This window comes from Cuculus canorus, chromosome 3, assembly GCF_017976375.1.
Source record: "Cuculus canorus isolate bCucCan1 chromosome 3, bCucCan1.pri, whole genome shotgun sequence".
Lineage (NCBI taxonomy): Eukaryota > Metazoa > Chordata > Aves > Cuculiformes > Cuculidae > Cuculus > Cuculus canorus.
The window spans coordinates 1,702,504-1,774,592 of record NC_071403.1 but is presented as its reverse complement, the minus strand read 5'-3'; positions in this window follow the sequence as shown (position 1 = coordinate 1,774,592).

Here is a 72,089-nt window from a genome sequence, read left to right as displayed (position 1 = left end):
TTTGCCATGTTCATCCAAAGCATTCCTAGCACCTGAAGGTCATCACCCAGATCAACCAGTCCCACAGCGCAGAACGCTACAATCGCAGTGATGTCTCCATCCCGAGGTTGTACTGGTAACCCAGACACTTCCACTCCCATTTCTGATGTTTCCTTTCCTGCCTGAGATAAGCACGTGGCTGACAATTTAACTTCGCTGCTGTTAAGGCAGGATTTTACAACAAGCTGAGCCACCACTCCTTGAGGGTATCTAGGGAACAACGGAGCGATTCATCTCCCTATGCATCTTCCAGGGAAAACAGGAATAGGTAAATAGTAGGTTCAGCCCAACGTGTTGTAAATTTTCTTCAACAAGTTTGGCAATTTTTCTCTTTCTTTAATAGGGTTATTTCTGTCAAGCATGCAAGCAGGAAATGGTATTGGGGCTTGTAAGAATTGAGGAAAGGGATAAAAAATGGAGAGAAGTCAGAAAATGAGTATGCAGCAGTCCTGAGGCATTTTTTCTCTAAGGTTTACACCATCTAGTGCTGTCACTGCTCTTTCTCACCATTCCTTGCTTGTAGGATCAAACAAAGCACTCCCAACCCCACTGCTTTTGTTGAAGTGAAATTTTAGCAAAGCTGAAATTCATCCTAACCTGAAGAAGGAGACAGGGAGCCTTGCTCCCCTCAAGTCCCTTATGACCTTGACTTTTAGTGGAGAGCTTGTGACTCAATGAAATCAAATCGAAGAATAATACTAGCTGAAGAATCTACCAAGAACATTGAAACAATCACTCCTCACCTTCATAGAGTCAAAGAACTATAGAATCATAGAATTGCTGAATAATTTGGGTTTGAAGGGCCCCTAAAGATGATCCAGTTCCTCCTCCCCTGCCATGGGCAGGGACACCTCCCACTGGCTCAGGCTGCCCAAGGCCCATCCAACCTTGCCTCGAACCCCTCCAGGGATGGGGCAGCCACAGCTTCCCTGGGAGACCTGGGCCAGGGCCTCACCACCCTCAGCGTGAAGAAATTCCTCCCTATGTCCAGTCTAAATCTGCCCCTCTCCTGTTTATGCCCATTGCCCCTCATCCTATCACTCCATGGCTTAGTAAACAGTGCCTCCCCAGATTTCTTGTAGCCCTTTCAGGCACTGGAAGCTGCTCTAAGGTCTCCTTGGAGCCTTCTCTTCCCCAAGCTGAAGAACCCCAACTCTCCCAGCCTGTCCTCAGCCCTTGGATCATCCTTATAGCCTCCTCTGGATCCGTTCCAACAGTTTCATGATTCTCTCCCAATTGTTTACTGTGCAACAGGGACAGTGGATTTGGTTTGGTAAAACCAGAACGGTTTCTTGCTGCTCTTAGGAACAAAGCAATCTGTTTTATTGCAGGCTACACAATCTCAGCCTCACGGCTTCAGTTCACCGGTGCACTCAGCTTATCTGCAAGATTTTTCTAGGATTTTCATAGTTTGTTCCCAGGCAGTGACACCTTTGCTAGAGCTGGTTCTTCCTACTCAAGCTGGCTTCCACAAATATGTGCCTTTTGATAACGCAGCTGTAAAATGATCACATTTTGCTAGATGTTTCTTGACTTGTGAGAGGTGACAGCTTCCCATAAAAAAAAAAAAAAATGGTCTTCTGGCATAAATTGTAGGTTATAGAGCAAAAATAATTTCAGCTAGTAATAAAGAAATAATAAAAACCTCTCAGCCAGAAGCACATCTCTGTATGTGTTCTCTCATTTTAGAAACTGATTTCCAGCAAGGAAATCTGACCCTGAATGGATTCCAGGCAGCTCCTTTTCAATCCTGGTTGTCGCTACTGTTGAGAGTACTTCAAAGTATAACAATATGAACTGAGTTTAAATGCACCTTGACACATCTCTGAAACAATAATCAAAGACGCCTAAGAATAAATACTAAGTTGAAACTTCGTACAGGTGAGGTGATATACCATGTCTTTATACAGGAGATACATAATAAAAACAGAACGGCTTATTTTTAAGAATAATGCTTTAATTTACAGGTAAAAGAGGCTCTTGCAGGGAATTTCTTCTAAAATGTATTACAATTTCTTTTGAAATTAGAATAATTTTATGTAGTCAACATTACAGAGCATATGACGTGTAAGGACATCTTCCATTTACAGCCAAGTTATGCCACCTTTACCTTTATTGATTTGAACAGGAACGCTCAGGCAGCAAGAACAATACTTGGTATAGATAAGGCCAGTCAATAGGTCAAAGATAACTATATTTGATGCCCCAGAGAAGCAAGGGAAAATGTTTTAAATATTAACAAGGGGCTGAAGTGGATCTGTGTTCCTTCAGCTGAGGTGGAGAGAGGGAGCTGAACCCTTCAGTTGTATCATTGTGAGTAAACTATGCAGAGACTCACTGAAGGTTTTGCACTTCACCCTTTCTCTCAGTGAGAAAACTATGGAAGCGATATCCTATGAAACAAAAGAATGTCCACTCATCAGCGCACCAGGAATTACAGGGGTTTTCATGTTACACAGTTTTACATATCAGACAAATTAGTGTTTTAATCTCCCCAAATCCATCCTGTAGTCAGTGGAGTGATAGAGAGGGGTTTGGTCCATGGATTGAGTTACTCCATGAAAGTATTTAGCTTTCTCCTTTGGATAAGCAGGAAAATCAAATTAAAATAAATGTTGTAAAATCAACTAGGACATCAAAATAGGCCATTAAGTCAAGCAGCATGGCAAATATTGTGGTAGAAATTCATATTGTTTATATGTGTGTATGTGTATGTATGTTTTATAATAATTCTATGAAAACATCAGATCTACTCTCGGAAGTGGCCAAAGAAATTCTAAACAAAGGTTAGAAATTATTAGGAAATACATAGCAAAACAGAGAATAAGTCTAGAGTATGGCTACAGCTAAGTGTGTTTTCCGAACCACCGGTTCCTTTGACTCAAAAAGTGCATAGTTTAACCAGAGAGTTCAGAAAAGGACCCAAAAAAAGACAAAATTATGCACTGTTTTCTGTACAAGGAAAGATTAAATGGACTAAGGCCTATGAGGAAATGAAAGAAATATCTGAAGTAGGACATAGAGAAGAAATATAAAATCATGAGTGACCTCGAGACATTCAGCAGGAAATAATGGCTTTTCATTTTTCTCAAAGAGAAAAAAAGAGAGCAAGGAAGCATCAAATAAAACTTGTAGATTGTATAAGCGAAGCTAACAAACAAGATTGTTCATTAGGCTTCTTCACTACAGGAGACTGTGGATGCTAAAAGGCTAAAAACGGAGGAGCAAAAAATACCTGCATAAATTAAAGGAAGCAATAAGTAGTGGAAATTGTTAAATGCAAAGGCACCTTTTTCCCAGGAGTTGCCTGAGTCCGGAATCATTGTAAAAGCATTTCTTGCCTTGCCTTTGGCCAGTCTCCAAGGCAGGATTTGAGGACATTTACTCTGACCTAACAAGGTTTTTCTTAGTATAATATTTCACAACTCCTTAGATGGAAAGGAATAATCTAGCTTAAGTTGCTACACAGGGATTTCTTTTTAACTGATATCAGAGGCATTCTTAAAATCTACGAAAGTGCTTTTGTATAATGTCTTTAAATGCTATCAAATTATTTTAGGAGGCTTGATTCTCCTTCAGATGTCAATAACTCCTGTTAAATGCAGCTTTGCTGGAGCAAGTCCATTGTGAATTACATCCCTATTCTCTTTCATTTCACAGCATCACGTTTGGAGCTGTTTGGGTTTCCTGCCAGCTTAACAACATGATTTTCTTTTTCTTCCTTTATTTTTACAGCTTTCTTTAACTGTGAGACTAATGGATATATTTAACTTTAGAATAAATTAGAATTTATGATCCTAGCTGGCAAGAGAACAATGAGCTTGAATGAGGTGAAGACATTTGAAATCGGAGATCAGGTGCTTTCCTGAAGTTCGAGAGAAATGAAGTTCCAATTGCAAACTAAAGTAATGCTTGGCTTAAGCGATGGTGGGGCCAGGAAATTTATGTTGTTGGGAATTTCTGTGGTAAAGTACTTGCACTCAAACCACAGCAGGCACTTTTCAATGGATTTCTGCTTCTCACAATAACAATGTAAAAAAAAGGAATTTTTTTTTGTTAGTTTGTGTATGGATGTAATTCAAAGTACTCACTTTTAATGGCAAAGTTACCAATGATTTAAGCAGAACTAGTATGGATAGTAGCAGTAAAATTCGTATCACTAGTCACGGTCGCTCACAACATAGCCAACAAAACATGAGGTAGTCACCACAGATGCCGAAACAGTAACTGGAGATTGAGTCAATAATAAATGGATCCCAAGGTATGGTACGTCTTACCCTAAAATAGACACCTATATTTGACAAATTGAATGCTCTCCCAAAACCACTGCGTGCAAAAGAATCCTTGAGTGGCTGACTGCCTCTGGTATGTACCCCTACACTGTAAATATAAAATAAGATGACAGTTAGTCCTGCCTCAGGTTTACAAGTTTGCATATTGCAATTGCTGCATCAATTACTTAGAATCATAGAATCATTGCATTGGAAAAGACCTTTGAGAACTTCAACTCCAACCGTACCTGTCTGCTACAAAGTTATGTATGTCCCCAAGCAGCTCATCTACCCACCTTTTAAACACCTCCAGGGATGGGGACTCAATCACCTCCCTGGCAAAATACCTTTGTATAAGGACACTTCCAATGAAGTCAGATGTGCCATTTACACTATCAAGCCCAACAGGTTCTAAAGAAACTTAAAATCCTGTGATACCTTGCCATGTGTGACTGTTTAATCTATTTATGTTTCTCAGAGAGAGTTCTGAGATACTTCTTTCTTTACAGTAGTCAGCTATATGGTTTAAACCACAGCAGAATTGCTTTAAAATTCTGTGGTAAACATATTTCAATTTCATTATAAAATATTAAAACTTATCAGCCAAACTCGCAGGTAGCATCACCAGCGATTCTTTATTGATTTCATAATTAACATCTATGATGGTGGAGGAAAGGATCTCAGGATGGTGCAGTCTCACGTTATTCTGCCCCTCTGTTCCTCTCTCGTGAGACCTCATATGGAGTATTGTGTCCAGTTCTGGAATCCTCAACATAAGAAGGAGAGCTGTTGGAACGGGTCCAGAGGAGGCTACAAAGATGATCAGAAGGCTGGAGCACCTCCCATACGAGGACAGGCTGATAGTTGGGGTTGTTCAGCCTGGAGAAGAGAAGGTTCCAGGGAGATCTTAAAGTGACCTTCCAGCACCTGAAGGGGCTGCAAGAAAGCTGGGGAGGGACTTTTTTACAAAAGCTTGTGGGGATAGGACGAGGGGCAATGGGTATAAACTGGAGAGGATCAGATTTAGACTGGAGAAAAGGAGGAATTTCTTCACAATGAGGGCAGTGAGGCCCTGGCCCAGGTTGCCCAGGGAAGCTGTGGCTGCCCCATCCCTGGAGGGGTTCCAGGCCAGGTTGGATGGGCCTTGGGCACCTGAGCCAGTGGGAGGTGTCCCTGCCCATGGCAGGGGGTTGGAACTGGGTGATCTTCAAGGTCCCTTCTAATCCAAATTATTCTATAATTCTATGATTTGATGTTGTTATACTAACCAGTGAATTCTTTGACCACATTACACCTTCTCTGTTTGTAATTTGCTCAAGACATCACAAAATACCTCAAAATCTTTCCAGTGACTGACTAGTAACGATATCTTCCTTATAGAGAGTTAAAAATAATATATCCTCTGAGCTCAGATTTGTTCAGAACTGCTACACAGAGCCTTTCAGTTAAAAAGTCTGTAAAAAGAATTCTTATTAGCAACGTGTAAACTTAACTGGGCATGATTGAATATTTCATTTGTAAACTCCTAAGCTTCTTGCATCCTTCTGGTAACGTTATGAATTTGCAATGGAGAAATTAATCATTTTCAAACTGGTTCTTTGAGTTTATTTTTGTTGTCTCACCGTCAGAAATAAGTGGCCTGGAGAAAGAAAGGTTGAAATGTGATCCTCATCTGAGTGACTGGAGATCCTACAGGTGTGGCTGCATTTTCAGTAAGGATAAGAAATTACACAACATTCCTGTACTGTTTTTTCTTTCTAAGTTTCATAAACATTTTACCAGTTCAAGGCAAAACGGAGTTTTATTTGAGTATATCATTCATTTTGTATTGGTTTTTAAGTCAGGCAGAATCATAATGTCCCAACCCCACGTACCATCACCCCCTGTAGGATCCACCAGTGTGGTTTTCTGACAATTCTTTTGATGATTTTATGGTATGATTCAATGAAATTGCATTGCTAAAGAATTTATCTGTTCATTTAGTGAAATATCTACTTGTGATGAATTCACATCTATAATCTATTTTCTAATGTTCTGTGCAATCATTTTAAAATTACAAAGTTCTTGTTTTGAATGTTTTAAAAACTATGAATTTCACTACTTTCTTGAAAAGTTATGAGACTGAATGGAAGGAAAAGAGAAGTACATTCAGCATTCTGGAGCTGATACCTTAGAGCTTTTCTCTGTGCTAGTCCTGCAGGCTTTACACCTTTTTCATTTTCCACTTTTATTAATTTAATAGTAAACTCATATACAGTGTCCTCTGGTGATGCAGAAAGTTGTACTGAAAAGGCCTTAAACACAAGGATAAATCAGGAAATAGATGAGGACAAGCCTTTAAAACATGAATTAGGGCTTTTGCCTATCTCCAGTAGCTGTGCCCTTGAACTGTGCAAAAATGAGCGTAGGAGAATTCACCAAGCACTTGAAAGAGGATGCTATCAATTGTTCATTTTTTTGTTCAAATTAATTTTCAACCCATTAGTTGAAGCAAATCTTAAAGTGAAATTCGATGTCCTCCAGCAGTGACACCTAAACGAGGTGGCTGAGGACAGGCTGAGCGAGTTGCGCTTCTTCAGCCTGGAGAAGAGAAAGCTCCAGGGAGACCTTAGAGCAGCTTCCAGTGCCTGAAAGGGCTGCAAGAAAGCTGGGGAGGGGCTATTCATAAAAGCTTGGGGTGAGAGGACAATAGGGAATGGCTTTAAATTGGAGAGGGGCAGATTTAGACTGGACGTAAGGAAGAATTTCTTCATGACGAGGATGGTGAGGCCCTGGCCCAGGTTGCCCAGGGAAGCTGTGGCTGCCCCATCCCTGGAGGGGTTCCAGGCCAGGTTGGATGGGCCTTGGGCAGCCTGAGCCAGTGGGAGGTGTCCCTGCCCATGGCAGGGGGTGGGACTGGATGGGCTTAAGGTGCCTTCCAACCCAAACCATTCTATGATTATATGACTCTAAGCTCAGCTCAAGGCTGTTTTTCATGCTTAGCTATAAAGGTCAGAGACTGTGAAACAGAATCAGGTTTTCCAGGCAGCGTAAAAGGCCAAAAGGAGAGAGAAATTGTCTGATCCTTACCCCAATGAAGGAGGTGTCCCTGCCCAATGGCAGGGGGTGGAATTGGATGATCTTTAAGGTCCCTTTCAACTCAAACCATTCTGTGACTCTATGATTCCAAACAGCATCTGTGCTTCATGTGGCTTTGTTATGTAAAAGATATTGTAAGTAAACATCTTATCTGTTCAATAACTTCCTCTCAGTCCTCAGTAATGACAACAGATATTTCCTCAGGCCAATAGCGAGCAGCTTGTATTAGAGATATATTGGAGCTGGGGTGTACTCATTGACGTCAAGCAGAAATACTCCGTTAATGAAGTTAGGGGCTGGAATTGCAACAGTCAGATGATGGACTTCAGGTCATCCTCAGCCTCAGTTCAATCCTACATCTAAATTTTGCCTGAATGTAATCATTGTGTCAATGAGAAAAAACGGTGAACTGTCAAAATATCTCCCCTGTGGGACTACACACAAACACTTGCAGCACCACTGTATTTCTACAGCAGGAAACTCAAACATTAGGAATAGAAGTGTTTTGCATTTAAATGCAAATAGATTGTGCACAGTGACATCCCCTCCATCCACTGAGTTCTCCATGTAGATCAGGACTTCAGTGCGGAAAGATAAATACGATGTGTTTCATATGCCATAACCAAATACAGACACTTGAATTGACTATAAGATGTTGGTATAAATTATTAAATTACCATGATTAATAATCTCATCATTTCCATAAAAGATTTCCCATGGTTTCTAGTACAACTTTGCGATGCAGAACCATCGAAAGTTTTAGCTCCCTCAGGTACTGGGATACTTTCAAGTGATTTGAACATTCAAGATGGTGAAAATTTAATATAGTGATAATCCTAGATAGGAGAGGAATAAACTTTGTCTCTCTTTAGACCATCTGATCCAGCTGAGAGAAGAATCAGATACTCTCTAGTGTGGGTTTTCTGTTGATGCACTTCTATACGTACTTATTTGGTGCAGTGAAACTGGTGCAGGACTGCGATAGCATCAAACATAGGAATATGCGGGAGGCAGGGCTTGTGACTTCCTAACTATTCCTTTAATGCTTCTGAAGTACAAAAAGGGCAAGGAGGGGGGACCGTTTTTACTGTGTCCACCTTGAAAGCTAATATTTCTCACACCACAGTTAAATGGACCGCAAATATGCACAGGTGTGTAGCACATGAATAAGGTTGACTGAGCAAGTGCAGGGTGTGAGGGGAGTATTGTGTGTGTGTTACTGTTAGCCCAAGCGAAGGAATGTCAACAATATACAAGATATTGCAGAAGCTGCAGGTTAATAAAGAGCTACAAGGTGGCCTCGTGCAAAATAAAAGTTGCCTTCTTTTTTTTTTCCTTGCTGCAGAGGGTATTTATTCATTTGCATATTATCTGCACCATTTAACTACAAAATTATCTTTATCTAGTGATAGTGGAAACAACTTCAGTGTCAAAGAGAGGGACTACTTCTCTGAGATTTTTTTTCTTGAGAATGTTTTTAAAAGAAAGAGCTCTTCTGCATCTCAACCGGAAACACACACTGGAATGGATGAACAACCTTTTAAAAATCAGCAGTATGACCTGACCCAAAATAATTATTAGCAAAATTAAACTCCAGTGTAATGATATGTGATTATGCACAGGAATAATGCCAAATGGAATGGTTCTCATGTGCAAAGTTATTCATCTGCTTAATGTGGAAAGTATCTTTTCATTTGAAATCTGACTTTACCTTTGCAGAGATCTCAGCTTCTGTTCTGCCTGAAACGGCAGATGTGATACAACTGGAGAGTGGAGGACTGCACTGATACATTTAAGATTATTGCAAAGCAAAAGTTCAAAAGTTTCATTTGACATCAAACAATGCATTGCTATTTTTAACGATATTTTTCATATTAATTTATTCAAGCGCCTTTGAACATTTCACTGAAATACAGAGCAGTGTTTTTTGTTTGGAGGTAAGGACAGGGTTTCTAATTCAGGTTTTATCAGATGTAGATAACTGTATCCAAAGCTACTCAGTAAGCTTTGCATTTTAGAATGATTTATTTTCATCAGGAAGTTATTTTGGTCAAAATGATTTAAGATATTTTTGCTAAAATGATTTTATTCATCTCTTGATGACATTAGGGTCAGGGTCCATATAAATAAATGCAAATACTCACTTCTATTTGAAGGCTTCACAACTCTCCCTCCCTATTTCGACCTGCTTGTCCTTCAAAATAGAGAGCTGATTACATGATTAGGATGCCTGAAAGGAACCTTGAAGAACTGCATTTCTTCTCCGGTTTTGCCCACGTTGCTTGTGTGACCACGAAAACTTGCTTTATTCTCTTTGAGTATCAGTTCCCTACCTGACAATCCCAAACAGCAGGTTTTCTCTCACTATCTCATCTCTGGGATTTAGGGTTTTTTCCTTCTGCTTCCCTGGGGTATAAACACTTTTTGGAGTTTCCGAGGAAAGTGACTGGCTGTAGTGTGGACAGTTGAGTAGAATGGTCCATAGAAAAACAAAAATAAAGCTAGAAGGGATCATCAAAATTTGCATCCATCACTAATTTCAGATCACTGAGCATTTACCAGCTGTAGTTACACTTGTGACAGACTGAGCTGAATTCAAAACATAATTGAGAAGAGAGGATGATCTCTTGTCCTGCCATCCTTTAAAAAACAGCCTCTGCACCAAAGGTTAAACAAAGGAAAAGACTTTTCTGTCCCATAGACAAACAGCAAAATATTTAATATAGCAGGGTAATAGCCTGTTTTGATTTCATTTATTGATTTAATGAATAAGGAGAGAGTTGAATAAATCAGACAAATCTTTGCAGCACAAACGCTAAAGAATAAACAGTTTGTTAAGCCTCTCACCCACAGTTAAAAATAAAATCACAAAGCTGGAATTGATATTATGATAACAAAAAACCCTCAAATATTTTGCCATTGTGTTGTCCTAAGACTGTATTCAAGTGCGGACATTATTAACTATCACAGATTAAGTTTTCTTTCAATTCTCCCTCCTCACTGGGGGCTTTAACCAACCCGATATGCAACAACTCATATCCCAAGCTTAAATTTTAACGCAAGATAGGGGCCTCAAGAGACCGTTATAACATAAATAACAAAATATATAGTAATTAGCAATGCTGCTGGGGTTTCCTCTCCTTCGGTTTTTCCTTCTCTTCTTCTTTTTTTTTCTTTTCTATTTGATGAAAGTCAGTTTTGTGGCCTTCCATTTCTGACAGATTGCTCTAACTTTGTGTGCCCGAATCCCATTAGCTCTGTTCATGTTTAGCCTACTCAAAGTTTTCTCTAAGGAAAACACATTTCCTTTGTCCTGAATAGTTGAAAATGCTCTGTGTTTGGGGTGGAAATATCTGCTGGGCTGCTTGGATCTTGGGGGAAAGAGCCTTTTTCCTAACACTTGTGGAAAGAGTAGTTTAAAGTCAGCGTGTAGGTAATTGACTCCATTCCTTGCCTTCCTCTTACTTCCTTTTTCACAAAGAATCTCTGATTTAGCTGATAAAGAATCTGAATGCATTTCCTTCTTTGATTAATACCTAATGACAGTCAACACCTTTCAGTCAACATCAAACGATATCAGCTCACGTAATTTCTAGACTACTCTGCGCTTGTGTTTTCAATGTGGCTGCTGACAAAACAGGAGAACTTCCCCTGGTGGGATCTCACCACCCTGTTTGTGTATTCCTGCTCATCTCCTTACAGAGCATGAGTATTACACCTCGGAGAGCTACACTTTTGCCATTGTTGTGGCCTCTCCATTGTATCAAGAAACCTCAAGCACACATCTGATAAGATTATCGGTTTTGTATTCTATAGTGAAAGGCTTGAATTGTTCAAGAAGTCTAATTTGGTGCAGAATGCTGCCAAATTGTGGCACTTGATTGTCCCATGTTGGGAACTGAGATAAGGTTTAAGACTTTTCCTTGATGCCAGGCTTTAGCTGATTGTATGTGAACCTAGATGAAAACAGAGGTGCTTACACTCCAGTTCATCCGGAAATGAGAGTAAATAAAGCCCTTCTGAAAGCACTTTTAGTCTTCTCTGTATGAGATTGGGAAGGGAGCTATGACTCCAGTCTTTAATACAGAATAAAAGTAATCTAGATGTAACAAGTGGAATCAGATTCCACCAGGGACAATAGAATCATAGAATCATAGAATCATAGAATAGTTTGTGTTTGAAGGGACCTTAAAGATCATCTTAAAGAACAATAGGTTCAGTCTTGGAATTACTGTAATGTGCTTTGTTCAGAAATGAAACCTGTACAGTTCTGCAAGAAAGATTTCTCCAATTAAGAAGGTAGTGACTGGGTTAAATTTGTTCAGTTATGAGTAAAGCACCTTGTAGGTTCTCCACAGAACAAAGGTTTAATGTTAACTGTCTGCTGGGTTGAACATCCTGCTGAGACATGCGTGAAGTAAGTAAGAAACAAAATCTTGACTTCAAAAAGCTGATTGTAATGGAGAGTAGATAAATGGTGACTTTGTAGACATGATACTTCCCCCTTATATGTTACTACTAACTTACAACTACACGTGGATTTTGTGTCTGGGGTTTTTTGGTTTTACCTTTTTTTAAGATCTGAAGGAAAGGTTTGATTTGGCTCTGATCCCATCGCCAGGAGGTGGCTGGAGCCTTGCCATCTGTCGCAGATGCTCCTTGCCGTTGCTGCCGCTCTAACAGACAATGAACCCGGCACCCGGCAAAAATTGGGGTTGCACTGCGACTTCGACAGGTAATGGCACCCTCCCCAGGTTCTGGAGCTCAGCAGCTTCCCAGGTGGGCAGGAATGGCCTCAACCGGGAAGCGTCAGGAAGGCCTAAGGGAAGCCAAGCCCACGCTGAAATCCAAAACCTCCCCAAAATCACTGCAAGAGTTGAATCCCGCTGCCAAGGCACACACAACATCTGTCAGTCGATCCTTGATTTTACATTAAAAAAAATGAAATTAGAAAAAGAAATCATCTCGTATTAAGCTGTCCCCTTTGGTGTTTCTTTATTAAACTACCTCGTTACCTTAGATTGAATGATCTGAGTTTAGACCATACCACAAGCACTACCCACACCAAAAGCTTTGGTGCACAGGGCACGTAATTCACTCATTAGGAGATGACTTTTCAGCCAGATTTTCTTCTAGATTTAGGCATTTTAGGGGAGCAAAGCATGATTTAGCATGACTTGGACATTAAAAAGTTCTTTACATCTTTTTTTCCCATCATTATTAATTAAAAAAATAGCATTTCCACTTTCATTATCTCACTTTTTCCTCTTCCCTCCACAAAACAGATGCTTAATATTCCTTCCTATCACAGTAATGTGTATTCACAGCCCAGAGGCCAACCGTGTCCTGGGCTGCATCCAAAGCAGTGTGGCCAGCAGGGAGGAAGGGGATTCTGCCCCTCTGTTCCACTCTGGTGAGACTCCACCTGGATTATTGTGTTCAGTTCTAGAATCCCCAACACAAGAAAGACATGGAACTGTTGGAACAGGTCCAGAGGAGGCCACAGAGATGATCAGAGGGCTGGAGCACCTCCCATACGAGGACAGGCTGAGAGAATTGGGGCTGTTCAGCCTGGAGAAGGTTCAGAGGAGACCTTATAGTGACCTTCCAGTACCTAAAGGGTCTACAAGAAAGCTGGAGAGGGGCTGTTCACAAAGGAATGGAGTGGTAGGATGAGGGGCAATGGCTTTAAATTTGAGAGGGGCAGATTTAGGGTAGACATTAGGAGGAATTTCTTCCCTATGAGAGTGGTGAGGCCCTGGCCCAGGTTGCCCAGGGAAGCTGTGGCTGCCCCATCCCTGGAGGGGTTCCAGGCCAGGTTGGATGGGCCTTGGGCAGCCTGAGCCAGTGGGAGGTGTCCCTGCCCATGGCAGGGGGTTGGAACTAGAGGATCTTTTAGGTCCCTTGCAACCCAAGTTATTCTATGATTTTATGACTGACAAGAATAACCCTTCCAAAGAATTTAACTCATGTAATTTTTTATATTATTAATAGATTTATTATTGAGAAAATCTTTCTGAGCTAGTGTAAAACTGATTTATCAGCTCTTGTCTTCAGGAGTGTGATTTTTTCTTCAGTTTTGGACAGAGTGCTGTGGAGCGGTGTTGTACTAACACTAAGTAAATTACTCCAAGGGCGACTTGTAGCAGAGAACTACAGCGTAATGGATTTCAATCCTTAACTGCATATCAGCAAAAGTTCACCTGAAAAATTAATGAAACTGTGAGCTGAGTGGTGGGAATTGTTGAAATGAGAAACACATCACACATGAGTTGTTAAGTAGGTGGAGATGTAATTTCTGTTCACTTGTATCTTAAATACAAGAAAAGATGCTTAAGGCTCCGGGCACAAGTAAAAAGAGTAAGTATTACTGATGAAAAGTACAATTAGTCAATAGTCATATGTTCAGAATACGTTGCTGATGTGTTTCCTACAAAAAATAACAATAATGGAAAGAAACTGAGTGCGTATGACATGCCCACACCCATGCAGAAGAAAGGCCAGAAGGATGTCTCAGAACCTGACGTGAAAAGCATGAAACATTTTGTTGGGGCTCTGTAGTCAGTTCTCTATAGCACAATTTGAGATGTACAAATATCAGTGGATTTTTACATTATAGATGTTTCTCAAAGAATCACCTGGGAAGAAGCAGATTCTGCAATAATTTAAGCCTACCTATTGCTGGACAAAAAATAATTTGGCAGGAAAATTACTACTCTAGGATTATTGTTTCTAGTTCTTATGCCAGCTTCATTTTGACCTCGGTTATTTTATTAACCTGGTTTACAGCGTGGTTTCCAAAGCAATGAACCTGACTGATTTGTGAAAGCCATGGCAGTGCCACTTCTCAGCAGAATGAATGAATGAATAAAGGTGATGCACAAACGCCGCCGGGTGCTCTCAAAGCTTCCAATTGTCATGAAAATGGAGTTGAGATACATTTCTTAATTTCACTTAAGAAAATATGTCAAAGCCAGATAAAAGGATTCCGTGTGAAAAGGGAAGAGCAGAGGGATCCTGTCTCCTTTGCGAACCAGGAGCAGCCTCACATTCCAAGCTGGAGATCCGGTGTGGGCATGTTTGCTCTTGAGCTGTGTGCGTGGGTCCCGTTTCCTGAACCCTACAGGCTAGGCTTTGGATTTATGTGGCACAGAGTTTAATTGACCAGCGTTTTCCAAAGTTTAGAGCTGTGTTTTCTAGTGCCCCTCCTATGGGTTACCTGTGAATTGAACGCCAGCATTGGAGGCAGTTAGTCAAAGTATAGAGCTTGGCTGTGGTCCAGCGTCTAAAAAGAGACGTTGAGGCAGAACTCATCTTGGATTCCAGAGGTGTTACTCCAGATTTATATGAATATAACTGAAAGCTGAAGGAAGATCGTCGTCTATTTTGTCAAAGGCTTAAGATCTTTCAGACAATGGGCTATAGATCCCGGGCAAAATGGTCTCATATATTTTGCATCCTATTCACTGAATTTCTTCACTTGGAAAACTTCATAACTTTAAATGCAACGCTCACATATTGTGAGGGAACTTGGAATATCTAAAAAAAAAAAAAAAAAAAAAAGGCTCTGGGAAAGCTTTAGATCAATTCACATACAAAATCTGTCCAGAGATTGAGATAATCAATTCACAGATACACACAGAACTTCAACACTATTTCTAGAGCAACTTTAATTGTCAAATAAAGCTGCCTCACTGTTCCCCTTAGATATATATATTGTATATCCAAAATGAAACATATCTCTCCCTTCCAGCTGGAATGACAACTTCATGCATCTTAACAAGTTGTTTCATAACAAAGGATGAACACCTCTATATTCATGGTAAGAAACTTTACTGTTAGGTTTGAGGTATATGACATTTTATAGCTGACAATATGCATTCTCCAAGGGTGAAGCACAGCTTCTGCAAAGTCTTTGTGTCTTGTTATACTGTATCTCTTGAATATCAGTTTTTTCAAGCACAAAAGATGGAGTTTTATGCTCCTTTCAATATTACTTTGCTTTTAAAACACTTTACAGTTTAGGAATTCAGGCTTTGACTTTCTAAGAAGGAGGGGGCACGCTGAGACACTCGAGTTACTGCATCTCTCCATCCTTGCTTACCACTACGGAAGCAACTATTTAGTTCACAGGATTTCCTGGGAAACATCTTTCACAATGAAACCTGAGGTTTCATTAACTTATTGTCACTTCTTCCAGATCATTATTAAGAATAAACACTATCGCTGTGTCTAACAGAGTCCTGCCATATCCTCATAGCGAATACCTCGTGACTGATTATTAAGCATCGTTACCTTTCTCTTTTATATCTTCCCAAGCCATGCAGCTTTTTTGTTCATGTCGCTTACACTCTGGAACCATCACGAGAAACAAAAATAACCAAAGGACCAACCTGACACAAGGTTCTTGCCATACGCAGGCAATCCTTCAGCCGTGCCTGCCAGGGACGTGTCCACCTCCTGGGCAGTGCCTGAGGAGAACGTAGGACCAGGAAGAGGCAAATGTGTTGGATCGCCATGACTGCCAGTCTCCAGAAGGAATTTCCTACAAGGACTATCCTCAAGATGCACAAAGGTAAATTTCTAAGAGCTACTCAGATATTTAGCAACACAAGTTGTATTAGCCTACAGAACTTTTACTCTTGATGAATGGAACAGTTGTAAAATCTTTGTCATTTGAACCCTGAATGGATTGAACTGTATCAAAATATTTTCCTCCCTGAGACATATTTTTACTACAGATAAATGTCAGAATGGCAACATTCTTTCTTCATAAAGCAATTGTAAATATCATTTCCTCGGGAAAGCTTCTTCTGCTGCGATCACAGAGCTTTGAAAAACTGTATGTAAAGCGTCTTTAAGGTACTTAGCTACTCTAACTTGCAAACCTGTACCACCTGCAATTAAAAAAAAAAGCTAAAATAATCCTTATTTAGAAAAAAACAGGTGCTAAAAAATGTAAAAGTTGCCGTCAGAACTAACCGAAACCTTCTTATAGTTTTTCTACCCAGCAGTAAAAAGAACTAAGCTACTCCTGAGCTGAGAGTAGGGGAGGGATGGAGGAAAAGGGTTATATTAAGTGAGGCCCCGGGCATAGGTAATAAATCCTTCAGTCAGGTTTATTGTTCTGGTTGAAGTGGTGACCGTAGTGTGGGGTGTGATACTTTCAACCCCGGGATTCAGCAGCACTCTGGCTTGCTAATAGTATCCACCACCTGCTGCACTTTGACTTTTGGCTCAATGGCAGCTGCAAAAGCCAAGCCAGAAGAAAAGTGAGGGGAAAGCACACTTTGCTGCTGGTTGGAAGGTAGCTATAAGACAATCAGACACATACTTCAGTATTAAAGAGACCAAAAAATGTCTTTATATTATGAAGGGATATAATGATAGAATTCTGACTGATAGAGATTCCTGCTTTTGAGCTCCCACTGCATCCTGCAAACGTGCTGGAGCAGTCGTGGTGTGACCCCCAGCCCTTACCACTGCTATAGGTACACATCCAACCGAACAAGACGCCGGTCTGGGCAATGCCCATTTAGAGGTGTTACAATAAGGGTTTGTTTTCATTTGGTGGGCACCTTTGCCTAAGCTCCCTGTCCAATTAGTGAGATGCTTCCAAAAGCAGAGTTCAGCGACTTCATTGAAGAAAAGCTGAGAAAAACATTAATATCTGGGCCCCACCTTGTCCCAGGATCCGGTGACGCCTCAATGGGGTTCCAATGGTTAACTGGGAAGCTGCAGTTCTAAAATTTGAATTGGGGGGGGGAGAGTAATGCTTAGGTAGTTAAATCGCTGGTCTTCTGGTTGTTTACTAAACTCTTCAGTCTGACTCCTGAAGTCTGTCTGTGTTTTGTCATGTAAGTATTTGCACTGTAAAATAAATGGGGACTGTTTAACATTCCCCTCTGAAAATGTGTGTGTGCATGTTCGGCTCCATTAACAATCGGGGTGTATACAGGGCAGGAGAGACCCTGACCCCAAGAAATTATTGCCTAGCTCCTCTAATGGCAATTGCTTATCTCTTATTTAAATAATCAAGTCAAACACCAAACAAATCTTCTAAACTCTGTTTTTTGTTAAGCTCAAAGAAATCGTGGGGAGAATGAATCACAAATCCTGCACAGGAACGATTACAAAAAATCCCCCCAAACCCTCCTTCAATATCCTGTTGCCGAGCTACAGAATCTTTCCAAAAAAGATTAATAGTTTAAAGAACAGCAAAGCAATTATAAACATGAGATGTCCCTATCCTCCAAATGCCAACTGAAAGGCTAGATTGCTATCTATATAAGATTAGGAAATTTAAATTATTATTTATTGTGGGCAAGAAATTAGTTTAGGATAAAAGCACTTCCATTTTGAAACAGCAGGGTGAAATTGGAATTTGTCTATTAATTAAGCCACCAGACTTTCATAGAAAAGATTTTACTGTCTTCTTGGGTTTGACCTTCTAGCAACTAAACTGGTTTTATCTGCATCTGGATGACTATTATACCAGAGGACTGCTATACCGCCCGCTCTCATTCACCAATGAATAAGGCACATTCCTTATCATACAACAGCATACGACCCCACAAATGACATAATAAAAGTATTTCATATTATAGGGCTTCTAAGACTGATAAAACAGTTAAGAAGCACTGAGCATTAATAAAGTTAGCTGTTAGTACAGGTTTCTTTTTTATTAAAGAAATCATAGGATAAAATCAGTATATACAGAAACCAGGTGCTGCGATCAGTTTTTCAAATTACTATAAAATGCTCACAGCCCTTAATTGGGGCTTTGAATGTGATCTGAACAGGGTAAGTCGACACCACCTCACATTCTGATGGTCAACGAGATGCGATGGTATCTCCTTTACAAAGAATTAAGTAACACTCCAATGTTTACGTGACCATCCCAAAGAAGCCTCATAAAGGAGAATAAACACTTTTAAATTCTTGACACACTTGAGACTTCTTTTTTCGTTCAGTGAACTGGAGCCTAACTGTCCCCTCAGCACTGTTGTTTTATAAGGGGATCGTTAATAAATTTTGGAAATAGAAAGGCAATTTTGCAATCAAAGCTGGAAAAACGCAATACACCAGTGGAGGACTTTTTATGTGGCTGTCATACCATTTTTGATCTCGGAAATTCATGATGTTTCTTAATCCATTATAGATATCTTCTGTATCTTTTTTTTTATTTTCTGATTTTAGTGCAGCTAAAATCAGAAAGTGTTTTAGCTGTGATTTGATTTTACATTGTTATTTGTCCAGTGCTCAGGAGAATCAGTGGAAAGAAGCAGTGTGTGGAATTCTGGCTTTGCTGTTTGGCTTTAGGGTTAAAGCATCCACCTGCAGAAGGAATGGGCTCCAATTTTTCCTAATGGTCAGGATCTAGGACATACCATTTCTGCAGCAGACAGCTAACTGACACGAGGAAAAATGAATGGAGACGTAGAGCTAAGGTGTATATTTAAACAAGGATTAAAATCAAGATGAAAGACCCACATTGGTCAATCTACTGTCCTATCCCCTACAGTGGGACTGAAACCACTCACCAAAGACCCAGGCAGTTGTCCACGTAGCCTGGTGTCCACAGCGACTCAATGCTGTGCGACCCTACAGTCGCTGGGCACCTCGTGGTGTTGCCTAAGTTCTCCAAAGTGCCCACCTTTATGCGTTCACCTTTACGTGGCAACCCTGCATGGAAAGGCGTCTCCCACTTCGTGGGAGCTCTGTGCTGGACCAGGATTCACCTGTTGTACCTGAGACTATCGCTAATGTCACCGATTGCTGCATCACAACCTATCATGCCAGTACAGAAAGCAGACAACACTGATTTTGTGTTCCTTCTGGTCTGGAGACATAAAAATTTAGGTGCATTTTACATGAAAACAGTAATAATCGATTAGTGATTTTCCAAACAGGAGTGCATTCTATGCCATACATGATTGCAAGAATCAGAGAGTGAAAAGGAAATTGGATAGGACAGAGGCTGAAACTACATCCTGATGAAACGAGGAAAAAGATGGGGAACTTTTGATGTGATCTACACTTACGTTAGAAGCCCAGAACCCTTCTAAATAAGAGGTATAAATAAGAAGTAAATACGGTGTACTACAACAGATCACACTAGAAACACGGTCTTCATATGGAGTAGGAGGTGGGTAAGCTAAAAAGTTTATGTACTCACAGGGAGACGGATTTTATTAAATACGGTAAATTTTAGGAATTTCGTTTAAACTGAGCAGTTCTGTAGCGCACAGATGTCCTCACCTGTCTACGTGCTTCTCAGACTTTCCAGAAATCTCTTCTCCTTTTTGGAGACCTGTGATAGCTGCCTCCCCAGATACTCTTTAAGGTATTTCATCACCCCGTAGTGTTTTCCATCTAACTTGGCACAATGTACATTTGAAAACCTGTCACAAATGGGCCAGTTTGAAATGACGCCGTAGTGCACGAGAATTAGTTCTGCTGCCCTTTGGCTGTCGAACAAGAAAACTGATTTTTGTGCATTATGCAGTGAATTTAAATGGTATATTTGAGACAGCTTTGTAAACAGAGAGACTGGAGGGAATCAAACATAACCAAAAGCAATAGAAACCATTCTGCCGAACTACTAAATCATTTTTTACTGACTGTTGCCCATCATGCCGTTGGACTAATGTGCGGGCTTGTCTTTGTGTTTTATGTGCTCGTTAGGAACTCTGGTTCAAAATGCAACTGGTCACCGCTACAGCTTCCGTTCCTGCCATGGCTTTTAAAGGTGCTTCTGGTTACAGTACTTAGGTCGTATATATATGAGAGAGTGCTTTTGTAAAGGCAAATTCCTGTGCTGTCATCCAAGCAATCAAAACATTCTTTATTTGTGGAATGGTGCTGGAGGCGAAGGGAGATGAGAGGGGGAGATGTTTGGTTGCCACTCACTGGTGTGGCCGTTGCCTTCCTGTCCCTTTCCAGCTGCCCCTCAACTATGTGTAAAAATCCAGTGTTGAAGGTAAGGCAACAGACAAAGAACGTGTCCCAGCCCCAGCGCCGGGGTGTTTCCAGGCCAACACAGCTCCTCCTTGCTCTGCTGCCTGCACAAAACCCCCAGACCTCCTGAAGAGAGAGGAGGGAGACCCAGCACTGCTGCCACACCATCAGGGATGACAAATTAAACACTAATGTGTTTGCTAGAGGCTTAGTTGCTGGGCAGGGGTGGCAGATAGGGCAACCCCTCTGCTCTGTGACCTTTGCTTCTTTTGCTAGGGGTGGCTGCAGAGATGTTAAAGAACAAATACTCTGCTTTTGATCAGCAGCGCGACGCTGTGCTCCAGCCCAGCCACTTGAAGAGGAAAGAGAACCGTTGGAGCTTTCTACCCTCTCCATGGCAATGCACGGAGTGTTTCTGCAGCACAGGCATTATTTTTTAGATGGGATTCAGATCCTTTGCCACCAAGAGCAACCTCTTTGTGCTCTGTGGTTTTACGCTTTCCAAAGACCAGTTTATCTGAAGCCAGAATAGTTTTTTTTTCTCTGAAAGTAAGCAAGAAATTATGTATTTATTAGCAATTTCTCTGACTGAAATATTCTCCTACAAGCATCAGCTTCTCTCTCACTAAGCAAAGCAAATAAGCTATTAACTCTCTGTTTTTCCTCAGGGTATGTGCATGAACAGCAGTTGTAGAAGCTCGTCAAGCTGCTGTTTGTTCGTAACAGAATCTCTGATGAATGTTTCATTATAATTTTCATCCAAAAAGGAAAAAAAGAAGTTCCTTTCCAGGAAGAGTTTACACTCCTTTAAATGACAATGTTAGGACGCTCCTCACGCAGGTTTGTTTAGGTCTCAGTCCCTCTCTTCTCTAGCAGAACCTTTCTGAAGTCTGGTACCAAACGTTGTAGAGATGAAGACCAAGAGAATAGCTCAGAGCCTGACGTCCACACTTCAGACACTGTTTGAGAGCACTACAGAGTAAAGTGTGCCAAAGTCCTCAGCCAAATTGCTTCCCACATGAAGACAGGTCTCCATTACCCAGAGGAGATCAATTGCTCTCACTGTGACGGATGAAGCTGAGGTGAAAGTACAAAAAACAGAATGATGCTGGCTCAATATTTTATTTTTGGTAATGAAAGTGATCTATAGCTGTTTAACTGGTAATTCCAAGAACATCAACACAGAAGACAGAGTAAAAAATGTTGGTTACAACATTGTTTATGTATCCAGATTTCAAGATGAAACTAGCTGCATGTCGTTCGAAAACCGTTGACATTTCAACATCTTTTATTTATGGAATTCATTAAAATGTGAGACGCTAATATACCACGCACTAAAAAGAAATCCTATAAACTATTCTCCTCCGTATCATCAAACACATCAACCATACGACAGTAGATGGTTTGGAGGAACACCTCATATTCCAGCGATGAGCCCCTTCATCCCTCGTGGATGCTGCATGCAGCCAGGCAATTTCTTTTCAGAGGAGGCCCATTTGTTTCAGTGGCACATCAGGACGGGCCAAGTAGAGCTGCAAGTAAGTGGCGGAGAGAGACTTCATCACCTGCATTTTGGCTGTTACATTTTAGATGTAGTATTTATTTTTATAAGCCCCTGGGGGAACAGCTCTCCCAGATGCACACTATCTGCATAATCATCCAATTTTAGAGAGATTAAATATTCATATCAGGCTTCTTGAGTTGTGGTAATGTCCCTCTGGGGTTCTGAGGCTCCAGGAAGACTTTTGCCACAGCATAATTATTGGTGCCTGTTGTTCAGATTGTCAGGGTTAGCTTCTCCCCATCGCAAACTATTTAAAGGTAAGTTTTTCTTGCGAACCCTTGAGAATGGTGTGTTTTAACCCCCAATATAATGAGGGAAGATGTTATGGATTCCATAATACACGTTAGTCTGAGGGTGACCAGACCTGCAGTAAGACTTTTGGCATACCTGTATGCTGAGATTTATGATCTGCCTGTTTAGTTTAGACCCCTTTAGCAACATAACTAACTCAGATGAGACTGAGGTGAATAACAGGTCAAGATCGTGGATATAATTAAACTACATAGAAATATTTACGAAGGGATGGGGAGAGTTTGCTAAGAGAATTCACTCTTTCTTTAATGAAAAGAGAAAAAAACCATATTTTATCCTCATTTTAAGCCCTGAATGTTCATTGGATCCGTTAATCGATAACATTACTTAGAGAGTCATAGAATGACGGGAAGGTTATTGCTAGAAGGGACCTTTAAAGGTCATCCAGTCCAACCGCTCTGCAGTGAGCAGGGACACCTTCAGCTAGATAAAGTTGCTCAGAGCACCATCCAGTGTAGCCTTTAATCTTTCCAGGGATGAGGCATCTGTCACCTCTCTGGGCAACATGTTCCAGTATTTCACCACCCTCCTCATAAAAAAAAACTGTATGTATAATTTGAATGTATGATTCTTTTGCTTTAAAACTATCACCCCCTGTGCTATCGCCACAGGTCCTCCTAAAAAGTCTATCCCCATCTTTCATATAAGCCCCCTTTAAATATTGAAACACTTCAACGAGGTCTCCTTGGAGACTTCTTTTCTCCAAACTAAACATAGGTTTTGCTTCCCTGTGGCTTAAAACTTTCTTTAAAAACAGACAGTAGCTTTCATGAAACTGTGAAAGCAAATCTTGCTGAAAAACTACCATCCTCTTCCATCTCAACTGTGAGTAGGATCCATTTACTGTGTTGGCTTCTCAAAATCCAAACAGCTTACAGGGCATGCATGGCTGTTTCTCCATTCCCCACGGCTATCGGTAACAATGGAAGATCTAACATGCATCACCTTCCTTGTGTCTAAAGGATGGGAGGTACCTCTCCAAATTCAGGTGCTTGAAAGGTAGGTGTGCACCTCAGAGCTAGTTGGCTACAGCCTCTCTACAGATAACAAGGAGGAGGTGGTATTACTCAGAAAAACTTCTTTTGCCTTAAGACGTGTGCCTTAAAACAAGTATCTAAAGGAAATAAGAGGAATTCTTCTCCAAAAGAGTTTTCTTCTGATTACATGTGAAGGGATGCCAGATGACTCTCTCAAATACAGACATCTGCATTCTAAACATCTATAATTAGGTCAAATGAATTACATTTTAAATGTTACGTGGTATTTTTTTTTTCCAAAAATCTGAATGATTTAGAATCTGCTTTTTTTCTTTATGGAATTAATGCAGAACGGAAGGGAGAGAAAGACATCCCAGAGTGGCCAATTTATAGGGTAACTAATCCTGGCTGTGTATGGATAAGCATCACAACTAAATTGATATTCAGACATTTAACTTTTATAAGATTCATCTAAAGAGAATACCTCCATCATTCAAACGTCTGCACGCTGAGGGTATTGCACAGTTTCGAAAGAGAGGATTTTTAGCACTGTAAGTTTTCAAACTTCTGGAAATAGCACTTAAAAATGGTTAAACCTATATGTATAGTCAGCAAATTATTTAAATAAACGGTGGGATGTCACTGAAATATTGGTGTGTGTGCACATTCAGTAAAATACTTTCTGCAGCTCTTAGAAAATGCTGCAGTGTCTCAGCCTTGGATGCCTAAAGCGAATCTACTATTTCATGTCTTAAACTAAAACAGTTTTTTAAGAAATGCTGACTATGCTCAAATACAAAAGCTTTTAAGCACACTTTTGAAAATCAAGCCAATTCTTGAGGTTCCTGTGTCGGGGTCCTTGGCTAGCAGATTTGGGGAAAATATAAAAAAAAAAGCCATGCTAAATTGCAGTAAATTTATATTCTAGACGTGAGGTAGAAGCTTACAATATTGTGTAAGTGTCTTTGCAAAACACAGCAAGTTATGATGCAAAATAAGAAACTGCTGTTTTGTTGTTATATAGACTTTCACCAATTCCACGCGATGAGATGCTGTTTGTCTTGCCAGTTCAGCACAAAAGGAAATCAGCAGATGGAAGCAATGAAAAGCAGGATCTTTTCTGTGCTTATTGGCAGCTTGTGTAATTTACCGACTTTCCCGATTTATAATATGCATCCTCACATCTTCCATTCCTCCTGTGCCGAAGGGTGTTGGAAGGACTGCCCTCCTTTCAGGACAAAGAGGGAAGAAGTAAAAAACTGAAGTGAACAACTGAAAATAGGACATGTTTATTCTATTTCTACAAGTCAAAATCAGATGTTTCAGCTCCCATACTTTACGTGTAATTAAACTTGATATAATTACAAACCACTAAGATAGCTACTTTGCTCTGACTATGTAGAAGCAAAACCTTCTTTGAGAAGAACTAAGAATTCCACTGAAGTGAAAGAACATGAGTTCTGGTCCACTGTTAAAAACTGGCTGGCATGGCTTTTTTTCTGCTAAATAGTGCCTATTGTTTGATCTTCACATGTTTATTTACATTTTTTATTAACATGACTCAATAAGACAGCCAAATGCACCATATAAATCTTAGAAAATAATTTGGTAAAATCTGTTTTTCCAAGAAATCTACTTAGAGATTTTTAAAACAAAAACAAAGGCTTTATACAACATACATAAGTTAAGTCTCTAAGGTCGGAGACAGATCATCAGATAAGAATCAGCCTGGCTTCAATGACCCCTGTGAAACTGTAGATTTTAATAATAATAGATTTTAATAGTAAATTAAGTGAGAAATAGAGAAGGAAGAGAAACAGAAAGTTTACTCTGGAATTTTTAAGGGCAGGAGGCTAGAGGAACAGAAGACAAATTATTTCAATATTATACTCTATTTTCAGTCTAAGTGTAATTCAAATCTTCAGTGTCAGTGCTCAGTTGTGGCATCTATATTTCCCTGGAAGCGGGTGAAATCTTCCAGGAGGAGTTTAACAAATGTTTGAAATTTATTTGAAATTCATTACCACATTTCCACCAGCTAGGACGGAGCCACGTCTGCTTGCAGTCTCACACCGAATGCAAGTTACGTTGCTCTGTTTTTTATGAGGGAAGCTGAATTTCGAACATATCAAAGACTGGAAAGTATTCAAGCCACAATGTTAGTGAGGTGAGACTTCCTGCACTGGGTGCATTCAAAGAGGAATGAGAGAAACTGAGCAGTGGGTATGTTACGCTCTGAATTTCTTCTTTCCAGTGCTCCAGTGTACCTTATTTCCACAAAAGCCTTGTGATCACTCTCCCTAACCACTATCCTGTCTTCCTTCACTCAAGCTGAAAGAAGCTATAAATTACAGCCCTGTTTATTTTTAGAAAGACTCAGAGTCTTCTCTATTGTGTTTTTGTTTTCTTTTTTCTTTCACACTCCAATAAACCTAAACTTTCAACACACGAAGACAATTTAGCCTGTCCATATGGGTACAGTGTATTTTAATGTAATTTATACTTGTACTCATTCTTTAAAATTATTTGTATTTAGTCAGATCTTGAGAAAAGTAACTAACTTTGTCTTCTTGACTACATCAAATTCCACAAACCTGACAGAACCCATAACAACAGCAAAACCTCAAACTGTTTTTTTTCTGAAAATGGGTAATAATATCCAATATAATTGTTTGATTTACAGAATGTGTGGAGACTTCTTCAATAGTATTCTCAAGAGTAACACATTTCAAAAGTCTTCATAAGAAGGTTACATCCTGAAAATTTCCTTGAAGGAATCTTTGGTGGCAATGGTGTTCTTGTGTCCAGATTGCTGTACCTTACAGGAAAACAATCTTTCTGAAGTAGAGCTTACAAAAGGCTCCAGAAAGAGAAATGGCTTCTTAGCAAATCCAAAGGATTGTGCGTATACCCAAAGTTATGTTTTCATGGATTGTAAAGATAGTGGATATGGGAATAGAACTGGCAGTAGAGGGAAGGGTTAGCATGGAAAACGTTGTGCACTTCACAGAAAGAAAACATTCATGATGATCCAGACTCATCTTTCCCAAATCCTTCAATGACTCTTTCAATATCTATGTCTTCCCATGACCTTTACATGATCTGAACTTCCCAGATTCCTTTCATCGAGGTCATTCATATCCCTCTCTATCTTAGTCCTATTTTCCTCTCACGGTCCCTATCCTGTTGGCTCATGACTGCTGACACTGTCAGACACTCACAGCTGCTTTTCAGCACTGCCTGATTTGGGGAATGATAAATTGTCCCCTTTACATGTATTTCTACAACAGTTTTTTCTCTCTCTGCCTCTTTCCTGGACAGTTCTTTAGGGAATGATTTTAATGTCAAATAGTCCGTTAAAAACATGTCTCAGCAAATTAATCAAATCATTGATAGTTTGCACTTGCAAAGAGTTAAAATATTTCCCTTGAGTTTAATGAAAAGGAAATTTTGAAATCTTTGAAAATCCTTTTCCGTTTTGGAACAAAATTTTCCAGGAAAATTGATTAGCAGGAATTAGCAGTGAGGCAACATAAATAATTTATGGGAAATCTGTCTTGTTCTGGGGAATCTGGCAACCGTGGCAGGCATGAGTGGTAAAAACTTTCTAACAGTCTCAAACTCTGTCCCACAACATCAAAGATGCATTGGCATTCAAATTAATATGTCTGAGGTACTGAAAAGGAAGGTAGAAGAAAATAAACCCAAAGAAAATTATCTTACACACCAACAAGAACGAGGAGACATGACCACATGGTATGCACCAGAGGCGGCTGTCGGGAGAACTACTTTACAAGCACCGAGCCTGTAGCGAAACAATGGCCGTGTGTTATTTTAGTCATGGGCATAAATGTGTTTCATTTAGTCTTTCAGTGGCTTCAGTCTCACAGTGGTCGCTGGGGCCATAAGATGTGCAGGATGGTTTATAGTGTTTGTCGCCTCTGGAGTAACCAGAAGATTGTTCACAGAATCAATAGGTTGGAAAACACCTCCAGCATCATGAAGTCCAACCACTCCTGTCAACCACTAAACCATGCCCCTGAGCATCTCATCCACCTGTCTTTTAAACCTCTCCAGGGTTGGGGACTCCACCCCCTCCCTGGGCAGCCTCTGCCAGTGCCCAATGACCGTTTCCATGAAAATGTTTTTCCTGATGCCCAGCCTGAACTTCCCCTGGCGGAGCTTCAGGCCATTCCCCCTTGTCCTGTCCCCTGTCACTTGGGAGAAGAGGCCAGCTCCCTCCTCTCTATAACCTCCTTTCAGGTAGTTGTAGAGAGTAATAATGTCTCCCCTCAGCCTCCTCTTCTCAAGGTTAGAGAAGAAAGTTGTTCATGCAACACGTTTTGCAAAAAGCCATGGCAATCCTGTTACACCACCAAAAGCTGCCGTGAGTGTTGTTTAAATGCATCGTGTTTCATATTGCTGTGTTACAATGATTCCTCAAGCAGACAAGATGAAATTCTGAAGCAAATGCTGCCACAGGAGCAGTATGAGATGTGTGCTCTCGGCCATCCCAGCTGAGATGCTGCTGTGACCTTTTGGCACCAAGAGAGAACAACATGCCGAAAATTATCTCAACCTTTTACTTTAGAGACCTAAGTCAGATGCAGCAACACTTGAAAGGCAGTCCCTTCACCTCAGCAGGGCTGCTGAAATTGTCTATATTGTCTGACTAGGCTGTAAACTCAAAAAAACATTATGGTAGCAGCCGTAAAGGCAATTTGGTCTTTTCCTGAGGTGGTTGTTAAAAATCACCTCCAGGAAACTGTATTGTTGCTCTTCTCTTGGGATCAAGCAATTCTCCTTTGGAAAGGTTTTCCTCTCAAGCTCCTTGTTACTTGTTTTACAGTACGTCCCTAACACGGATTGCACAGAATTGCACTCTGGGTACTTTTCTGGTTATGGGCCCTTTGAATATTCATACATTTTCCTCGCAAAGACAACAGATGCAGTTAAGTGAAACCAAGGCCTGCCACGTGCTGGCCGAAGAGCTCACCACCAGACACCAGACGCTTGGTCGGTGTTCCCTATTCAGAGGATCATTTAGGTTGGAAAAGACTTTTCAGGTCATCAAGTCCAAGTGACTTTCTGTTGCGGTTTCTTGGTGTGTGCCACAGACAGCGTGATAGTCGCTAGCTGTCTTTAATTGACAGAAAGAATACATTTCATCTAAGCCAAGAGGCTAAGAGCAGCTGGGTTTATACAGTAATTATAGCTGAGTTTTGCCACGCTTAAGGAACTGAATTTAAAGGATAACACAAATGTCCAGGAGAAAACTGCCTTCTCAAGAAAAAATCAGATACACTGCACCAGACAACCACACCAAAGGAGAGGAGTAATTTTTGCCAATGTCCTAAAACAATGAGTAGACAGTGATGTTTAACATGAAGAGGATGCTCCTCTATTCCTCTATTGTGAGACCTCATCTGGAGTCCTGTGTCCAGTTCTGGAATCCTCAACATAAGAAGGAGATGGAGCTGTTGAAACGGTTCCAGAGGAGGGCACAGAGATGATCGGAGGGCTGGACAACCTCCCGTACGAGGACAGGCTGAGAGAGTTGGACTTGTTCAGCCTGGAGAAGAGAAGGCTCAGAGGATAAATTAAAGCGACTTTCCAGTACCTGAAGGGGCTACAGGAAAGCTGGGGAGGGGCTGTTCACAAAGGCTTGTGGGGATAGGACGAGGGGCAATGGGGATAAACTGGAGAGGAGCAGATTTAGACTTTAGGAGGAATGTCTTCACGCTGAGGGTGGTGAGGCCCTGGCCCAGGTTGCCCAGGGAAGCTGTGGCTGCCCCATCCCTGGGGGGGTTCCAGGCCAGGTTGGATGGGCCTTGGGCAGCCTGATCCAGTAGAAGGTGGCCCTGCCCATCGCGTTGGGGTTAGGATTAGATGATCTTTAAGGTATCTTCCAATCCAAGCTATTCTGTGATTCTAAATCCTGCCTTGACATAGTCCTCTTCCTTGAGGTCCCTGTTGACAGTGTCCTGAATAGGCTGAGTAGTCTCATTGGGTTTCTCTTAATTCCTGAATGGCCAAGGGAAAGAATTTGATCTTTCAAAGCCATACTTTTATGTGTGAAAGTCGTACAAGAACATAAAATGCTTTCTCTGCACCACTGCTGCTTCCTTGTTTTGGCTTTGCATCTCTTTCCTCAAGCCTGCAGAGTGGATGGTCCATGTGCTGAAGCATAATAACTTTGTTTACACATGTAATAGATTTGCTAAATATATTTTTCTTTAATTTGAAGGAAAAAGTACTGTTGAATATATTGAGAAGACTTAGATGTTTGTTGCTGTTGTTCTCCTGTCTAAAGTCACAAAGGTCAAGTCACAGCACAGAGTGACAGAGCCACGAAAAAGTTGGAAAATCTTGGTATCTGCTCGATATTCTATAGTGATTCAGATTCTGTGTGTCTATTCCTGCATATTACCATTTTAATTGCAGTACGTGAGACTATAAAATATACTCAGTAAGGCATGATGCAGAATAATGAAACATTTCATTACAGAAGCATAAGCCTCTTCATTATACTGTCATGGGAATAGATTTGTTCTATTATAATTGTTTTTGTATTTACAAAAAAAAAAATCTCAAATATATTAAGCATTAGTACACTAATTAGATTGTACTTTACAGTACCTGTATGTGTGATTTTCTTTCTGTTCACAGCTGGCAGATGGTATAGAGCATATAGTTCTGCTATTAAGAGCTGAGGAATTTTAAAGTGGTGAGCACAATGTATATCCCTCCTTGTTATCTTTCCGTTATGTCTGCAACATTGGACTGTCTTCTGTCCTTTCTTTTTTTTCTTCTTTTTTTAACTTTGTTTAACTTTACCCTTTTTTATTTACCTGCTTTTGCACTTTAGGTCCACTGTACTGCTTCCAGTAATTCAGCAATAATCTCCTTAATCATTGCATTAAGTGTGCTTGAACACAGTAAACTTCCATTCATGTTTGATTTCATTTACTCCACTGGATTATGGGCCCATACAGGGTCTGACACAAAAAAAACCCTCAAGACTGTGCCTATACCTCTTTTAATTTAACAAATTAAGAAAATCAATTACAATCACCTCCAAAATAGTCTCCTTCTGCAGCTGAGTACGATGCTGCCAGTGTTCAAAGCAGGTCATGTTCTGAAAGGCTGTCGAGGATCTCCATCGTTATTTCTTTCACATCTTCTACCGACAGAAAATGGGTTCCTTTGAGCACCAACTTGATCTTTGGGTTCTTTTCACCATACACCTCAGTCAATAACGGAAAAGTTTCCATCGCGGATTTCTTCAGTTTCAAAAGAAACTTGATGTTAACTCGCTGTTCAATCCTGCACACCAACATTCCCCAACTGAGGGCAAGAAAATGTCTATTATTCAACGTGTCCATTCATACTGAGCGAAAGAATCGAGCTGAGCTTTGTCTCTCTGTGACCCAATAGACCATGAAGCAACCTTCCAGTATGTGATAGGGGGCTACAAGAAAGATGGGAAGGAACTGTTTACAAAGGCTTGGAGTGATAAGATAAGGGGCAATGGGGTATGAATTGGAGATTTAGACTGGACATAAGGAGGAATTTCTTCACCATGAGGGTGGTGAGGCCCTGGCCCAGGTTGCCCAGGGAAGCTGTGGCTGCCCCATCCCTGGAGGGGTTCCAGGCCAGGTTGGATGGGCCTTGGGCAGTGGGAGGTGTCCCTGCCCATGGGAGGGGGCTTGGAACTGGATGGCGTTTAAGGCCCTTTCCAACCCAAACTATTCTGTGATTCTATGATTCTATAATAAAAATTTATGTTCTCTTATTAATTATTACTGGTTAGCTTGTTACCTAACAAATCCCTTACAATCATTAACAAAACTAAATCCATGTACAGTATCTCCTGCTTGGAAAAGCAGGGATAATAAAAGGCAGATTTTACATATTTAGCCTGAAGTCTTTTGTGTATATCTCGATTAGATTATTATCAGGAAAGATTACCTCCTGAGGCTGATAGCTCTGCCTACTGATGAAGACCAGAATGAAGAAAAACAATATGCTTGTAGTCTTTAAGTACTAGTTCTTAATTCTTGAAGAATACACCAACTCCAAGATAAGATGTCTAAGGCTAGGAGATTCAAGGCCAAGTTTTTAATAGCAGGAGCTTAAGCTTAATACCCCAGTGAATGAATAACCTCAACAAGGCAGATCACGGTACCTATTTTAGATACTTAGACACTCAGACAATGAAGAGAAAAAGATTTCTCCACCAATGAATCTGAAGGCTTTTACCTCAAACAGTCTGCAAATTACCTGAGATTTCTAAAAGACTTTGGTCATTCATAGAAGTCTCCTCTGTCTCCAGGAGGTGCTGGAAATCCCAGCAGGTCTCAGGAAAAAAAACATTTTAAGGGGGACTTTTTTGACCACTTTAAGGGGGACACAGAGCGAAAGAAGGATGCATAGGGAAATAGCTGTCTATTTTTTTTTTCTGGTGAGTCTGGGTAGATGATGAACGTCCAGCGCCTTTTCCCTATTTATTTTTCTCTTAATCAGCCCTAAATTCTTATGCCCAGAAGGACTTGCCAGCCATAACCTACTACTGCAATCCTTGCAATGCACTTGAAAGATATTCAGTGCTTGAAAGGACAGAAAATAAATTAATTGAGAGAGCTGTTTACTTGATTTTTTTGAATATTTTCTTAAGAATTAACTAGTGGATAAAACATTCCCAGTGTTGTTTGCTCTTCTGCTCTGTGTTTCTCTCAGCCTCAGATTCTTAAGACCCTGTTATAAGCTTATTACTTTCTCCAGAAAAATTAACTAGGTTTTCTTTTCAGAAGTCCCAAATAATGGAATAGAGAATTTCCAGATAGCAGTAAAGGTAACAAATAAAACAGTTTTCACATGACAGCAAAATCTCTTACTCTCTTAAACTAGAAAACCAACCTCCATTCAAAATCTCCCAATTAATAGCATCAACAACAACAAACATTTCCTGTAAAGAACTCTGATTAGAGTACATATTATTCTCTCTGTTGATTAATTGAGTTGGCATTTTGATTACATTTAATTTTACACATTAAATAACTGAATATCGTGCAGTGATACACCAATGCATACAGAGGGCTTTTTAATTTAGTGTAAACAATTATAGCCTAAATCACACAAAGCATTGAAACATTCACCTTGGGTTTTTTAAGTCAACAAAGAGTTGGGGTTGTTCAGCCTGGAGAAGGCTCAGAGGGGACCTTATAGTGACCTTCCAGTGCCTGAAGGGGCTACAAGGAACCTGGAGAGGGACTGTTCACAAAGGGAGGGAGTGATAGGACGAGGGGCAATGCGTATAAATTTGAGAGGGGCGGATGTAGACTGGACATAAGGAGGAATTTCTTCACCATGAGGCTGGTGAGGCCCTGGCCCAGGTTGCCCAGGGAAGCTGTGGCTGCCCCATCCCTGGAGGGGTTCCAGGCCAGGTTGGATGGGCCTTGGGCAGCCTGAGCCAGTGGGAGGTGTCCCTGCCCATGGCAGGGGGTGGAACTGGATGGGCTTTGAGGTCCCTTCCAACACAAACTATTCTATGATTCTATGATTTCCCTTCATATACTCTGAAACCCATGGTTCTGTCTGAGGTTATAGAAACACTTTTGTGAAATAACTCAGGGTTTTAGATCGCGCTGCAGGACTCAGAGCTACAGGTGCAGCCTCTGACTTTGCCACAGAACGTTTCTCCTCAAACAGAGGAGATAAATCCTCTTACCAATGCTTGCCTTCTTCAAGGGGTTTTATAATCAGGAATCAAGAAAACAGGAGGTTGCCACAGTAAAAATAACAATGAGTATCTTGCAGGACTGTTTTGAAACTTTGGTTTTACACATTTAAGGTCAGGTCACATTCACCTGGAAAAGAGGGAAAGAGTTTAAACATGAGGGATATTTTACAATAAACAGTAGTGGGTTTAAATGTATTGGTTATTTTGATTTTTTCCCAGGACTGATCAACAAGCCTAAACACACATACTAAGTTTAAAACCTGCAAGTAGATCTTACTTTGAAAACCACATTTTGCTTCATTTTTGTTTGATTAGGGCCTTACTTTCCCCACTATTGTACGCATTCTAATTTCTACCATAATGCTACTCAAGGTAAAATATATATTTCTCACCTGGACCACAGAAGCATTTTACAAACTTGTTTTTATCTAAACAAAATGAAAAAATAGAAGGTTGGGAGAGTACTAATGTACAAATATTGCAACAATGGAAAGACAGGGAAGTTTAAGGCTTCAAGTAAATAGGAAATTGTCTTTGTTAAAGTCTGGTTGTGAATCAGTAATATTCTGCAACATTCTGAAAGCCTTTCAGTATACATCTAACAGAGCTGGTTCTAGAGTACATTTAAAACTTAAGAAGGAAAAATCTCAAATATTATGAGTGACTGAGAAATAAAAGTTTGTAACAGATAGATAGACAGACAGACAAATAATTTTTTAAAAAATATGCATACTGTCCTAAGTAGAAGTGTAAGAAAAAAAAATCATGAATTAAAATTAACTTATTAAAATGCAATTAAGTTTTTTTTAAAAATATTAAAAAATAGTTAAAGGAATACGGAACAGCAGTTACCATATGTACATAGGCATGAGTGCAAGAATGTCATGATAGGAAAATATAATAAATAACATATTTCCGAGGCAAACTTTTTTGCAAAACTGATAGTAATCAATTAATCAGTTATAAAGTAACTGATTATTTAAAAACACGCAAGCAAACAAGCAACAAGGATAATTTTTAAGACTCTTTAATGAGCAGACACATAGTAGATTGCTAAAATGAACCTTGCAGACTAGCTTGATGTCTCTTCCAAGACTTGATAAAGTTTGTCCAAGTCCAGTGAGATGTAGTGCAAAAAAGCAAGAGGTGGAGTTAAGGGCAAAGCGCATAGAGGAATTCAGAAACATTGCCTGGACATGCAGAGAGGTGTTAAGAAAGCCAAAGCTCACCTAGGCTTGAGACTTGATAGGTACACAATAAAAACAGCTTGTATATTTGTAGCAAAAGACTGAAGAAGGAAAATGTGAAACTGTTGCTGAATGGAAAGGGAGATTCAGGGCCAAGGGAGGGGAGACAGACGAGACCAAACAACTCAGCATCCCCTTTGCCTCAGTCTTCTCCAACTACTAAGAGCACTCCAGTATTTTTTTCACGTCCATGGGAGCAAAAACCATATTTGTGTTTTCATTAGCATAATAGTTTGGAATTTGTTGTGATTACAGGAAATTCTTTCTCAAAGTGTTCACCTCCCAATCATTTGTATATCTTTCATTATGTATATCTCTACAATTCTTTTACTCCCAGTTCATGTCTGTTATTCACATTCTGATGTGCACAGTTGAGAGCTACTCGGCAAAGTTAAGGAGAGTTGGGCTCCTTGTCCATTCCTCTTCTCTCATACAGGAAATGAGCAAAATCATCTTCATATTTTTGATGGACAAAACCACTCATATCTGAAGCCGTCAGCCATCAACCAAGGATGTCAAGACAAGAGGTCATGAGCATACCCAGGGCTGATTTTGACAGTGCCTTGTCCAGGGAGCAGATGAAGAACCCCAGGGCTTATGAAAGTCAGTGAGGAAGCACTTTCCCAGTGGATGGGCATTTCATTAACACCTCTTTTTGAAGGGCAAAATGACATCCTGGCTACAGTATGCTGAGGTCTTGACCCTCCTCAAGAAACCATCTAATTACTATCCTCTGTCAAACCTCCCTTTTTGGAGAAGGCGATTAAGCAGGCAGTTGCTAAGCAACTTCAGGAACACCTGAACAAAGTGGGATTTTTAGACTTCTTCCAATCCTCAAGTAATGGTGTCCAGACAAGTTTTTATAACAGTGTTAGCTTCATATTTCATAATACTGCTCCTGGGATACTAATGACATATTGCTTTATATCAACTCTGTTAATGCCTTTCACATATATTTCAGTCATTGATGATTCAAGTCATCTTATGCTTAATAACAGAAGAATCATGTTAATACTAGAATTTTATAAAGAACATATGCATATGGAATCGAGCACATTTTACTTGTATTCATGAGAAGCAAAGCTCACCTTGAAGAACAGAAAATTATTTTATTCATATTCATCTCTGTGTTTCCCCTTGAATCCCAGATATCAAATATGCAAATCCCTCAGCTTCAGTCAAGTAAAAAGAAAAACTGAAATTGCCTCACCATCAGGACTTCAAATAATGGAGCCATGAATAAAAAGATCTGTGATAAATGAGTTTCTAATAACAACGGGGTTTCTAATAACAGCAGGGATCAGATTATGAGAACATAGAGTGGAAGTATGAGTGTTTTAAAGAATCACAAACTTGGGTTTTCTTTATCTCTTAAAATGAGGAGTGATGCAGGCTGTAGCTGTTAGAAGTTCTTCTGTGCACCTGCCAAAGCTCCTGCTTTCACAGATCCCAGAGCTGAGCTGCAAAATTGTGGCTAAGAAATTGCCCAGTGCCACCGAAATCGAAGAAGGAAACAAACAAGAAGCTTTCCCTCGGAAAACCTGTCCAAGCTGGAACCACTCTTATAACAAGAAATACCTAGGTTTGTTTAAATCACTTAATGTATTTCTAGAGATATTCCGCCTGAAGTGAAAAAAAATGGCCATTTTTTCATTATATTCTTAACTGAAAAGATATGAAGAGCTTTTTATTGCAAAAGTATGGTGTTTCTAGAAAATTGTCCTGTTTGGCTCCGGCAAGAGAGAGAGGGAAGAGCGGTCGATCTGCTCCTGCTCTAAGTAGTGAGAAAGTCCTCTCTCTAACTTCAGACAGCTTGTCCGTGAGAAGTAGTTGAGGTGAGCCGTGAAGGGGTTAATAAAAGGTATTGCCAGTGTGTAATTTCAGGTCTGTTGCCCTCCCGTATTGACTTTCCTTGTTATCAAGTTTCTATTACATAACCAGATTTATGCTGCAGCTCTGAGCATCGCGAGCATAAATCAATGAGGGGAGCAGCCGGCAGGGGCAGACAGGGAAATTGTTTTCAAGTCCTGTGGACGTTCGATCCGGAGTCTGAAACTCTAGCAACGCTCGTGAACTTGTGACCGTGGAAAGTGGTGCCAGTGGGGAGCTCAGCCCCTTTGCTGAAACATGCCAAGCGCTCCATCGCTTACGCTGCTGGTGAAGCTGTGGCAAAGACAAGACGATGGAGCAGAGCCGAGGGAAACAGGAGGCAGCCAAGGCACAAAAGCACTGTGGAACAACTCTTTCTTCTACCACAACTTCCAGCATGGAACACGGAAGACCTTGAACATTCATTATCTTCTGAGGAGCCCAGCAAAGTGCTCCTTTTTACTGTTTTCAGGGCTTTTAATCAATGAATTCAATACTGAGAAGGAACCTTAAGCTGCAGGAAAGCAATTTTTGGTTTTTTTCCTCCTAATTGAACACAGACCATAAGGCTGTTTAGACAGTTTCTTCAATACCGAGACTAGGATCAGTACAGAATTCTTACTGCTTGTCTTTCTGTTCGGCTTCACAGGAACTTGTTTCAAGCAACAGGATACCTGAAAAATATCCAATGTTTTCCAGGTGAAGAGTGAAAATGAAGAACTGTATGGGCTTTTCTCTGAGTTAAGTGTGCAATTCTTATATATCTGTTTGTTGATGGGGCAGCACTATCCATTCCTGATTATCATACCTTCAGTAACTTCAGGAAAGGTCCTCTATCCAGCATATCCCACTGACCTAGTACTCCAGCTGCAGCAAGACAGAGGTCAACTAGAATCATAGAATCGCTAGGTTGGAAAAGACCTTTGAGATCATCAAGCCCAACCATACCTGTCCACTGCTAAATCAGATCCCTAATGACTTCATCTACTTGTCTTTTAAGCACTTCCAGGGATGGGGACTCCACCTTCTTCCTGGGCAGCCTCTGTGAGTACTTGAGAACCTTTTCAGTGAAGAAGTTTTTCCTAATGTCCAATCTGAGTCCCACAGCAGAGCTGCGTATTGGCAAATTTTGCACCAGACTAGGGGTAGCCTAGGGTACAAGCCCCTGCCCGAGCATTTCCCTACCATGGATTCCAGTCCCAGATGTGGTAAGCATTCTTGGCTTTCATCAAAAAAAATGTAAACACAGATCATAGAATCATAGAATCCCTAGGTTGGAAAAGACCTATGAGATCAAGTCAAACCAAGGTAAGGTTAGAAGGAATCTTCACTGTCCAGGAGGGAATGAGAGCAAGAATATGATACAAGAAGAAAGGTATTTACACAGACTTCACTTAAGAGAGAGACTTTCCTTGGATCTTTGCAATGCCCTCTGTTATCAGGTGTTTTAAAATCTTCCTGCTGCTGCACATGACTAATTTCCCAAAATGTAACATCTCTTATCCACCCTTATGAAGACATTTTCTGGCTGTCTGTCAAATAATTCCAATTTGATAGCATGGATTTCTTCCTAGGAAAGAAACATTGCTTTGGGGATGTTGCTATTTGATGGTTCTTTATCCGGTCAGTTCAGCAGGTAAGTTGAAATAACTCATATTTGCCTCCTGGTTTAACACACCTTCTGAGAGTCTCCAAATGGATCTGTAATGTGGGCTCATTTGTTTGTTTGCTTTTTCCAGAAAGGAGTTATGGCATTTTCCACAAGTAGGCAATTGCCTGCTTTATGACAACCAACCCTAAAGTTAGCTGATTAAAGAAGGCAAAGAGTCAAGGTCACCTTTAGTTCCTCGGTGACTGAGGAGTTAGAAACAATTCCCTTTAATGCGAGTAGCTCTGGAAAGTACCCATGGTGAATGATCCAGCTACCTTTGCTCATGGAAATCCTCAACATAAGGAGATGGAGCTGTTGGAACAGGTCCAGAGGAGGCTACAAGGATGATCCGAGGGCTGGAGCATCTCCCGTACAAGGACAGGCTGAGAGAATTAGGATTGTTCAGCCTGGAGAAGAGAAGGCTCCAGGGGGACATTATAGTGACCTTCCAGTACCTGAAGGCGCTACAAGAAAGCTGGAGAGGGGCTGTTCATAAAGGCTTGTGGTGATAGGATGACGGGGAATGGGTATAAACTGGAGAGGGGCTCATTTAGACTAGGCTTTAGGAAGAATTTCTTCACCATGAGAGTGGTGAGGCCCTGGCCCAGGTTGCCCAGGGAAGCTGTGGCTGCCCCATCCCTGGAGCTGTTCCAGGCCAGGTTGGATGGGACCTTGGGCAGCCTGAGCCAGTGGGAGGTGTCCCTGCCCAGGGCAGGGGGTGGAACTGGGTGAATTTAAGGTCCTTTCCAACCCAAACCATTATATGAGTCTATGACCTTTTCTGAGACCATTGCAGGGCTTATATATATATATACATATATATTTACTCCCCCATGATGTAAAACTCTGTAAGTATTAAATATATGGCCTTACATTTGTAATACTTGTTCTGGAAATTACATTTTCTTCTGATTGTCATCCAATATCAAGCTGAAAACAGTTCTTAAAAATTAATGGCCTATGTTAAATAGATACTGAAGGATCAGTGTCTAATTTGAGAGAGACTATATTATAATAAGTAATTACTTTCTCTCATATCATGTTTATATAGCATGACCAAGTTTAAATACCTGATTTAGTAAGGCTCTGAAATGAATAATAAAGCTTCTTGAAGGAAGAGTAAAAACACATTACTCATTGAAAACTTACAGAGGAGTTTCTTTCCGTTTACTCAAGCATCCTAAGAATGAACTGAAATCTGTGCTCACACACTGGGGAAGTATATACAGAAACCTGCGCTTTTGCAGAGAATGAATCATCATAAAATCATATAATGGTTTGGGTTGGAAGGGACCTCAAAGCCCATCCAGTTCCACCCCCTGCCATGGGCAGGGACACCTCCCACTGGCTCAGGCTGCCCAAGGCCCATCCAACCTGGCCTGGAACCCCTCCAGGGATGGGGCAGCCACAGCTTCCCTGGGCAACCTGGGCCAGGGACTCACCACCCTCATGGTGAAGAATTTCTGCCTTATGTATACTTTAAATCTGCCCCTCTCCAATTTAAAGTCATTTTCCCTCGTCCTAGTCATTTTCCTTAGTTCCTATCACTCCATGCATTTGTGGAAAGTCCCTCTCCAGCTTTCTTGTAGCCCCTTCAGGTACTGGAAGGTCACTAGAAGGTCTCCTCAGAGCCTTCTCTTCTCCAGGCTGAACAACCCCAACTCTCTCAACCTGTCCTCATAGCAGAGGTAGTCATGCCCTCCGATCATCTTTGTAGCCTTCTTTGGACCTGTTCCTACAGTTCCATCTCGTTCTTACGCTGAGGATTCCAGAACTGGACACAACACTCCAGATGAGGTCTCACAAGAGAGGAGCAGAGGGGCAGAATCCCCTCCCTCCCTGCTGGCCACGCTGCTCTGGATGCAGCCCAGGACACGGTTGGTTTCTGGGCTGTGAGCACACATTGCTGGCTCACGTCGAGGTTCTCATTGACCAGCACCCCTAGTCCTTCTCTGCAGGGCTGCTCTTTGCTTTTTGTACTGTTATGCTTTGCAGCAAAGCCCCCTTTTGCCCAGAATATTTCTCTGTATGGTAAATAAGACATGCAAGGTAATGTGTGCGCGTGATCCAGCTCAGGACCCATTCTGCTCCCCTTTTTAGATGAGTTCACTGGACACGTAGGCTGCCAGATGTAAAATGCAGCAATGTGTTATGGGAGTGACGGTTTCGGTGTCTGTCCTTCAGACTTTTTTAAAGGTCTCTTGGCATCAGATTTTCCTTTTCTGTAAAGAGATGGTTCTTGAAAGCTCCTCTTGCTCTGGTAATTCCTAGATAAAATGCTAAAGAGCCAACGCATGACTGTCTGAACCTCTATCAATAACCATTCATTACCAAGAAGTCTGGAGCATTCATAATGCCATTTTTGATCTCGTTAGCTTCAAAATGCCTTGTAATGATACTATTTTTATGTATCAGTGCACAGAGATCTTACCACAGAGCACAGCCCCACTGTAAAATACTCTTTCCAAACACAAAGCATAAAGAAGTTTCTACCTCAGGGAGATCTCATCCAAATATGAAAGATAAGTGAGTTACAGATGTATATAGAGGTGAAATAAAATATCGGTCAGTCTCGAAGGTTGTATTCTTACAGCATTAGCAGTTCGATCACTATTTGGGAGGAGGAAGGGGATGTAGTGAATATAAGTAGTGTTTATATGTGTTTTCTGCTTTTTTCCGTGTGCACGTAACTCCAATTATAAGAAATGCACACCCTGTAAAATATTTTTTTCTCACTAGCACACTTATGCTTTTATATTTCACTTTGAGTCCTTAGCAGGAAAAAAAAATCATACATCAGAGCTGAGGCAAAACTCAATAAAGGTAAATGTGCCTCTGTGTACAGGTACCTACATTTTCAATCTCTCCAGTGAGCTGGTGCAGTTTTCTCTTGCTGAATGCATTCCTCAGGTGGTTTCGTTGGCTCACCATTACGGCACCAGCCAGTCAAGATTCTCAGTGTCCCAGTGATGCGAAGGAGATTATGAGTGGAAATGTCAAACAGCGAACGGTGAGGTGCCCAATTCTATCTGGAGTAACTTGATTTTGAGAAAAACTATATTTGCATTAAAACCTGCGTCTAGACATTATAGCCAAAGGGTTTTTTTATTTGATATTTTATCTTCTTTTAAGTTGTTTCACAGTGGATTAAACGCACAATCCTGGTGTCTATGTGAGATGCGGATTTGAAGCCGTGTGATATTGATGACTATACGTAGTTCTTAATATTCTGGCTGACGCAAATGTATCAACTGTGTAACACTCTCGTGAATTCTGACAAAATATTGCTACATGAGAATTCTTTTAATTAATTGAAAAATTAGGGATAATTGCGGTGCTTTTGAAAAAAAAATCTCATTTTCAGACAGATTCTGAAGTATTCCTAATACTTTTGATAGCCAAAACTCCATGTTGGCAAAACTGAATTGAAGGAGTATGAAGAAAAATGGTTTTTAAAAGAAACAAAATCTCATCAAAATGCTTCAAGGGGAAAATTGATTCTTGTTTTCTTGAGAAAAGTGAGAATGTATTTAGAGCTATGCACACAATTCATATTGGAAAGAGTTTTTAGCGTTCATGTAAAGAATAAGACACATTTCCTTTCCTGGACTCATCCACAATGACCAATAATGATGAATTCAAATGTGGCTGTAAAATTTGTTTCAACTTGTGATTCATAAAAAAAAAATTTCTGGATACGGTACGGTACGATACAATACGATACGATATGATACAATATTGATCCGAGATGAATGTACAGCATTAGGGTTTTTCGTGCTCTTGGATACTGGTACAAGTGGAAAGGGCAATAAAAGTTGTGATATTTTGAAAAGAGGCCTATAATGCTGAAGGACAACCATTTTTTACCTTTTTTCTCATGGAAAGCCATATAAAATAATGTGGACTTAAAGTTCTACCCAGATAAATGAGAAAAAATATCATTTATAGTTGAAATTACAATATATTCATTTCCTCTTGTGCCAAATTAAATATAAACCAAAGAGTTTTTGTTAAACTCAACAAAAATTTAAATTCCTATTTCAGTAGAAACTTCAGCATAGATTTAACTAAGAATTATTAGTGTCAATCCCATACTGTAGCGTATGTTACAAGTTTTGACCATATTCTCTTGCCTTTTATTACGCTACTATCCACAGAAGTCATATCAAACATTCAAACAGCAGGAATAGGTATATCAGCTAAGAAATTTTGATGAGAAAGGAACAGAGGGAGTAATATATATATATATATAATCAAACCATAGAATCATAGAATGGTTTGGGTTGGAAGGGACCTCAAAGCCCATCCAGTTCCACCCCCTGCCATGGGCAGGGACACCTCCCACTGGCTCAGGCTGCCCAAAGCCCATCCAACCTGGCCTGGAACCCCTCCAGGGATGGGGCAGCCACAGCTTCCCTGGGCAACCTGGGCCAGGGCCTCACCACCCTCATGGTGAAGAATTTCTTCCTAGTGTTTAGTCTAAATCTTCCCCTCTCAAATCTTCCCCTAGCCCTATCTCTCCATGCTCTTGTAAAAAGTCCCTCTCCAGCGTTCTTGTGTCCCCTTTCAGGTACTGGAAGGTCACTATAAGGTCTCCTCAGAGCCTTCTCCAGGCTGAACAACCCCAACTCTCTCAGCCTGTCCTCAGATGGAAGGTGCTCCAGCCCTCGGATCACCTTTGTAGGCTCCTCTGGACCCCTTCCAACAGCTCCATCTTCCTTATATGTTGAGGATTTCAGAACTGGACATGGGACTCCAGGTGAGGTCTCACCAGAGAGGAACAGAGGAGCAGAATCCCCTCCCTCGCCCTGTTGGCCACACTGCTTTTGATGCAACCCAGGACAGGGTTGGTTTCTGGGCTGCGAGCACGCATTGTCAGCTCATGTCGAACTTCTCATCAGTTGACACCCCAAGTCCTTCTCTGCAGGGCTGCTCTCAATCATCCCCCTTCCTGTATTGAAACCACAGATAATAAACCCCGGATATCCTCCAGACTCTCCTCTACACACAGAACTTTGAAGAATTTCGAAGAATTTCTTTTAGAAAACCAGCAGTGTAGATCAAAAGTCTCTGTCCACCCACTGCCTCATCACCAGTTGATACCCTAAGAGAAAGGAATAGTAAAACAAGGACGGAGAAGACATAAACCTGGAATAAAATGAGAATTGCTATTAGCTGTTTTTTCACCCTATCCCTGAAACAAGGAGCGATTTTTAATCCTTTTCAAGGATGAACTCATGCAGATGCTGACTCACAGACACGCTGAGGTAATGCATTTCGGATAAGAAGGACATTGCATCATTTCAACAGGTCTCACAATGTAAATATTAAAGGGGATTTCACCATGGCACCAACTTTTTATGTAATCAAAGACTCCGAGGTATGATTACAGCTAAACAGGTCATGCAGTGAGGTAGACTCACTAAGGTGGTAAGATGGTCCTGATCTAAAGAACATGAGGCAGGAGACACAAACCAATCCTTTTAGTGCGTAACAGCACATAATGTTATATTACATCTTTATAAAAATCAGTTTAAGTTATGCTCCAGCCAACTGTTTCTGGTTAAGGAAAAAAGAAAAAAACTTACCATGAGGACTGCACATATTTGTACCAAAGTTAAACACTGTGGAAAGAGGTTGAAAATGAGATTTTTCCTCACAGGACAGGATAATAGCAATTAACTGAAATGTGCAAACAACGAGCATTGTTTAAAGACCTGTGGTTTTTTTTATGTGCCACATTTCATATTTGGAAGGAAATAAGAAATCCCATGGTTCTGATGCTTATTTTTTAAAAAATTAACTCAGGAAGAGAATATGACATGTAAACATGTGCCTCTTCCCCTGGGAGAGGAACGATGGCTCCTGGACATATTGTCTGCTTAACTTTTTATAGAGTCCTGACCGGAACCTGCCACAAGCTGCTTCCACCAAGGCTTGTGGTTCCTCCCCTCTCCCAGGGGACAACTGGATAAGAAATTTAAGCTGGGAGGAAGTGTCGATCTGCTTGAGGATAGGGAGGCTCTGCAGAGGGATCTGAACAGGCTGATGGGCTGAGGCCAACGGGATGAGGTTCAACAAGGCCAAATGCTGAGCCCTGCAGTTGGAACACAGCAACCCTGAGCAGCTCCAGGCTGAGGAAGAGGGACTGGAAAGCTGTCTGGCAGAGAAGGACCTGGGGGTGTTGGTTGACAGCAGCTGAACATGAGCCAGCAGTGGCCCAGGTGGCCAAGAGGCCAATGACATCTTGGCTTGGATCAGAGACACCGTGGCCAGCAGGAGCAGGGAAGGGACTCTGCCCCTGGACTCAGCACTGGTGAGGCTGCACTTCAAATCCTGGGTTCGGTTTGGGGCCCCTCACTACAAGAAAGACATTGAGGCTCTGGAGCGTGTCCAGAGAAGGGAATGGAGCTGGGGAAGAGGCTGGAGAACAAGGGTTATGAGGAGTGGCTGAGGGACCTGGGGCTGTTAAGCCTCGAGAAGAGTTAGCTAAGGGGAGTGTACCTGTACTTGGTCTGCTGCTGTCGATGAGGAAGACACATACCCACCACCAGGCAGAGGCACCACCAGTGATCCAACTCATAGGCAACTTGAGTGCAAGAAACTTGGCATGAAATCCTTCAAACTTTAATCTTTCCTTTTATAGATACTTCATTTTATCACATTTATTACATAAAAACATAAAATGTTCAAACACTTATTCTTCACTTACAGAAGACCCCTTGAAAACTGAATGATTTACTGACTAGAGAAGATGATTGATTGACTGCTTTTTTTTTTCCCCGGACAAGTGCTTGTTTTCCCCCTAGAGATGGATGCTGGGTTACTCTTGAGGAGTTACAGCCAGGATTTCCTCATGGGCAGTCGTCTTGTTGAAAGGTCCTAAAATTTCTGTGAATTTTCAATGCTATGGCTGTGCACCTATTTTGCATCTGATTGCCCACGTGCCGGTGGTACTTATGCACTGTGGTCCTGCAGCAATCTGAGGTCTTTTCAGCAGCGTTGGGCTTGCTCTCTTGGTCGATACAATGCCAAGTTACATTTCATAGCCATGTCGAGGGTACCATGTATTCCTACAGATTACCATGCTTTTAGAACCAGCGTGCCTAAAGGGTTTAAGCAGTACATTGATGCAAATTCCAGCTAGTTTTAATATTTCTAACATGCGGGCTGCTCTGAACAGATTTTCTGCATGCTCTTGAGGGAGAGGAGAATAAAATATGAATCCAGATTTTTTGATTGCTAGTTTCACTGCCTTGAATCCTATATATGCACCACAATCATTTTGCTGGGTCAGACCTTGCACTAAGTTGCACGTTGGGGGTGAAGCCCTCGGTCTCCTTTCTTTCTTCATTTTGTGAGCGGTTGGATCTTTAGTTTCCTCTTCACTAAGTATTCCACATACTCCACAGTGCTGCCAGGTGTATTGGGTAAGAAGTTTGGGCTCTTTTAGCACTCAGAAGCCTCCTCCCCGGTTATCTGCAGATGGATTTTGCAGTGTAAGTAGCTGAAATTCATAGACAATTGACTCCTTATTCTCTTGTTCTCTCACTGCCTGCACACAGAGGACTGCCCATCGTCCAGCTCTTCAGAGTGACTCCTGCCTTGGTAAAGAGCTTGGCTGGTTTCTGAGCACTGCAACACCAGGAATTTCTCCTTCTCACTACACACGGTCTTCTCTATAAATTTTCTGAAATATTTAATTGTGTAACTAGACTAAACTACAGGTTGGGTTTTTTTCACCTGTTCTTACCCATGGAAAGAAGAGGCACTTAATATGTTTATATCTTACAGAAGTTTTCATTCATTTGATTCAGAAAATGAAAAATCCTCTCTCTCTGATCTCCCTCAAAACCTTATTTGTTTTATTTCTCCAAGAAAAGCTCTGTGTGTCTGTTTCCAAACTTCATCTTGGTGATAGTTGTCTATAAGGAAAAAATGACCTGCTTATTTAAGCTCTGCCATTGTATACGCAATGAAGGCTTTTACTGTCTCACATTACATATATGGTGAGGTAGGGGTGAGAGTGTATAAAAGAAATCCAGTATCTACATTTGTTCATTCATCGCACCACCGTATTTAGTTGCCTATTCACATCAAACAACCATGCTTTTGTACAAGTCTGAGGTTTATAATCCAGTCTACCATGCAACTCTTGTTCTATAGTCGACGTTATTTTCATTTTCTTAATGCTTGCTTTACACTTTGCAGAGATTTGAAAGTATCTTACCATTTGACTTAACATCTGTTTGGGGGAGGCTTTGCCAGGGAAGAAGGAATAATGAGGTAGTGTGAAAAGAACTGTGTATGGGTGTCACACGCCAGGCTCTGGTAGAAGTGATATGTTTGATGCCACTCAGCTTTATTTGTTATTAGTGTGCCAAAGGTTCTCTTTTGTACGCACTGAATCTCAGCACTGTCAGTGTATTTATCGAAATGCGCTTGCACGGCAGAGGATTGCACGCTGGTATGTACTGGTGCTAAAACTGGCTGGACTTTGTATCCATACCCAGTTAGAAATGATTTGGATAGTTTCTCCTTTTGTCATTGGAAAAAAGTTTAACTAAGAATGAAAGTTTTTATGATAATTAAAACACTTGTTTCAATTACTGTGTAATATAAGGAGAGCTGCTGAATAAAGAACAACAGCCAAATAATTGGGAGTCCAACCTTCCCAACGTTAAATGAGGAACTTAAAAAGTAGAATTACTCACACCGTTCTCCTGCCTTCACAATATCTCTCATGGTAAAGCTTTTGCCTCAGACCGCCTCCAGATTTGTCCTGCCTGCCTTGCTCCTACAAGTTTTAAAGTAAAAGAATAACCCTGCAGGGCCCAGGCGGTTCATCTGGCCGAGACTCTCCTCAGGGATTCATCTTCTGGTTTTCAAGGCTATTTCCAGATTAAATGACCATCCCAAGCTGCCTCTTTTCTGCAGCATTGTTGTGGACTCTCAGCTACCCCAATCAGCATCATTAAATGGGAAAAGCCTCTCTGGATCCTCTATCTGCTCAGTGCCCATTCCGATACCTGGGTTGCCACACGTACTCCAGTATCAGAAAATTGTATGCCACAAATTTACTCCCAAAGAATTACTTTTTTTTCTTGTTGCATTTTAAAAAGAGCAGCCTCTTGCCTCTGGAGGCTGCCTGTTAAGCTGCAAATGCTCTCGCTCCCATCCGATACCTTTTTATTTCTCTGCAAATCAGAGATTTGACCTTCTGGATCAAAAGCTGAGCGGGTGCAGATCAGTGAGGCGGCCGGAGCTGAGCCAGCGACATTAAGCAGACCCCCCTCAAGGAGGCAGAGCCGTCACCCATCACATCAGCCCAGCACTCAGGCAGGGTTATGCCGTGGAACAGCAGCTCCTTATTTATGTTTTGAATCTGTCCACTTGCATTTAGGGGAGTATCTCACCGTGTATGTAACTACATAAATATAGTTGTGCCTTAAGCACAAGACTGCCGAAAAAAAGAACAAAATTCCCAAATATTTACATGAAATAAAGTGCCTTCAGGACCCTGAGTGTCCATGGCTTTGAGCAAATATACAAGCAAATTGCAGTAGGAGAGAGTCTTAGCAGCAGTTCAAATGATACCAGTAAACAGAATAATTTGGGTTTGAAGGGACCTTAAAGATCACCCAGTTCCATCTCTTCTGCCCTGGGCAGGGACACCTCCCACTGGCTCAGACTACCCAAGGCCCACCCAACCTGGCCTGGAACCCCTCCAGGGATGGAGCAGCCACAGCTTCCCTGGACAACCTGGGCCAGGGACTCACCATCCTCATAGGGAAAAAATTCCTCTTAATGTCTAGTTTTAATCTTCCCCTCTCCAATTTAAAGCCAATCCCTCTCATCCTATCACTCCATGCCATTGTAAAAAGTCCCTCTCCAGCTTTCTTGTAGCCCCTTCAGGTACTGGAAGGTCACTAGAAGGTCTCCCTGAAGCCTTCTCTTCTCCAGGCTAAACAACCCCAACTCTCTCAGCCTGTCCTTATATGGGAGGTGCTCCAGCCCTCCGATCATCTTTGTTGCCTCCTCTGAATCCGTTCCAACAGTTCCATCTCCTTCTTATGTTGAGGATTCCAGAACTGGACACAATCCTCCAGGTGAGGTCTCCCAAGAAAGGAGCAGAGGGGCAGAATCCCCTCCCTCCCTGCTGGCCACGCTGCTTTGGATGCAGCCCAGGACACAGTTGGTTTCTGGGCTGTGAGCGCACATTGCCGGCTCATGTGGAGCTTCTCACCAATCAGCACCCCAAGTCCCTCTCCTCAGGGCTGCTCTCAGTCACATCATCCCTCATCCTGTATTGAAACCACAGATTGCCCTGTTCCAGGTGTAGGACTTTACCCTTGGCCTTGTTGAACCTCTTGAGGTTCATACATGCTATATATTTATAATATTTACATATAAATATGTTATATAAATATTTTGCTTTTAGATCACTCTTCAAAAAGCATGGAGAGGGTGCCTCTTTCAGATGACCATTCTAAATGTCTTGAACACATGCATGCAGAAAGGAAGAAAATTTTAATTGTATTTTCGTGGGAGTCCTGCTGTTGGGGTAATCATAAACTCTGATGTTTCTCATCAGCTGAGCTCCAGAAAGAAATGAAACATCTCAGTGGGACAGCTAAAGGATTTCATGAGCCCACCAGTCAGATCCTGGAAGGGAGCAAGCTGGTACAGTGGATTATAAAAATGCTCTCACTACACAGGCATTTGAGTCTTGTGATTAAATGCATTTCACAGTGAAAAGAAACACATCATCTGGCTCCACTGGTTGTGACACAATGAGGGAATTTAAGCAAAACAGCACTTACATGGTAAGACCGAAGCAGTGTCTTTAATAAACCTGCAGTTACTGATACACTAACAGTAACAGCTTCTCAGAAAAGGAAGTATTTTGCTCAAAACCTGGAATTCCGAGATACCTGTGTACTGTGTTACCCTATACAGCCCTGGAGCTTGGATGTCCCTATTCAAAAATGACTAAAATGAAGTTTTCTCTGTGTATTTCTTAAAAAAAAAAAACAAAAACTGAATTTTTAAGAACTTAAGACTTCAAATATTAAGTCCCTAAAATGCTAACAAATTGGCTGTCACTGCATTAAGATGGATGGGAGCTGGATGAGAAGGGTGTTCTCCTGTCTCTCTATACTAAGACCAACAGCCAAGGGGATCAGACAGTGTGGAGGGGAACTACAACAACCACACCCATGCACCCAGGCTGCCGCCGTGCAGCTGCTGCTAAAACGTGCAACAGCAGGAAGAATACGATGAAATCATTACAAAACCTTCCCAAGTATACATTTATGTGGACCTTCTTATATCTGCAAGAAAGAGCACGGATCGTAGAATCATGGAATGCCTAGGTTGGCAAAGACCTTTGAGATCATCAAGACCAACCGTACTTGTCTGGTACTAAATCATAGCCCTAAGCATAAATAATGTAGGGAATGAAATAAAGGCAATAAACTAAAATTTAAAGTTCTGTCTCCTTTTTCTAAATCACAAGAGAAAAATCACCCACTGTGCAACCTGTTGTTTCAAATGAAGAAACGTTTTGCTGTGAGGATGGTGAGGCCCTGGCCCAGGTTGCCCAGGGAAGCTGTGGCTGCCCCATCCCTGGAGCGGTTCCAGGCCAGGTTGGATGGGGCTTGGGCAGCCTGATCCAGTGGGAGGTGTCCCTGCCCATGGCAGGGGGTGGAGTTAGATGACCTTTAAGGTCCCTTCCAACCCAAACCATTCTATGATGCTATGATTCTATGATTCTATGAAAGTTGTTTTATCAATTAATCCTTGACCACTGGGGGTGAGGGCAGAAAGAGTCTGGAAGATCTTTGGTTAAAGAAGTGAAGACAGTCTTTTAAACCTGGCAGAGTTAAAATTTCCAAGGAAATACTTATAACTTATTTCCAGCAAAAGTGTTTGTCAGCAGCATCTGCCAGAAGTTAGCACAAAATAAAGCCACAAACTCAGCAGTCTCATCACTAGTTTTCCTGCTGGTAACGATGTTACATTTCAGATACTTTAAATACTTCTCGGTAATCAGATTCTTCTCTGGAAACAGACGTTATGTTAAGGAAAAATTTACCTCTGATAATAATTTTAACGGGATCAACGGAAGTATTTCCTTGAATATCCCTTAGCTTATATAAAAGGTGAAAAAATAGGCTCTAAATTTAGTCCTTCCTTGCCGTTAATGTTTAGAACAATATTGTATTTTATTATTTATGTAGTGTACACACTATTTTATTCCTTAGGGTACACAATTTGACCGTAATCAAGTATTGGGCTCAAGTATTTATTCTCAGCCTAATGGCATTTTCCTTACCATCCTCTTACAGTGTTCTTGAAGTCAGCCTACCCTATTGGAAAGTGTTTCTTTAAAACACCTGATGAAAAAAAGTCCTGAAAACTTTCTCTTCTTAAGAAGATTTTGAACAGAAGAAGGCACTTAGAGCCCTGTGCCCATGTTAATACTCTTATTTCTTCTTTTTCTCTGTAGGTTTTAATTTAAAGCATGCACTATTATTTTGGTTGGCTTACTCTGCTAGACTCAGCTGTGACATCCCTTTCCAAAATGCCCACGCAATAAAAGTTACTCAACCATAATAAATTTAATTTAAGTAATGTAAAGTTGACATTAACATCAGATTTAAGGGTTTGGCTTAAATTTATAAACACAAGGAAGTTCCAGGCACTGTAAATTGAAGTTTAAAAAGGTTCATTCATTCTTTCATTGAGAAAGATTACAATGGTATAGGTCTATTTGTTTATCCCATCAGTCTCTGACTCTGAATTTTCTTCCTTACTCTAAGTCAAACAGTCAGCGTTGTCAAAGATGGTTTTGTGTGAATCAATCATTTTTGGGAAGTCCCTTTTTTTTTTTTTAAAGAAAGGCTATTTGAATTCAAGAAATTCTGAAAGCCTCCTGATGTAGTCAAGTAACCAAACAGTAACTGAAATCTTTCACACAATCAAGATTGGAGTGTCCTTAAAAGACAGCTTTATTGGCATGACAAGATCTTTACCTGGAAGAATAAGTACCCAAGGGAGGACGTGAGCCGCTTCCTTGGCTGTGGATGGAAGAGGGCTTGCAGAATTAGGCCCCCAGGTGGGTGCAGCCTCTCATGCCCAGGCTTTCCTTGGATGTTTCGGTTCACAAATCATTAGTGGATAGTCTGCAAAACCTTCTAAGGAGCTGCTGCAATCTCACGGGTAAATACCGGACAGCGGTGGCTCTTTTTGAGCTCGAAAGCTGAACAGAAGGTGAGCGATTGTGTTTACCTACATAGATGGATAGAGAGATAGAAAGACAGATAGACAGATAAATACATACACAGACAGATAAAGTCTGATTACTCCAGGGTCCTGAATAACCTGTATATTGACTTGGTTTAAAAGCCTGCGAAATATTCACTTCCTGCACATGTATTGGAAATTAAATCTCATTACAGCATATGTGTGCTGTACACTTTATACATCAAAACACAAACACAGACAGTTTGGTGGAAAGAAAAGTGGTGTTAATGAAGCAGTTAGATCTAAAATAAAGTATTTCTTTGAAATGTTATTGTCATACCAGTTTTTATTCTGGGAGAATGGTGCCTGCTTTGAAATCACAGCTCTGGTGAATCTGTAATGGCAAAGCTGACAGACACATAGTGCTCCCTGTGCAGAAACCATGGTGATGGTCACCTTATACATATGAATAAGTAAATAAACTGTATCACAGTAGCAACAATGAGACTTCCAAAATACAAAGGTGAAACAGAGTAATTGGCTAATCAAGATTTTTGAAAAGTAAGGATTTTTTTATCAATGTGTGCTAATGAGGAATAAGAAGCTTTGAACCTTTAAAGCTTTTAAAGCTTTCAGGGGTGGAAAACTAAGAGGAGAAAAATAATGCTGTTATGGCTATAATAATTAAAAATAACCATAGGAATAAACGAGTAGCACTATGTAGATCATCCTCCCTCTTTTATAGGAAAAGATACCCAGATATATGCACTGAACAGATTTAAGGTTATAAATAGTTATTACGTCCCAATTCCTCTAGATATGGCTGCGGTTTTACTAATATTTTATTAAAAAGAAAAAGTTAATGAGTTCCCAGAATTTCCTGTATCTTCCTACAATAACTCAGAGTAGAGAGAGAGAGAGAGAGACATTTCGGTGATAAGGCAGAAAAGAAGCCTGGCAGGTAAGAAGTACCTAATGGCTGTGGGTTTTTCATATCCGTTTGGTTGGATTTTTGTTGTGGCATTGAAGCCTCCTCGATGCTGACCTTAGCAAAGCTGGCACTCTCTTTCAGACACAAACGAAACCTGAGCGCCTTTCCTGATACCTGACCTGTGTAGGAATAACAAGTCGCACCATGATTTTGAGGCCGTGGAGGAGCCGTCCGCTCCCGCTTTGGTTATATCCCAAAGAACGATTTGCCACACCTATTCCGCTTGGCTCTTTCTGGGCAGGCGGGGTGGAAGAGGGGCTGGAGGATGCCTGAGCATCCCGCTTCAGCCCTGGGAGTTCTCCCCCACCCCAGCCCTGCCTCCCTAGCTGCCCCGGGATGAAAAAAGGGTGCCACACTGCGTAAATTCACTCGGCTTGCCAGTGTACCCGTCCACATTCTCAGCCTCGGTGCGATGCTCCATGACAACAAGGTGAGACGGCAGAGGTTACCCGAACAGCTGCTTCCTAAGCCAGAAATTCCAGCCATTGAAAACCATCTGTCTATACATTCACAAATGTATATAAGGGCAATCTATCAGGCTGCGGCACTGCAGCTGCCACTCCACCAGGCCCTGCTTCCTTTCTCCAGGCTGAACAATAAGAGCTAGTTCTTCACTTTGTGTCACACAGAATGGCTGATTTGATTAAGTCCCCAACTCTCATTATGCTAGGTAGGGGTGTAGAATTTCAATGATAATCCATAATGCATGACCAGTTTGTCGCCATGGCAACATAAATTCAAGGTTACTAGCTCAGACGCATAATTGGGTGTGCATTGAGTGCTGAAGAAGGGCTGTTAAAATTCTTGTCATAGAAGAGTAACATCCATCATACCGTCTGAAATTGCAAAGTACTCATAATCAGAAAGAAAAATCCTTGGAGAAAAATGTTAATAAAATAACGATTACATCTAATATAATTGTTTAAGTTTAAAAAAAAAAAAGAAAAAACAACCTAAGTGGTTAAAGTATTTTAGTTAATAAGAAAGGAAAAGGCAACTCATTAAACGCACAAGACTTGAGTTGAACGTTCCCCACCCCCCAATATTTGCATTGTAAGATGGACCCAAAGCAGTTCAGCTCTGAATCGGACTGATTAGCTCAGGATCTAATCCATATGATACAGTAAAAGGTGACGCTTCACACGCGGGCGGCTCAGTCTTATGGGGCACCGTTTGTCCAGTTTGATCTTTGGTGGGTAAACATCTTCAAAATTAGCTGCACTAAGGATGAGAGGACTTTGGCGCGCTGATTTTTTTTTTTTAATTTTTTTAGATGTTGCCCTGAATTATCGCACTATGCAGCAGCCATTTTAACCACTCAAGATGAAATAGGTAAGGTCAAATCGAACAGATGGAAACAAGACATTTAAAATCAGACTGAGAAAAGCTCTAGTATGTGTGTTGTAGGGAGTGATCTTACTCCAGGCAGATGGATGCAATAGATGACCTAGAAAGGCTTCTCTTTCCTTTTTTTTTTCCTCCTCTCTCATTTCTATGCATTTGTAACTGCAACCTACCTGAAACCTGGCATACAGTGTAGTATTTTATTGGGGGAGGGGATGTGGTTTTTTTCCTTTTTTTAAAACTATTCTGATGTACATCTCCTCTGTCTTCCTCTAATACAGCGAGATGGATGTGACATTTGCATTCCTCCTTCCCAAACAAGTCTTGTTTTGATGACCATCTTTGCTAGCAAGAAAAAAATAGGCAAATGAGATTTTACACGAGCACTTCCAAGATGTCAGGGGCTTAAACCTAGCATGTCATTACATGAAGAAAGATCCTTACTAAATGAATATTTTCCTCAGCTCCAGCCCCATTTCCCCTGATATTATCTGACTTGCATGTATCTGTTTTATAGCCTTGGTGAATTCTAGCTGAGGTGTTTCAGCATATGGCTTTATTTATTATGATTTCTTGTAGAATTTGACATTATTTCAGTGTATGCTTCTGTAACAATATTAGGAGGGTTTCTTCAAAGGAATGAAACCTCTACTTATGCCTTTTGAGTCATATCTACCCCTTTGCTTCTGGGACTGAGCTTTTATCTAATTCTGTTGGAGATGCTCATGATTTGTTGGTTGAATTGCTTAAAAATAACAATAGAAAATTCCCATTACATGGAACTGGAAAGGCTCAGTGAAGAAAATGTTGTTTCAGCATAAATTTTCTGCAAAGATTAAACAATGTGTTTGGGCTTTCCAGGTTTCAGGTTGCACTGACTTCTAATCTAGTCTGCATTTAGATTTTGTAAACAGAAATTGCATGAAGCTTAGTGTAAATATAACTTAAACTGTAAAATTGTAATGAACTGGAAATATTTGAAAGGGCATTGGTGTTGTCCATTTTTTATACTTTTTGTTTATTTCTCTGAGGTTTGCATTTTGAGAAATGATGCTTTTTATTAACAAAACTGCATTGTTTTCATAAGGTTAGAAAATACGAGCTCTAACTTGCAATTTTTAATAATTCGTTTTTGCACTGAAGCGTTTTGATTCTTTTCTGACCAAGCCGGTCTAAGCCATGCTGTCTTGTCTCCATTTTAAAATTCCTCAGATCTGCAACTAATTTCCATTACAGTAAAAAAAAAATGTCCTGGATCATAAGCTTATCTGTACCTCGTAGGCAGCAGGATTTTTCACATGAGTGAGAAACGGCGAGATCAGAACCTACAGTGATGGAGGCTGTGGTAGTATCTTGCTGAATTCGTTTTTGTGTGCGTTTAAGGCCTGGCTTGTACATAAAAAACATATATTACTGTTCGATATCAAGATAGGACTGCATGTTCAATGGTGTGTTTTATTTCAACACAGCCTGGCTTAATATGAAGCTTGCAAATACCGCATCTGGAGGTGTATTCTCCTCTTGATGTGCACATGTAATTCCAATTAACATTAAGAATGTTAATGAGAATATGCCCCTCTAGGGGCTGGAGAGGGGGGGAGGTGAGGGAGCAGGTTTGTAGTTCTGATTTAAATAACAAGTGACTTTTGTGGAGAATACCAGCATGTGGTCTCATGCTCTTATATTGTGGAAATGCAGTGGCTCTGAATGAGAGCGCAGGATTTATACATTGATGCTCAGTGATGCTTAGCCAAGTGAACCCTTTGTTGGGGGCAAATATTAAATCCCAGTGTGCCTTCTCCAGGAAGCAGTAGTTTTTAAAATGTTCGGTTCTGTATTTGTGCACAGGCATAAAAGGCTCTGCCGCGAGAGCGTGGGCTGGGGGCTGTGATTTATTTTTTTATAAAAAGACCAGCTTGGTTTGAAGGAGTGAACCGTTTAATTACTTGTTGTTTCTCAACTACGCAGAATGTATAGAATAGCTTTCAAGGCCTTAAGCAGAAATGTGCTTCTATGCTTTGATTAATTTTCTTGACATTCTTTTAGTCTTCCAAGGAAGAAGTCCATTTATTATCAAATTTCAAAACAACAACAATACCCAGCTAAAAATGGCTATTGAATCATTATCTTTTCTTTAAAAGTGTGATGCCACTGGTGTTACTTTGAGAAATACTGTGTAAGCATGGAGTAAGAAAATTACAGCACTCCCATTCTGAAATAGGAAGGTAGCAAATTGTGAAGAGGTTTTAAGGCAAGAAAGTATCCAGTATATATCTTATAATTGCAAGCAAATGTGGCTAACAGATGAATGGAATTACTATTTCATTTTAACAGATGAAAACAGAGCTAATGTTGATGTGTGGATTATATTTTCCCATGTTGTTTAGCCAGAGAATAAAACCATAATGCAGCAAACAAGGATAACATGAGAATGAAGTTAGGAAAATAAAAAAAAAAAAAAGAAAGACAAAATCCTTTATTGTCCTAAGAAATTATTAAGTGTTTTTTTTTCTGGTAGTGGTTATTGCAAGATATAAAAATGACCAAGAAATAAAAAGACAATACAGCCTGATGCTCCATCCAACTCTTTTGTTATCAGTGACAGAAAAAAATACTCCTAACAATACAATTTATTTGTGTTGTCAGGTTTTTTCTGCATAAACTTTCTGTGCATTTTCGATTTGCACATGGAGAGGTGCTGTTCATTCCATCGATCTGACACGTCCCATTTAATTGTCTTGATTTCAGTGCAAGCGCCAGCGCAGGATGTGCACCACGCAGCCAGCAGAGCACAGGAAAAATATAAAGTGGAAATGGGTGGTTTGTAGATGTCTTTTGCCATGACGTTTTCTGGGTCAAACAGTAGAAAAGTTGTTATTGGAATCGCTATCCTGTACATTTGATCTGCTGGGATTGGTGTCTGTAAAATGTAGATTTTGTAAGCATACAGTGATAGATTTGAAATGATAAAATATTGTGATGTTTGAACTCATTCAGAGCCTCATTATATAATCTTTACAATAGTAACTCGAGGTTTTAATAAAATTATTACGGACAATAAAAAGTGTCCCCAATACTTAGATTTGTCCTTCTCCCGCATCCTCAGGTAGCTCTGTACGAAATTGGTATGAAAAGATTGTTTTTGCACAGACTGATGTCAATGCCTATTCACTCTCATCTCTCACAAGGAAAAGTCAGCATGTATTTAAGATAAGAAGAGGTGGGAATACTAAGAAGGCATGATGGGAAAACCAGGAATATTCTTAGCAGATGCAGGTGAGTGAATCTGTTTTGTAAAAGCAAGTCTAGGGCAATTTTTTAATCAGAGGTTTTCACCCCATTAATTAATTTCTTCAGATTAGAAGAGAGAGGAAAGTATTCAGCTGCAATTCCTCCATGTATTTATTTCCTAGCAGCTGTGGGGAAAGCTGGGAAGAAAAGGTCAGTCATTAGATGAAAAGAATAAGGAAAAGAAAATCAAATTAAAGAGATTAGGGGGAGTGGGGTGGGGGTTGGGTGACACAGCCAAAACACCAGGTCAAATAGTTTATTACGTGTTAAAGCTTTGTCCACCCCATACTGAGAAGGCACACACTTGAGCAGCAAGAACCAGGGAACAGGCTGCTCCCTCCTCTCCTAGCGCAATTAGAGTCTATAGACTCATTACAGAAAGGAACATAATCTATCTGGCTGCTTCTATCAGCCACTTTCACTTAATTTCATTAGATGCAAAAAATATTAATAACGTACCTGCCTGAAAAACAGGAACGGAAACCAACTCGGAAAAGCAGGACTCGTGAAAAAAATATTTCGAAAATCAAGGCAAATTGCAAGTTTTGTATTAAAACATGACTACTTCTTTCTTCCAGTGCCAATTTATCATAATAAAAATACACGCAAACAAACAGAATTTAGTTTTCCACCACATTTTAGAGGCTAAGGCAAAAGACATTGTAAAATATTAGGGAAATAAAAAGGGAAATATACAAATAAAATGGCACCCGTATTTCCTTTTGTTCAAAATCACAGTCCTGAAAAAAAGAATTTTTTTTTTTTATTGAGTCACCCGCAGTCTGAATTTGCAAAAATAAGAAGAGGAAGATGTTATGGTACCTTTGCAAACTCCACAGCCTTTTGGGCTCAAGAGAAGAGACCTGTAGAACTGGTGATGCCTCTGCTGTTGGCTTGCCTCGGCCTTGCCTGTTCAAATATCGCTTTCTTGGAACTATTTTGCTCTTTCGCCGAGCTGTCTAGCGAGGAAGAAACTGCTGAATGAGAAAAAGGCAGGACAAGGGTGAAATTTGCTGGCCTGTGGTCTGTGGAAAGTCATCTTGCCTGGTCTTAATCAACTAAACCAGTAAACGTGCTGAATGTTCTTTAGGTGTTTCAAGGAACAGTGGCAAGGCAGTTTCCAAAACTTTACAGTGGAACGTTGTGCACTGAGAAATGATCACAACTCCTCAGAAAATTGCACTTGTCTGGAGGTGACTGAAGTGGTTCAGTAAGTTAAATACTACGCCCACAGAATAATTGTTTCAGCTCTTAGAGGCGGCACTGTATCTTTACTGTTTGGAGGGTCAGGAAGAGAGAGAAGCGCCTTCTTATTTTCTTTAAACCTTTTGAAATGGTTTTCTAAGTTTAAAATCGGTGGCCCATTTACCAAAGTACAAATGGTATCTCAGTAGCCCTTTATTTGATCCCCTCAGTGTTCCTTTGCTTCCGCTACTGGTGCTCAGGGAGAGAAAGCCGAGCCTAAAATAGATTTCCTATGACAACCGCTCTCCTATCACTTCAGCTGCTTCAGTTAAGAATGTGATTTATTTTTTAACATTATGCACAGGCCATTTGAACCTTTGGTGTAGGTAGAATCATAGCGTTATATGTATGATAATACCAGTATAGCTTGTTCATTTCCCCTTCTGCACTGGAATCATCTATTCTGATATAATCACTTTATATCATTATAGTTGGGTTTGAAAAGGGGAAGATGGAATGTGACCTGCGATTTTACTACTTTAAATGAACCTGCATATTTAAAGCAATACAAACTCTGTGTTTAAACAGGGCTTCAGGCCTCGGAGAATTATGAATATAACTCATTTGCTGTGTCTTTCGTTCAAATTGTTCCAAGAACAAACCCCAGCCTTTGCCCAAACCCCTAATTAATGAAAACCAGATAACCCTGATTATCATGTAGGGCACAGCAAGTGTGTTGAAGGTTTTCTACTTGGATTTTAGCTGATGCGATTGAGCACCTATAACCTTGTTTTCCCCTTGCCAAGCTCAAGCAAAGGTGTTTCATCATAATGGGAATTATTCCCAAGTCAATTTTCACAAGTTTTTGCTCTGTCCGCTTTCAATCCACATGATCACAGTTAGTTTTAACAACAAGGGGAAAAAAGAGACTTCATTTTACTGCGAGTACATTTTATTATCTTACGGCCGAAGTGACGGAAAAGATTTTGCTCTGCCTTTACAAAAATCTGCAAAGAACAAATGGGGAGATGTTACACTGAGGAGATCGATGCTTAAAAATTTGTGCACACAGCAATGCAATTAAAATGAAATAAAAATAATAACAACACAGCATTTGAATAATAATGCATCTCCCAAAGCACTTCACAAGTAGGTCAGTATCATTATAAGCTTTTGATTGTTGCTTACTTTAGCTGGATTGGTTTAAGAATGAAAAATTGTTTAGCACACTCTCCCTTTCTTTGTGGCAGTTCCACAGAAGTGACCATTTCTATGGAGCTTCTTGGCGCTGAATTCCTAGGCACACAAAGCCCAGTCAACGCTGAATTTCATATCCAGCTGCACAGAAATGTCAGCGTTATCTTCAGAGGGTTTTTTTTTACTAATGTAAACATTGGGAAGCAAAATAAAATGCAGATTGGCTACCAGCATCCAATTTATTTTTAGCATTAAGTGACTTCAAGATTTAGATGTGGTATTCAGGTGTCCTTGGGAGGTGTAGGGATGGGATGGGTGGAAATCAGTGTCTAAACGCTTCAAGGTTGAAGCAGTAAAGAACATAACGTAAGGCTTGCCCACAACAAACTGCGGGATGACACCCTGAGGTCAGAGGGTTAGGCTCTGCAGAGGGATCTGAACAGGCTGATGGGTTGAGGCCAACGGGATGAGGTTCAACAAGGCCAAGTGCCGAGTCCTGCACTTGGAACACAGCAACCCTGTGCAGCTCCAGGCTGGGGAAAGAGGGGCTGGAAAGTGCCTGGAGGAGAAGGATCTGGGAGTGTTGGTTGACACTGGCTGAACATGAGCCAGCAGTGGCCCAGGTGGCCAAGAAGGCCAATGGCATCTTGGCTTCGGTCAGAGACAACGTGGCCAGCAGGAGCAGGGAAGGGATTCTGTCCCTGGACTCAGCACTGGTGAGGCTCTACCTCAAATCCTGGGTTCAATTCTGGGCCCCTCACTACAAGAAAGACGTTGAGGCTCTGGAGCGTGTCCAGAGAAGGGAATGGATCTGGTGAAGGGGCTGAGGAACAAGGTTTATGAGGAGCGGCTGAGGGAAAGGGGGCTGTTAAGCCTCGAGAAGAGTTGGCTAAGGGGAGCGTACCTGTACTTGGGCTGCTGCTGTCGATGAGGAAGATACACGGAGCTGGGGAAAAGGCTGGAGAACAAGGGTTACAAGGAGCAGCTGAGAGACCTGGGATTGTTTAGCCTTGAGACGAGAAGGCTGAGGGGAGACCTTATTGCTCTCTACAACTGCCTGAAAGGAGGTTGTAGAGAGGTGGGTGTTGGTCTTTTCTGCCAAGTGACAGGTGATTGGACAGAAGGGAATGGCCTCAAGCAGCACCAGGGGAGGTTCAATTTGGAAATTGGGAGAAACTTCTTCACTGAAAGGGTTCTCAGGCACTGGCAGAGGCTGCCCATGGAGGAGGTGAGCAGTTCCCACCACCACCCTGGAGGTGTTGAGCAGCACCAGCCACCACCCTGGAGGTGTTAAAAAGATGTGTAGATTAAGTGCTTGGGGATATGATTTAGTAGTGGACAGGTACGGTTGGGCTTTATGATCTCAAAGATTCACAGTTTCTCTCTGTTGCCAGCTGTCCTTCCCCTTTGCTGTCTCCACTTTGCATCTGTGTTTTGCTCCCAGTTCAGCTCTGGCTGTCCTCTCCTCCAGCATTTCACATTCAGAGTTCTTTGTCTTTAGGAAGGCTTAGCAGTCACACAATGTGGGGCTGCTCTGTCACATGTAAGCTCTTTGGGGCAGAAAACAAGATTTCTGCATCACAATGACCCACTATGGAACCTTTATCCACTTCAGAACCTTGAAGTGTTATGAGAAAAGAAGAACACATTTATGACCTTGTTTATACTGGTGTGCTCCTGTGACAAACTTACAGCACTTTGCCATTGGATTTGCAAATATCTTTCCAGCTCTGATATTTGCTTTCCCAGAAAGGTAATCCCAAAAGCTTCATGACTGTAACCAGGGTGATCCCTTGTATGGACCAGACTAAGAGTCTCTCTCTTCTTTTCTGGTTGCCAGTGTGCTGCTTGGGACTGGGACATGGTTTTTTCTCATCAGCAAAGAATATTAGACTTTATTTAGCTTTGAGTAGAAGATCTCCAGGGAAGTGCTGCTCTGATATACAATGGACATCCGTGGGTTAGTTTGGTGGATGTCTGATTTCATTGTTGCTAAAGCGGTGTCCACATTCACAGCAACCAGAATAATCCAGGGTTAGGGGTCTGGGGTATAAACTTTCCTCACTTTGTCCTGTTCCCTTTACATCATCAGTTGCCTGTTGCAGTTTTAGAAGCGTCCTCTTCAACAGATTAAGTAAAGCCTAAAGCACGAAACCTGACTTATATATTCTTTTGGTCACAAAAAATGCACAAGGAATTTTTGAAACCATAAAAGCAGTGAAGGTGTGTCCCAACAAACCAGATTTAGACTGGACATAAGGAGGGATTTCTTCACGCTGAGGGTGGTGAGGCCCTGGCCCAGGTTGCCCAGGGAAGCTGTGGCTGCCCCATCCCTGGAGGGGTTCCAGGCCAGGTTGGATGGGCCTTTGGATGCTGATCCAGTGGGAGGTGTCCCTGCAGGGGGGTTGGAACCAGCTGATCTTTAAGGTCCCTTCCAACACAAACTACTCTGTAATTCTATGATTCTCTCGATCACTTTTCTCCTAGGTAATTTTTTCTTATTCCACTGATAATGCTGCATCCAACCACTTCTCCCATAGACAAGCAGGTTTGTGCCTTCCTCCCGGTTCTCCCTTTCCTATTCTTTATTTTTTAGTTTTAAGGACTATTGTTATCTTTTTAACTTCTCTCCTTGAAAACAAGCTTGCACTGTGATGATCCAAACAGAATAAAATCATCCCTAGGGGAGGGAATTTCTGTTAGTGCCTGTGTTACGTCATTTATCTTAGTCACACACCTCTTCATCTTTGTATAAAACCTGATTCAATTTTGGTATCGGCCTTGGTGTGAGAAGGAAGTTGGATGAGATGACATCCAGAGGCTTCTTCCAGTTTATACGTTGCTGTGATTCTGTCATTCTGTAATTGAGCTAAAGATCATGAAGAGGTTGGTCTTGGTTTGGTATGAGATTTTGAGAAGGCTGAAAATCATCGTTTTATTCTTCAGGGTGAATTTTACCTCATACACACACTTAAGAACAGTTTCCATGCCTAAGTCAGTCATTCTTTTAGTCACTGAAGAAGAAGAAACATCTTCAGAATGACTTTTTTCACCTTAGACACCTGCCCTGAGGTGAAATGGGCACCTGTTTCTCTCCAGTGGCGATATGAGAGCTATATTAGAGGCAACTTCCTGATACTTGAGCTGAGAAAGATGAACCTCACCACATCAGAACTGCATATTTTGCAGAAACATACAGCCCTTGATCACTTATCTTTTCCTGGTGACAAGTTTCTACCTTCAAGCTGACTATATCTTCCCCCAAAATTTGAAAGGAATAAATCAGACGTTTAAATTGAGATGTAACAGAAACTTTATATGAAGGCATAAAACCTCGTATCAAAAATGACAACCCATATTCTTTTGTGATATCTTTCTTCATTGAGAAAACTGGAGGAAAAAAAAAAAGAAAAAAAAAAAACCCAACTTGTTAGTAACAAGCCGCAAATCCTCTCTGAGGAAATGGAAATGTTATTCGCATGTTACAAGTCAACACTGCATTGTTGACAGAGCTCTCCCTGCCAAGCATCCACTTGCATTTATTGTGTTTTTACAAATGCTGAACAAACCATCCAAGATCGTACTGGGACTTAGAGCACAAGGTTATCATTAATAGCAGGGAATTAACAACGTGATAAAACATTACAAAACTGCTGGATCCAACTCATGACCTGAGTGTTCTCTGGGTTCAATGAGAACATTAAATTCTTCACGTGGTCAGGCTCTTAACAGCCACATGCCATTAATAACAACAAGAAACCATGTCTGAAGAAACTGATAAAAAGGTTTATTTGGCAGTAAGATGTAGGGAAGTCATCACTGAAGCCTTCTTCCTACCTTTGCAGCGCACAGGATAGCTCTGACTCAGCTGTCCGTTCAATATTTGGAATATTAAATATTACAAAGCCTGGTCATCAACTACTTTCTTGCCTCGGTGATGCCGCATCAAAAATGCTCTAAGGATCTTTAGTCTCATATTTTCAACCACTGTAATTTCTTTCTTTCTCTTTTCAAGCAGCACTTGGGAGTCATTGAACCACAGAATAGTTGAGAACTGAAGGGATCTCTGGATTGTCTGCCAAGGTCAGCTAAGGTAGGTTGCTGAGGATGTTGTCCAGTAACATTTTTAATAACTCCATGGATGGAGACACCACAACATCTCTGTGAAAGCAGTTCTTGTGTTCAAAAAGACTGTAAACAAATAAAAAGATGAAATTATTATGTTTGCTTCAAAAAGGAATTTGTACACTGCAAACAGAATTTCAGCTTGAATTAAGAAGCGCAAGAGGCAGTTAACATCCTCCCTGCAGCCGAAATTCACTTTGCAATTCATTTGTCCTTGCTAATCAGTCAAAAGCTTAACAGGAATGATGTGCTGATTTTCCCTCTTTTTAATTTAGTCATTTCTGTTAGCTGCCAAAATTAATTAAATAAAGTGCAGCTCTGAGAGCTGACATGCTAATCAAAAATAGCAGGTGGTTTCTCTCAAAAATCCTGTCAGGACCCCAGTTTCTGGGCTCCCATCATCTGGGGAAAGGACCTTACAGCCCATCCAGTTCCACCCCCTGCCATGGGCAGGGACACCTCCCACTGGCTCAGGCTGCCCAAGGCCCATCCAACCTGGCCTGGAACCCCTCCAGGGATGGGGCAGCCACAGCTTCCCTGGGCAACCTGGGCCAGGGCCTCACCACCCTCATAGGGAAGAAATTCCTCCTTATCTCTAGACTAAACCTGCTCCTCTCCAGTTTATACCCATTGTCCCTCGTCCTGTCCCTACACACCTTTGTAAACAGTCCCTCTCCAGCTTTCCTGTAGCCCCTTCAGGCACTGGAAGGTTACTCTAAGGTCTCCTTGGAGCCTTCTCTTCTCCAGGCTGAACAACCCCAACTCTCTCAGCCTGTTTTCGTACACGAGTTGTTCCAGCCCTTGGATCACCTTTGTAGCCTCCTCTGGACCTGTTTCAACAGCTCCATATCCTTCTTATGTTGAGGATTCCGGTGGGAGGTGTCCCTGCCCATGGCAAGGGATTGAACTGGATGGGCTTTAAGGGCCCTTCCAACCCAAACTGTTGTGTGATTCTAAGATTCTATTTAGGTCTCTCAGAGCTTGTGAAAACTGTGCTGGGTCACGAGTCCACAGCCCAGCCAGGAACAGAACTCGCAATAGCTGACTTCCAGATTTGCTCGTTAAAGGAATATGAACTACAACATGTCAACACTCTTGCCTTTGATTTATTAAGGCCTAGCTGCTTTTTTTTTTCCCTTCTTTTCTTTTTTTTTTATACACAGATAATTTTCTAGCCAGTTTTACAGAATTTTTTCCTACTTGGTGCCACATTGTGGTAGGTTGGAATTGATGAGATTAACAATCATCTCTGATTTAGGTTCCTTCTGAAAAACCACAGTAATTTTGAGACAAAAATACAACGTGCACCACCACCGGCATTTAAAGGCATGTGTGAATATACTTAGAAATATGATCCATTTGGAAAGACATCTTCACCGGGTATGATCGAGGAGGTGTGGTTATGTGTTAGAGTGAGAAGCACAAAAAAGATATGAGAAAGGGAGACTGAGGCAAAAGCTAGACAAGGCTAGAAGATAACTGAAAGAGAATAGAAGAGGTGAGAGAGTTTCTTTGTTAGATGGCAGACAGGAACCTGCACTCCTTGTAAGCAGAAAATACTAGGACCTGACTCTATCACCATTTTTTCTTCTTGTTTGCAGCAACACTGAGAACCCTGGATTTTGGCTAGCAGCACAATGTGACTCAGGAGGATTTAACACATATGGCTGTCCTCAGAATCCAGACTGAAGTTCCCACACACAAAATAAATGAAAAAAAAAATCACATTTAACATCAACATTTTCAACAAGAGTGTCTGAAGCATTCAAATGTACTATTTTTACAATTAAGTTCTAGTGAAAAACTTGCTGGAAGTCAATTTGTTTTTGCTGAGTTTTTCAAGATGTCATCGCTGCTGAATTCAAAATGCCTGTAAAAATACTCATCTTAACCACCAGACCATCTGACAAATGCCCTAATAAAAAGGGCTTTACTAAACATGAAGCAAATCCTCATAAGTCTAACCTGATATTTATTTTGTTTCTACAGCTGAATTTCAAAATTGCATTTTTTCCACATTTATCCACAGGAGCCTCAGATTGTGCTTCACATCAGCAATAACTGCCACAGCTTTTGCTGTAGCGGGGCAAGACAAGAGGATTCTTTGTATGTCTCTTTTATTACATTGTCAATATATTAATAGAAGTTATATGAACAAACCTAAAGAGACAAAGAGCTGTTTGTTATATTATTATCCAGAGGTGAAAGCACAAATCTTAGGGAAAAAAAAAATCCGGTAGGGACTGCAGCTGAACAAAAGGCCTAAGTAAGGCAGGCTTCGACACCTGATTATACGCAAACCCAGCAGCATAGCCGTGCGGGGATTCCCTTCTTCTGTTTGCAGACAAGGACTGGATGAGAAGCGGTGAGATAACAAGAGAGCGTGTAAGCTTAATGATATGCCTATTTTTTTCTATCAGTTGCTAATCTGTAGCTCTGGTGATGATTACTATTTCATCTCCAGAGATGTGCTATTCAGAAATGACGTACAATTGAACGCCTTGTGTTTCTTTAAGCGTAGGGCCAGGTTGTCAGGGCTGTCAGCCACAGAAAGGAGAAAACCCTCACATTTTATTCTGCTCTTTGCCCCTCCCTGGGTGAAGCCAGCCAGCAAATGGCAAGGATCCAGCCTGCTCACCTGACATGCCGTAAGAAGAGGACCCTCAGCAGGAGGAGCTGGGCTCTCAAGCCTCCATTCATCAACACCAGAGTGTATGGCTGCCCGCATGGAAACAGTGAGCCAGCGTGCGAAGTAAGATACCTCACAGAAGCCTTCCAGTACCTGTACAAGAAAGCTGTGGAGGGACTGATTACAAAGGCATAGAGTGATAGGACAAGGGGGAAAGCCTTGAAATTGGAGAGGGGAAGATTTAGACTGAACATAAGGGGGAAATTCTTCATGCTGAGGGTGGTGAGGCCCTGGCCCAGGTTGCCCAGGGAAATTGTGACTACCCCATCCCTGGAGGGGTTCAAGGCCAGGTTGGATGGGGCTTTAAGCGATCTGATCAAGTGGGAGATGTCCCTGCCCATGGTGTTGGAATTAGATGATCTTTAAGGTCCCTTCCAACTCAAAACATTCCATGATTCTATGGTTCTATGATTCTATGATTCTATGATTCTACAATTTGATTCAGAAGAACAGAAAGAGAAAACAAAACCTGCACATTAGGCCTCGCCTCATTTTCTGGTTTGTTCTTGTGATAAAACAACACAGAGGTGCCACCCACCCATGTCAGCCTACGGGTGTGCGAGGGCATTTCCCACCTTCGCTTGCCACAAGCTGGTTTGTTACTCACTACAACCACCGATACCAGCCCACTGCCTGCTGCTCACAGGTGCTGCTGACTGCACAAAATACAGTATCTACTCATTTTGATGTTTCAAACATGGCTGCAACGGTTTTAAACTAACACCTTCAAGAACTCCTCTCAGCGTAGCCTCCTCTCCAGCCTAGTAGACGTGTAACTGGTGTCCTAGAAGAATGTGATGCATTTTCTGCCACCACTACCCTATAACCAGTCTTGGATTTAGCTAGTTTAAGTCCAATTTGTTAATGTTTCTCTGAGCAGCAACCACTTATCTGGACTGCAAACAGCAGTTAGCGTCCCTTCCAGTTGTCACATCACGCATTCCAGAATCTCAAATCCCTGACTTCAGTGCCAGTTACTGGAATTGCCAAAACTTCCAGAAAGAAAGCCTCCTGAAAATTTAATCTGCTTTCAGAAAAATCTAGAACTCTTTCAATCCATTGTAGAACAACTTACATATACGATCCAATAAGGTCTGGAAGTTTAAAATCCCTTTCTTCAAGCACAAGAAAGAAATTAACCCAGATTTGTACCTCTCTCATGGCTATCTGAGGGAAGCCATGGATTCTTCTTGCTGGTAAATAAAGCCTTGTGCCAAACAGACTTTGGAAATCAGGTCTGGTATTGATTTCTTCCTTGTGAAAATCTTCATAACTTAGACAAATTAATACTTCTTGTCTAAATGGTCCAATTTTGGGGTAGGACGTCTCTCTCCCCAGTTCTGAGGACCAACTCACTCCTCCTCTGTTCAAGTGCACCTTCATGTAAGATGCCCTACATTTTTTCCAGTACCCATTCCTTGTGTGACTGAAGGTAAACAGCTACTGCTGGAGTCAATCCAAAAGGTCTGCACCTCGACAAGGCCACTTTGCACAGTCACTACACACTTAGTGTGTTCTGACAGACATTAGCAGTGGGGCTGAAATGGGTTATACATTAAGAGCATATACAGAAAAAAAGTATTTATCCTCTGTGTTAATGCAGAGAAAAGTCATCAAGAGGTACAGAAATAACTACTAATCTTCCTGGGCTGTAGCTTGGTAGCCTGCATGAAATCCTCATGCCTTCCTCTGACTCCAGATATTTCCTGGGGGTGCAGTGGTCTGTGTTCCTCCTGCTGAGCAAACCAAAAGTCCTTCAAAGCTGAGTGGTGAATTAATCGTGCTTTGGTCACCTGCCAGTATAAAATCAGAACAAAGTGTGACTTCTGTGTGAATTGCACATGAAGAATAGATGCTATTTGTATGTTAATAACTGTGTGTCTTTTGCTTTTCTTATTTATCCCCTCTGCTTTTTCCAGATGCGAGCAGGTGACCCTCATTCTCCTCTCTGACACATCACACATGGCGTTGGCCAAGCACAAAGTGTACAATCAATTTCTTCCCCCCTTGCATACAAACACAAACACACAGACAACCTTAATCACACTGCCTGGCGAAGGAGCAGCCCCCCTCCTCCCGGGCTGGCTGGCAGATGGCACAGCAGCAGCACAGCTTCACAGCTCCAGGACCACAGTAACAGATGTTGGATTAGCGCACGCTTTCTAGAGTTTTAATATTTGAAGAAATTCTGGATCTTACCTGGCTTCCCCTTCCCTTCTGTCGTTCACAGAGAAGGCAGAAGCCTTGGAAAACAAGATTATACGGGCCCTAAGCACAGCCTGAAGCTACAATGTCAGCGGGGATAGAGACAGTGAGAAGGGGTTGTTAAAGGCTGAAATATGTGTAAGGGTGCAGTCCTTCAGAATGAGAATTTTTGAAGATAATTACAGGCGGTGGATAAATGGGTTGAGAAAGATTTTAACAGGGAAAAGGTTTTAGCTTCTTAAAATGCAGCCCTTGACAACGTTACAGGGTGAGTCGATCGTATCTTATGTGCAATCCGAAAATGTGGAGAATTGTTTGAAAGGTTATTAAATAACTGTAGAGAAGGAAGCACGTTAAAACTAAACAATCATCTCTTCTTACTATTCCCTGGGGGTTACTGTCACTCTTGGAGCAAATTTACTGTTAGACTAAATGGTTGTGGACAAAGAGCATCTTTTACCAAGTCCCAGATCCAGAAGGTATTTCCAGTGGGCAGACACAGTAGAGCAGCAACTACATTCAAATCTGCTTCTAACTCGTGGTTCATTTTGTTTGCAACTCAATGTTTGCTTATATCAAGCATTAGACTGTCATCAGTAATGTAATCACAGCATTATGTTATCAATAAAATTTACATTATCAGTGGACTTTAATCATTCTGGAACTTGGTGTTCTCAGATCTGGAGTGAATTCATAGTGACTTCAAGGAGTTTGAATGAAATATTCCAGCATTGCTTTTTTGCAGATGCATTAAAATTCACAACTCAACTTTAAGCAGGACAGTTTTAACCCTGGAAGGATCAAATAGATGGGTTAGGAAGCAAATTATTCATTTGGAACCCAGTAGTATTTTCCTCAGTAAGATCCAAACAAGACCTTGTTGCAAAAATGTTTCTAATTTAACTAACAATTATTCCAGTCCAAAAAAATAAAAGGACTCTATTCAGTCTGCTTTTCATTTTTCTCTTCCACACTTCTTAATTTAAATGACACTCTTAAAGTTTCTTTTCTGTTACAAATAATTTCGAACTATCATTAAGTTATGGTTTAATTAAGTTTTTCAAATTTTCTTAATCAAAAGCCTCATCCTAGTTCTGAGAAATGGATTATTTGTTTCTGAAATGTGCAAGTATATTCCAAAACCAAACTGCTTTTGTTGGTCTTACAGATTATTTCTATGATGGCTAAATTTCAGCGAATGGATCCTTTTCCTGTCACTTTACAACTACCAATTGAGACCTGATGAACAAAAAACTGCTAAAGCAGCCAAAAAGGATATATTACAGGTCCAGGCACACAGCCTGAATTATGGTTTCACCCATCTTCTGAGAGCCACATGTAATCATTCTCTCCAAGAAAGTACTTTTAAGATACAAGAAGCCCTGAGAGAACGTCAGGCGGGGCTGATGTCTGTTGCTAACAGGATAATCTCATTTCCTTTTTGTCACACAGCTGCCAGCGGACTGGTACAGGGAGGACATGGGCAAGGGGGTCTTCATGAGCCCTGGGATTTATATACTACCAGAAGATATGGGGCTTCAGGAATAAGGGAGGGGCACTCACCTGTTCACAAATATAGGTATTATCGTTGTCACCAAAGATATTCAGACAGGTCTGTAGTTATTTTCCTTGTTATTTCAGCTAGTTTTCTTTTATTCTTATTTTATAATAGACACCTAAAAATTATTGGAGATTGTTGAAGACTGGAGAAATTTTCACTAAAATCATGCTACCATTTAAAATATTAAAATCTTTAATTTCTTGTAGGATAGTCTAATTTAGAATCATAGAATTGGAGAATGGTTAGAGTTTGAAGAGACTTTAAGGACCACCTAGTTCCACCCCCCCTGCCATGGGCAGGGACACCTCCCACTGGCTCAGGCTGCCCAAGGCCCATCCAACCTGGCCTGGAACCCTTCCAGGGATGGGGCAACCCTGACAGCCTGTGTCAGTGCCTCACCACCCTCATCATGAAGAAATTCCTCATTATGTGTACTCTAAATCTGCCCCTTTCCAGTTTATACCCATGCTCCCCATCCTATCACTACAAGCCTTGTTAGAAGTCCCTCCCCAGCTTTCTTGCAGCCCCTTCAGGTACTGGAAGGTCACTATAAGGTCTCCTCGGAGCCTTCTCTTCTCCAGGCTGAACAACCCCAACTCTCTCAGCCTGTCCTCGTATGGGAGGTGCTCCAGCTCTCTGATGTGCATTTGCTCTCTTCTGGAAAGTTCCCTATCTTCTTGTCATCTACATTTGTGATATTTCATCACACAGCTTTGGGTTCATTCTGAAGAAGGTGGCTATTCGTTATATTTGAAGATTCACCTACATTTGGTACCTGTTGAAAGGTTCACTGGAGATGTTTTGCATTAGGATGCTTTGCTTCCTCAACCAATGCCTGCTGTGACTTGTGGAGCACTCGAATCCTCTTCAGAATGAGGTTTCTGAGGTGCCAAATGTCTTTACCCACAGCGTAACTGATAAATACAGATATGCATCCCTACCCCACAGGAGCAAGAATGCATTTGTCAAGCCCTTCTGCTGGCACCTCATGCTCCTTTGCCAGATAACTGGGTTGTCTGTTTGCTTCAGGGTCATCCCAACTGAGTGCAAGAGCCTCATTCAGATGCTGGAACGCTGCCATGGGCTGTCCTGTGCGACTCCGACTCACACAAAGTTCACGCATACCATCATATTCCTGGCTGGTGACTGATCGCTCATGCATCGTGCATGGTTTCACGCTGAGGTCCCTGACATCCCAGCTCGCTGGGGAGAGCCACGCTTACCAGCCCGGCTGACCTGCAGACAGCGGGACGCAGACGCACGTCTGTCAGCTCAGTGAGAGAACAGAGGGAAAAAAGGACAGAGAGGACCCACTCTCTCCGGGAAAAGGAGATATTTGTGACACAGACTGCTTAATTCTGAGATCTCACTATGGGCTCAACAGATACGGTGGTGCGGTGACATCCAGGACAACGGCAGCGCTGGGCTGTGTAACCTCTTTGTCCTAGCAGACACAGAGGAAAACAAGCTCAAGGCAGATGTTGAAACTTCGCACTAATCTAAAGCTATAAAAAATATTCAATTTTGTTTTCAAAAAGATCGTTTGGTGCAAAATTTATAAAATAACGCAGTTTTTTTTCACGTGTTCAGTATTGTCCATGGCTCCTTCCTTCTGTCAGAAGGGCGATTACCCTTGCACATCAACATTTTAGTTTTTCTAATGCATTTTTCAGTAGAATTTTGCCGCATTTGAAGCCATGGCTTAGATATCTTCTCTAAAGGAAAAAAAAAGCAGTCAATAGGAACAGAGATCCGGAGGGGATAGCTTAAATCATTGATCCAGGTGCTTGCAGACACGGAAAGTCGTGCAATACATGTTTAATTCAAAAAGCATAGTTCACTCACAAAGCCCACAGAACACTTTCCAGCACTCCAGAAACAGATTAAAGGCTGCATAAGTTTCCAAAAGTAGAGGCAACATTCAAGTACCACCCCACAACTTGCGCCCCACTCTTTACCTCATCTTCTAAATGTCAGTTCTACCACAAGCCTGTGAAGCAAATATTAGATAAGAAGCCTCTATTTCACCTTCCATTTACAAGGTCTTTCCCAAAGTTAAATCCCTGCCTTTCCTTTGCATTGTTCCTCAAAGATACACAGAGAGAGGGATAATATAAAATCATCTTAGTTTGGAGCTCACTGAGAGGTCACTGGGAAGTATGGACATATTATTATTGGCCTTATGCCGATGCTATTGAAATACTGCTTGCCACATTTCTTTTCCTTGTGGAAGCTGAGACCTTGAAGCATCCATGGGGTGTACACTTTCATTAAAGGAACTGTTAGATTCATCTCCACGGGAGGAAAAAGAGCTCAAAAGTTTTATCTTCAAAGAACTTACCCAGAGAGAAGGAGGAAAATATAGAGATGAGGAAGGATGAGATTTAAGCAACCGTCGGAAAGAGGGAAAAAGTGGCCTCACAATTATACATCGTAGCTATTGCATTAATACTTGTACAACCAACACGATGCAAATGTCTTTAAGTGACCACCAACCTGGAACGTCAGTGAGAAAAGCGGAGGAGCAGGACACCACGGGATAT